General features: G+C 44.5%; 1 protein-coding gene across 4 annotated transcripts; it reads left to right on the top strand.

Moving 5' to 3' along the window:
• Positions 1-18108: 18108 nt before the first annotated feature.
• Positions 18109-51476, top strand: LOC147452659 (E3 ubiquitin ligase BIG BROTHER-related-like). 4 transcript variants are annotated; one of them, XR_015188918.1, is made up of 8 exons: positions 18109-18283; positions 18626-18816; positions 49600-49906; positions 50282-50319; positions 50392-50433; positions 50517-50632; positions 50742-50918; positions 51209-51476. XR_015188918.1 is itself a non-coding variant. In XM_086518293.1 (8 exons), the coding sequence occupies exons 1-8, from the start codon at positions 18277-18279 to the stop codon at positions 51242-51244; spliced, it is 846 nt and encodes a 281-aa protein (XP_086374419.1). In that variant the 5' UTR covers positions 18118-18276; the 3' UTR covers positions 51245-51476. The 4 variants fall into 4 exon arrangements, 3 of the variants coding, with proteins under 3 accessions (XP_086374419.1, XP_086374421.1, XP_086374420.1); XM_086518293.1 differs by having other exon boundaries at positions 18118-18283; positions 50810-50918; XM_086518295.1 differs by having other exon boundaries at positions 18118-18283; positions 18603-18816; positions 50810-50918.
• The last annotated feature ends 20613 nt before the right edge of the window (positions 51477-72089 follow it).

Here is a 72089-nt window from a genome sequence, read left to right as displayed (position 1 = left end):
AGACTACTCCTTCTTCCTCTCAATCTACTCTCATACCCTGCTAGCTCTCACCATCTTCGAAGGTGTGAGGTCTTGGGTCTGAGATCGTGAGGGAATTGATGTTGTGTTTGATAAGTGTTTTGCTTAGTGCTTGAAGCTTCCATCTTCAGTGCACTAGCTAGTATTGAAGTAACACAAAGGATTGTATTGTAAGATGTCTCTCTTGATGGGAGAAACCATAATACAAAGCCTTTTGGAGGGGGGACCGGCTCCATGTAAATCCGGTCCTCAACTGTTGTCAATAGTTTAGTTTCTCTCTCTTTTGAAGTATTGTTCAGGCTATTTAACTAGGTGTTATGCTTTTTGTTTCTCTCTCCACCCAAGCACTCTTATTATTCTCATTAGGAATCTATTCTAATGAAATGCTCACTATGTTCATGCTATTTTCTGCTATACACAAGTTACTAGGCCATTAAATGTTACAATGGGAATCAAACATTGAAAGACAAATAGAGTCATCTTTTCTTCTTCTTTTGCTTCAACAGGCTAAAAATATGAGTGCAGGCCTTCTTACCCTTAACCTTACTAATATGGCTAATGAGGTCTATTTTACCATCCTCATCAACACACATAGAAAGCTCGGGCTTATAAGACTCATTGGACTTTAGTGTCTCAAAGTCTTGGTTAATACCTAGCTCTGATCCATCCTGATATCCTTTATTGAGCTCATAGTCTCTTCGCAAGCCTCACTAGCAAGACTAACCGACACAATTGATTCCTCTTTCACTTCCAATGTAGAGAAATCCATTGCTTCAGTCACCTTCTCGTCTGTCCCATCCTGTTCAGTGAATTTTGTCTCCGTCCTAGTGGCCTCCTCTCTGGTAACCCGCCTCCAAGTAGTCATGTACTGTTGAGCGAGGTTGATTGTTGGCCTATGTCCCTTGCTGCCTTGGGGCAGTTCCATGCAAAATGCCCAATTCTTCGGCATTTGTAGCAAGCATTGGGAAAGGAGGCGAATGCCAACTCTTGCCAAAAGGCCCCATACTTTCCCATATTGAGATCTATACATTTGGGAACATGTTGGCTCATGTTCCATAGAATACACACCTTAACATCCAATCCGAATCTTATCTTATGCAACCAATCCGAATCTTATCTTATGCAACCTCAGGATAAACAGGCAAGCTCAGAGATGGAAGCTTCTCTCATCATGAGATCTTGCACAACTTGCTCAAAGGTGCAAGCTGCCACATAAAACCCTTTGCCTATGGTTGTAGAGCAGCTCATCTCATTACTATTGCCAAGACCAACAATTGCCCACTCCCATAAATCTGGTGTGGTCATCCACCAACCCATGAAGTAGAGAACTAAAAACCTAGTGTAGCAAGTATCCAAGATTTGTAAGGCCAGTTTTGGATTGAAAGCAACATTCATAGAAAATCCATCCTACTCCTTATTCTAACTGCACAAGACTACCCCATGAAGCATTTCATCAGTGAGATTCCGCTTTTTGAACGAGGGCTTCAGGATTTTCCCATGCTCACAAGCTTCATACTTGATATCACAGGCATGCTCTCCAAATAGAAGACAAAGTTTAGCCCTTGCTCTGAGGGTCTCTCTTGCTCCTAGGCAGACCAACCCTACAAGAGGGATCAGACGATCCCCCGTTAGTGCACTCATGATGGACATATTTGTGGTCCATAGTATAGTTGAGTCGCACCGAGAGAGGTGGGAACCTCCCTAGGAGCTCCAACTTTCTCCTCCCAAAGAAGGTTACTTTTGGAAATGAGGGGATGGATCACGATCAATCAATACAATAAGTCCTCACTGCTCGATTCTCCCAAAGCCTCACACATAATATCAAAGCATTGGAGCATGATCCATGAGTGGGGCATGCACAACCTACAAGCGGACCTATTTAACAACTATAGATACCTTTGAGTGTAGGAGGATAAAATGCACCAGTAGAGAATGGATTAAAGATCACGATTGAAAGTGAGAAAGCCCAAGTCTCTATCGAGTGATCACAAACAGGTGCTCCCGATCCTTGAAACTCTAGGCCTTCTTCAAGCACCACTACATACCCTCAATCACCGTTTCCTTTCACACACCATTTCCTTTCACCTAGACCAACACATTTCCTTTCACCTAGACCAACACATTTCCTTTCACCTTGACCAACACAGCGCCCGCTCATGCAAATACCTTCTCCTTGAATCTATAGCAAAAACTCACACCAGCCCTGCTAAGCACTCCTTACCAACCCAACATTGCCAACCTCCTCATACCTTCACGAGTGTGCCGACCAGCTTAGCAATGGGGGTTCATCCTAAGAGAACCTTTGATATTCTAGGTCTTGTCATTTCCTAAACTCACACTATCTTTAGAGATTGGAGAGACCTTAATGCAAAGAAACTCTAAATAAAGGAAAACTCTAAAGAGAGGCAATGAAATGTGTCAATGCACATTCCACCACCTCTTTATATGCACAAGAAAAATCTTTTGACATTCTATTTTCATTTGGGCTTTTCATTCCTGAAGTCACCCTTTACTTATGCATTTGACATGTTTTGAAAGAATTTATATTTTTCTGAGATTGGGGGTGTAATGGAAATGGCCTATGAACTTTGAGAGTAGCGGAAATTAGAAGAAGCACTTTTGTGGGATTACTTTGTGAGCATAGAGGGTGAACTTAATTGATGGTAGCAACATAAACATAGCATTTAGTTAACTTTTCATGAACAATAATTTTACAAGAGAGAGTGTTTAGAGAACATGACAATAGTTGGACGACCGGATTTATGTGGAGCCGGTCTTCATGCTTAGCATAGCATAATAGCATAGTAATGAAGATGGAGAAGATAGCAAGCTTAAGCAGAGAGAGAGAGAGTTTAGAGAACCTGACAATAGTTGGACGACCGGATTTATGTGGAGCCGGTCTTCTTGCTTAGCATAGCATAATAGCATAGTAATGAAGATGGAGAAGATGTCAAGCTTAAGCATTGAATCATAGCTCTTGGTTGGATTTGCATTCCATATCCAAGAGTGTTGGTGTAGGCTCTCAACTTCTCTACTAGCTTGGAGAAGGAAATGGAGCGTTTGCACTTTGCACTTCACACACTGAGAGTGTGTGTGAGTGTGTGTGGGAGAGTATACCGCTCAAGCATGCCCCCTACTTGCTTTGGTCGACCCTCTCTTCTAGCACAAGCTTAAAGCTCATTGGACCTTCCCAGGCCAATCCAATCGCCTAGAAGAAGCATATCAAGCAACAAGGGTAGGCTTGGGACAAGTGTCCCCCTTTCTCCTTTGAGAGAGAGGACTTGATAAATGCAAAAACAATTATTTAAATCTACTAAATTATCATTGGACCCCTTGGCCTACTCCTTGGAGAGTAGGTTGAATGCCTCTATGCCCTGCATAGGGAGGAGCACGAGATTCATACATGAATTTCTCATGAAGGGAGTGTGTAACACATAGCCTATTACCGTGGAGAAGATAACCATCTTGCAAGGTGAATGGTTCCTCTTTCTTCCCCAAAGCAAGGGCTGACATTATGTCTCTATAGTCAGGGTCAGTAGCATACTCATCTATCATAGAAGATAGATCATTGTGAGTAGCTATAGACACCTCATTAACTTTTGGTCCTCGTGAAAGTGCATCGGTCACTTTGATTGTGCTTACCAACAAAATGGCCTATGAACTTTGAGAATAGCGGAGTTAAGAGAATTAGAGTAAGCATTTTTGTGAGATTACTTTGAGAACATAGAGGGTGAACTTAATCAATGGTAGCAACATAAACATAGTACTTAATTAACTTGGCATGAACAATACTTTTGCAAGAGAGAGAGTATTAGAGAATATGACAATAGTTGAGGACTGGATTTACTTGGAGCCGGCCCCCCCTCCAAAAGGCGTTTGTGTTATAGATTCTCCCATCAAGAGAGACTTGTTATAGTACAATCTTTGTGTTCCTTGTGACCTTGGTGATGCTATGAAGATGGAAAGCTTCATGCATCACGAGCATAACATAAACTTTGCAAAAATCATTAACTATCCCAAGCTTCAGTCCCAAGGCCTCAAACACCTTCGAAGGTGGAGAGAGCTAGCACGGAATGAGGGTAGGGAAGAGGAAGAATAATCATCCATAGGATTTCCTCACTTATCATCACTCTTCTTGCTTAGCATAGCATAATAGCATAGTAATGAAGATGAAGAAGATGGCAAGCTTAAGCATTGAAGCATGGCTCTTGGTTGGATTTCAATGCCATAGCCAAGAGTGTTGGTGTAGGCTCTCCACTTCTCAACAAGCTTGGAGAAGGAGATAGAGCTCTTGCACTTTGAACTCCACACAATGAGAGAATGTGTGTGTGTGTGTGTGTGGGGGGGGGGGAGTATACCCGCCTCTCATGCTTGGTCTACACCTCTCTCTCTACTAATATTTAATTATATCATTTGGGACATGTGTTCTCTTTTTTCTCTTTGAGAGAAAGAACTTAATTATTTATTTTTATGCATCTAAATTCTCATTGGACCCCTTTAAAGCCTAGCCAATAGGATTCAAGCACATCATGAGGGCCACATGTGGAGAATTTTGCTATGTGTTTTATGTTTCTTAAGTCATTTGGTTTGAATTGTACACTTCAAGGACTTAGTCAATCAAGCATGAAACCGTTTATGCCTCTTGAGAGTTTATCTTTAAATTGAATACTTCAAGAACCTTAGTCATTTTAAGCTTAAAAATCACCTCAAGCTTTGGGCCAGGTTCCCACACTGCACCATTCGGTAAGTACTTTGTCCTTTGCATCACTTGCAAGGAATTGCTTCATGATGGAAACTCATAGAGTTTTCCATGTCTTTGGGGCTTCACCGTTGCCATGAAGGCTAGCCCACCATTGACGAGCCAATTTTTGAAAGTGCATAACTACATGGCGTAGCTTGGAAGACTCCGTGAAGCCCTCATCTCCAAAGGCCGCATCAGATTGCTAGGTGAAGGCCAATACTTTGTTGGTGGCACCAAAGGTGCCATCATAGGTGAGAAAAGAGATACTCTTTCCTCCCTCTTTGAACTTCTTGAGCTTTTGTGATCTACACCATGCAGGGTATGATTTGCGATGTCCTCCCCTCTTGTATTTCTAGGAGAATAGCCATAGCTTTCGTCGGGGAGAGGAGGAAGGTGAAGAAGAAGGAGAAAAGGGTGCCTCTTTCTTTAAATTTTCTTCCTTTGTTTCCTCTCTTTCCTTTTGGAGTGACAAGGAGAAGGACTGTGTGTTGACCGTTTCCTCATGGGAGGAGTTGGCGATCATCTATACCGCCGTCTTTGTGGAGCCACATCTTTAGAGAAGCTTAGGGATTTAATACTTTCTTGTTCTTTGGATTCCTCCTCTCGTATGGGAGAGAGTCTTCTTTTGGGGGTCTCATCAAGAGGCCTCCCAAGCTCTCTCTCCTCTTGGAGAGGAAGGGAAATCCCATAAGCATGAGTTGTTAACTTCGGCTTACAAAGTAGGGTTGATGCAACCCAGTAACAAGATAATTGATAAAAATGGGGGCATCATCATTAGCACCTTCATGTGCAAAATCAAAGCTATCAATGTTCATTCTACTCTCTTGGTTATTGTCAGCCATGCTAATTTTACTTATGTTTTTACTTAGTGTATTCTTTGGCAATTTAAAACTTTAGTTGCTACTCCTCTTAGCCTTTGAAAATAAGCACTTAAGTATCTACACCCACGGATCGAATTGGTTAATTATAGAGAGTAGTGGGGTGGGTCTAGCATAGCAGAATTGCCGATGAGAGAAGCTCCTTTCGGACTTCTTATGGCTCAATAATGGTAAAGCCATAGGCAAGTCTAAAAAGACCCCATTATTAAGACCAAATCTCCCGAGGTGTGCACCAAATCCCACATAGTGGGATCAACAAAACCGATAATAGATCCCAATCCCACTTACCTTAATATAATTAACAAAATCAACCATTAATATGCTACTTAAGGACCTCTCTTCTTAAGCAAGAATAGAGAAACAAATGCTCTGATACCAATGTAATGGGAATGGCCTATGAACTTTGAGAATAGCGGAATTAAGAGATTTAGAGTAAGCTTTTGTGTGAGATTACTTTGAGAACATAGAGAGTGAACTTAATTGATGGTAGCAACATAAACATAGTACTTAATTAACTTGGCATGAACAATACTTTTGCAAAAAAGAGAGTATTAGAGAACATGACAATAGTTGAGAATTGGATTACTTGGAGCCGGTCCCCCCTCCAAAAGGCGTTTGTATTATAGATTCTCCCATCAAGAGAGACTTGTTACAATACAATCTTTGTGTTCCTTGTGACCTTGGTGATGCTATGAAGATGGAAAGCTTCATGCATCACGAGCATAACATAAAATTTACAAAAAGCATTAACTATCCCAAGCCTCAGTCCCAAGGCTTCAAACACCTTTGAAGGTGGAGAGAGCTAGCGGAGAATGAGGGTAGGAAAGAGGAAGAAGAATCATCCATAGGAGAAAGAAATAGTCCCTCACTTATCATCACTCTTCTTGTTGAGCATACCATAATAGCATAGTAATGAAGATGAAGAAGATGGAAGCTTGAGCATTGAAGCATGGCTCTTGGTTGGACTTGTATTCCATAGCCAAGAGTGTTGGTAAAGGCTCTTCACTTCTCAACAAGCTTGGAGAAGGAGATGGAGATCTTACACTTTGCACTCCACACACAATGAGAGAATGTGTGTGTGTGTGGGAGAGTATACCCCCCTCTCATGATTGGTCCTTCTCTCTCTCTCTCTCTCTCTCTCTCTCTCTCTCTCTCTCTCTCTCTCTCTCTCTCTCTCTCTCGTAATATTTAATTATATCATTTGAGACATGTGTCCTTTTTTTCCTCTTTGAGAGAAAGAACTTAATTAATTTATTTCTATGCATTTAAATTCTCATTGGACCCCTGTAAAGCCTATCCAATAGGATTCAAACACATCATGAGGGCCACATGTGGAGAATTTTGTCATGTGTCTTTTATCTTCTTAAGTCATTTGGTTTGCTTTGAATACTTCAAGGACTTAGTCAATCAAGCATGGAAACCCTTTATGCCTCTTGAGAGTTTATCTTTGATTGGAACACTTCAAGAACCTTAGTCATTTTAAGCATAAAAATCACCTCAAGATTTGGGCAAGGTTCCCATAAATATTTTAAGAACTTTAGTTAGGAAGCCGACAAGCACCTTATGCTTGGGTAGGGTTCCCACCTCAAGATCAGCCCTAGCTTGCCTAAGGTTGCCTAAGGTCAAATGACTTTTTAACACAACTTTTGGAGGTCTTAAATGAAGCTAACCCTAAGGTCTTTAAGCTCCATTAGGTAGCATTGCTCTTTAACAGACCATCTCTCATTTGGACCCCTTTAACCTTAGCTCCGCGTTGAGACAAATCCATAAGCACATGTCTATATTCTAACCCTTGTTCTTCTTTATTCTCCCACATTAAATGATCGGTTTAATATGATAAAATCTTCAAGCTTCAAGATCTTCAGGAGAGAGTTTGTTTTTACCTTTGTAAACTCTCTTCTCCTTGGACCGATTGTTGTTGTTATTGTTGGAATTACCTTGGGAAGAATTTTGGGCATTGATTTTCCCCTTTGCATCAATTTTGTCTTTGTTTTCCATGGGCTTGACATTTTGTCTAAACCCTTGTTGGAAATTGATGCACAAAGTAACCATGGTGTGGTGGATTACTTCGGTGATAGAACGAGGCTGTTGGGAGATAACATAATTGGCCATCTCTTCAAGTAATCCCGCACAAAGCTGTTTCTTTTTCTCGGTAAAGTCTATCTTTTGAAAGATAGTAGCTTTGAGATGTAAGTCCCAAAACTTGTTCACATATTTGTGAATAGACTCATGGGAGAGAAGCTTCAAACTGCGCCATTCGATGAGCACTTTATCCTTTGCATCGCTTGCAAGGATTTTCTTTATGATGGAAACTCGTAGAGTTTTCCATGTCTTTGGGGCTTTGTCGTTTCCACGAAGGCTAGCCCACCATTGACAAGCCGATTTCTGGAAGTGCATAGCTACATGGTGTAGCTTGGAGGACTCCATGAAGCCCTCATCTCCAAAGGCCGCATCAAATTGCTGGATGAAGGCCAATACTTTGTCGGTGGCACCAAAGTTGCCATCATAGGTGAGAAAAGAGATACTCTTTCCTCCCTCTTTGAACTTTTTGAGCTTTTGTGACCTTCGCCATGTAGGGTATGATTTGCGATGTCCTTCCCTCTTGTATTCTCTAGGACAATAGCCATAGCTTTCGTCGAAAGAGGAGGAAGGTGAAGAGAGTGACCTCTTTCTTGCCCTTTTCTTCCTATGTTTCCTCTCTCCCTTTCAGAGTGACGAGGAGAAGGACTGTGGGTTGAACGTTTTCTCTTGGGAGGAGTTGGCGATCGTCTAGACCGCCATCTTCGTGGAGCCACATCTTCAGAGGAACTTAAAGTTTCATTACTTTCTTGCTCTTTGCATTCCTCCTCTCGTATGGGAGAGAGTCTTCTTTTGGGGGTCTCTTCAAGAGGCCTTTTAAGTTCTCTCTCCTCTTGGAGAGGAAGGGAAATCCCATAAGTACGAAGTTGTTGAGTAACTTCGGCTTGCAAAGCAGGGTTGCCCATAGCTTGCTACAACCTAGTAAAGCGATTTGACAAACATGGGGGCATCATCATTAGCACCTTCATGTGAAAAATCAAAGTTATCATCGTTCATTTTACTCTCTTGGTTATTGTCAGCCATGCTAATTATACTTATGTTTTTACTTAGTGTATGCTTTGGCAATTCAAAACCTTAGTTTCCACTCCACTTAGCCTTTGAAAATCGGCACAAGTATCTACACCCACAACTCGAAGTGGTTAATTATAGAGAGTAGTGGAGTGGGTCTAATATTGCAAAATTGTTGAGGGCTAGCTCCTTTCGAACTTCTTATGGCAATAATGGTAAAGCTGTAGGCAAGTTTCAAAAGACCCCATTATTAAGTCCAAAGCTCCCGAGGTGTGCACCATATCCCACATAATGGGCTCAACAAAATTGATCATAGATCCCAGTCCCACTTGCCCTAGTATAATTAACAAAATCAACCATTTAGAGGCTACTTAAGGACCTCTCTTCTTCAACAAGAAAAGAGAAACCAAATGCTCTAATACAAATGTAATGGAAATGGCCTATGAACTTTGAGAGTATCGAAAATTGGAAGAAGCACTTTTGTGGAATTACTTTGTGAGCATAGAGGGTGAACTTAATTGATGGTAGCAACATAAACATAGCATTTAGTTAACTTGGCATGAACAATAATTTTGCAAGAGAGAGAGTTTAGAAAACATGACAATAGTTGAGGACCGTATTTATGTGCAGCCGGTCCCCCCTCCAATAGGCATTTGTATCATAGTTTCTCCCATCAAGAGAGACTTGGTACAATACAATGTTTGTGATCCTTGTGACCTAGGTGATCCAATGAAGATGGATATCTTCATGCATCACGAGCATAACATAAACTTTGTGGAAAGCATTAACTATCCCAAGCCTCAGTCCCAAGGCTTCAAACACCTTCGAAGGTGGAGAGAGCTAGCGGGGAATGAGGGTAGGGAAGAGGAAGAAGAAACATTTCATAGAAGAAAGAATTAGTTCCTCACTTGTCATCACTCTTCTTGCTAGCATACATAATAGCATAATAATGAAGATGGAGAAGATGGCAAGCCTAAGCATTGAAGCATGGCTCTTGGTTGGATTTTCATCCCATAGCGAAGAGTGTTGTTCTAGGCTCTCAACTTCTCTACTAGCTTGGAGAAGGAGATGGAGGTTTTTCACTTTGCACTTCACACAATGAGAGTGTGTGTGGGAGAGTATACCCCGCAAGCATGCCGCCTACTTGTTTTGGTCGTCCCCCTCTTCTAGCACAATCTTGAAGCTCATTGGATCTTACGACAAGCTAATCACCTACAAGAAGCATATCAAGCAACAAGGGTAGGCTTGGGACAGTGTCCCCCTTTCTTCTTTGAGAGAGAGTACTGGATAAATGTAAAAATAATTAATTAAATCTACTAAATTATCATTGGACCCCTTGGGAGGCTAACCAATAGACTTTAGGCACACAATGAGGGCAGCATGAAGAGGAGCTTGACAAGTGTCCTATATGCTTTCTTTGTACCAAGCTTGCCTTGTGTGTGTGGGTGTGTGTGTTCTCTCTCTAGCCCCCTCTTGTAGGGCTCGCCCCCTCCTTGTAGGGATAGATGTTGACTTTGTGGAACACCTTACCCTCAAGCACCTTAGTCAGCAAGCATGACAAAGCACCTCAAGCTTGGGTAATGTTCCCACAAGCATCTCAAGCTCCCTGGTTGGCAAGCACGACAAGCACCTCAAGCACCTTAGTCATCAAGCATGACAAGCACCTCAAGCACCTTAGTCATCAAAGCACGACAAGCACCTTAGTCATCAAGCACGACAAGCACCTCAAGCTTGGGCCGAGTTCCCACCTCAAGCTCAACCCTGGCTTACCTAAGGTCAAATGACTTTTTAACACTAACCTTTGGAGGTCTTCAATGAAGCTAACCCTAAAGTCTTTTAAGCTCCATTGGTTAGCCTTGCTCTTTGATATGTGTTACGAGACTGGGCACCCTCCTGTTGTAGTGGTTAACTGCAATTGGGATAGCTGGGCGTAATGGTTAATTATGTGCTGTCTATTTATTTTACTAATTGAGTTGATGATGATTTTGTAGAGTGGAATGCGGGGAGTTGATGAAGAGGCGACGGCAATTATTCTTGGCCATTTTATAGTTGCACAGTATCTTAGAATCTCATTTCAATAAGCCACTATGGCTCTGTAAATATTTGTAGTGGGAACTCCCCTTATGGGTCATGCAAGAACTAATGAGCTTCACTCATTTACAAAAGTGAAGTGGTTGTAAAAGAGGGGCCTCAATTTTTGGCACCTCAAACTCAAAAATAATATATTAAATACCAACTCCACAAGAGAGGTGCCGTGGAGTTTGGGGCTAGATTTAGGCCTTTCTCTTGCAGATTCTCTTCTCTACTCTCTTAAGCTATGGTTATTTTGCTGTGTACTCTCTAATCTAGTCTCCATCTCTTACACATCTCTTACACCTCCTTACAAGCTTGTCTATATCAATTCTCTGTTTACTGTGTGTGTGTGTGTGTCATAGTCTAGGTGAGTGTGTGTGCTTGGAAATTGGAAGAAGAGGTGGACAATTTGATGGTGATGGCTTGAAAGCTTATGTTGAGTACTTTAAGCGGTCGATCTCCCCCTCTTCTCCCAACAGTGGTATCAGAGCCTCAGGTTCGAGGATTAATCGGCACCAGATTTCAGTTTTAAGAAGGAGTTTTCTCTAATCGACAAAACCCCAATTGCAATTCATCGCCTTTGCAATTCAAGGATTCAAGGGTTCGTGGAAATTCGAAGTATAATTGATCGAGTTCACAGAAGAAAAACTCGATTATTAATTGGTGGCTAATCGGCAATCAATTTTAAATTTCGGCTTCAAGACGATCAAGAACGGATACGGGAGATCGGGTGCCACGAAATTCAACTGGCTCGGTGACACACCGTCGGACTATCTATTCTCTGGCAATTTCCTAGCGCATCGCCATTCTGGACTGGACGCCACCGCTCTTTTTCAGCTAAGTACATTACATTTCTGTTATTTATTTTATTTTATTCCGCATATTGCATCTGTGAATATCACCAAATAGCCTTTTTAAGCATTACCATTTAATTATTTATTTTTTTAAGAAAAAGAAAGAAAAAAATTTTAAAAAAAAGAAAAAAGAAAAAGAAAAGCACGCAATCATGGCACATCTTCCTCATGCACCCACGATTGCAGAGCAACTTCAAAATTTGCAGCAGTCACTCACATATGAACGCATGCGAAGGCAAGAACTTGAAGATAAATTATTACATTCTGCACGCACCGAATCTGCACCGACACCCAAGAAAAACAAAATTAGCAGAAAAGCATTCACTTTCAAAGATTTTGATGGCACTAAAGATGCTAGCACGGTTCTAGCATGGGTTAGTCAGTTAGATGACTACTTTCATGATGAAGACTTTCCCGAGCGTGAAATGGTAAAGTGTGCATCCAATCATCTCACTAGCAGCGCTGCATTGTGGTGGAACGCCACCAAACAACATGGAAGAAGACCACGCACCTGGAATGCATTCAAAAAAGTGTTTTTACCCCAATTTTTGCCAACACAGTACAAAGCTAAAGCACGACGTCAATGGGATTTAATTCGACAGGGTAGAAATGAAGATGTACAGGGTTACACTGACCGTTTTTGGAATTGTCTAATTCAATTGCAAGCTATTGAACATGTTAGTCGTAGGAAATTGAAGCGAAAGTACATATCAGGCTTGGAACTACAAATTAGTGCTGAGGTAGATATGTTCGAACCAGATTCTCTGTCAAAGGCCATTAACTTGGCTCTCAACGCAGAAAAGAAGAAAGGTGGACATTCCTCTCACACTGATCAACCTGCTAACACTAACCGCAACAAGAGACCTCCTTTCTCTCCTAACTCTGACAGAAGCAAACACCAAAGCCGTACCTTTTTCAAAAGACGAAGATTTGACAATCCTCTTGCCACTGCTCAACCTCACACGAGCAACAACCACAACAACACTCAGCAACGAGGCGACCAACATCCTTTCAACCAGCGTTTTCCTCCAAATTCTAATGGTAACAAAAAGGTGAAGTGTTTTAAATGCTTTCAGTATGGTCACTATGCAGATAAGTGCCCAAATGGTCATGCTAAGGGCAATGGTCAATCCAATGGCCATTCAAATGGAGTCAACAGGAATTCAAGTCAAAAACCCTTCAACAAAAACCGCCCCAACGGAGCTACTCTTAACCTCCTCGAAGATGCTACACCCGACGACAATGAAGTGGAAGTTAACTACGGTGAGGGATATGATCCTGATTATGATAACGATGACAACCCATCCTCAGGTACTCCTATATCTCCTCACACTTTGTTTAAAGTGCAAGGCACTATTAAGGGTGAAAATGTCACCATTCTGCTAGATGATGGTAGTAGCCATGATTTCATTTCCACACGATTGGCACAACAACTATCACTCTCTAAAATTTCATCACCCCACATGGTCAAAACTGTTTTTAATAATCAACGTTTTAATTGTAAAACTCAGGTCACTGTTGAAGTTTGCATTGGTGAATTCACACAAGCACGTACATTTTTGGTAGCACCATTGCATGGACTCGATATGATTTTGGGAATGCCATTTCGTCATGAATTTGACCCGTTGATTAATTATAAAACACGTACAATGTCTCTCACTCATAATAATAAAAAATTCTCCATCCAAGCAACACTGGCACATCAAAAATTTCCACTCCTCTCTCACACTCAAGCCAAACGAGCAATTCGAAAACAGGGGAAAACATATCTAGTATTGGTAAATCAAATTTCTGTTGAAACTGAAACTTCACGTAACTCCACACACGATGAATTTCTCTCACAATTTAAAGATTGTTTCATGCATGATCTCCCACCTGGAATTCCACCATCACGCCCAGAAGACCACCAAATTGACATCATACCGGGTAGTGAACCTCCTTGTAGAGCACCTTATCGTGTAAATCCTACCGCACACAGGGAAATACAAACTCAAATCACTGATTTACTTGACCGAGGCCTAATCCGACCTAGTAGTTCACCATACGGAGCTCCAGTACTTCTTGTCAAGAAGAAAAATGGAACCTTTCGTATGTGTATCGACTACAGGGCTTTAAACAAGATCACCATTAAGAATAGGTTTCCTATTCCTAGAGTGGATGATCTACTAGACAAACTGAAAGGGGAAAACATCTTTAGCAAAATTGACCTTAAATCAGGATATCACCAAGTCAAAATGTTTGAACATGATGTCTACAAAACTGCTTTCAGAACACAAACTGGGCACTATGAATTTCTTGTCATGCCATTTGGTTTGACAAATGCACCAGCTACATTCACACGCATGATGAATCGAATTTTCATTGACCATCAAGATTTTGTGATTGTATTTTTTGATGACATTTTGGTATTCAGTAAATCTGAAGAAGACCATAAGCAACATTTAACACGTGTATTTGATCTGCTTGCACAAAATCACTTGTATTTGAATCCTGAAAAGAGTTCATTTTTCCAATCTGAAATTGAATATTTGGGACATATTGTATCGGGTAAAGGAATTCATGTCGATCCAAAGAAAATTGAAGCCATTCAATCCTGGCCTAGACCCAAAAACTTGCATGAGCTACGATCTTTTCTTGGTCTTTGCAGCTATTACAGGAAATTTGTTCGTAATTTTGCTTACAAAGCACATTATTTGACTCTCTTGTTGAAGAAAAACACGCCTTATGAATGGACTGATTTGCAAGAAAGCTCATTTAATGCACTTAAACATGCTTTGACTAATGCACCTGTATTGCAATTGCCTGATTTTGAACGACCATTCTTTGTGGTAGTCACTGATGCTAGTGGTAAAGGTATCGGTGCAGTCCTTATGCAAGATAACCATCCCATTGCTTTCGAAAGTCGTAAATTCAAACCGTCTGAAATAAAGTTCAGTACTTATGATAAAGAATTGACTGCTGTGGTACATGCATTGAAAATTTGGAAACACTATGTAATGGGTACTGACTTGATCATTAAAACTGATCAACAAAGTATCAAATATTTACTTTCTCAGCCTTTAATAGATGATAGACATATTAAGTGGGCCGCTTTTATTCAAAGTTTTCAGCCCAACATTCAATACCAACCTGGTAAAGAAAACGTTGTAGCCGATGCTTTGAGTAGACGACCCTCACTTAATCATCTATCAACCATTACGGGAACTTCATTTGACACTATGCCTGACACTTATGCACATGACGATGACTTCAAAACGACATGGTTGCACATGCTTGATAATTCTGTACACACATTTCTGGAATACACTATTCAAGAAAACTTCCTTTATTTCAAACAAAAATTGTGTGTGACTAAATCTTTTCGTACATTAATTATTGAAGAATTGCACAAACCACCTTATGCTGGACATAGAGGATTTGCTGCAACTTTTCAAAATTTATGTCGTGATTTCTATTGGCCTGCTATGAGAATGGATGTTAAACAGTATGTGTCAACTTGTTTGATTTGTCAAAAAATAAAAGCAGCTACAGGTAAGAAATTGGGACTTTTACACCCTCTCCCCATTCCTGAAAGACCTTGGGAACATATTTCCATGGATTTTGTTACTGGTTTCCCACTCACAATGCACAAACATGACATGATATGGACTATTATTGATCGTTTCTCTAAACAAGCGTATTTTGTTCCGTGTAAGAAAACACTCACAGCACATCAAGATGCACTTTTGTTTCTGAAGACTGTTTTTCCACATCATGGTTTGCCTAAAGTGATTATTTCCGATCGAGACTCAAAATTTTGTAGTGCTTTTGGACTACTGTATTTGAAAATCTTGGCACTACACTTGACTTTACTTCTGCATTTCATCCTGAATCTAATGGTCAAACCGAAGTCACCAACCACACTATTATTGACTTGTTAAAGGCTTATGTTTCCTCTCAACCTAAGAAATGGGATGACTACCTACATATTTTGCAATTTGCATACAACAACACCACTCACACTGCCACGGGTAAATCTCCCTTTGAAATTGTATACGGTCACTCACTTCCTACTCCTGCTTCATGTCTTTCTAATGTTGTGCCTGCCGCTGATGATTTCACTACTGACTTTCATGATATTTATGCAAGTGTGCATTCTGCCATTAAACACTCACAAGAACTTTACACCAAGCATGCTAACAAGCACCGCAAGGCACACCAATTCAAAGAAGGTGATCATGTTTTACTTCGCATCGAAAAACGAAGGATCAAAAGTGTTGATACTAATGTCTTTGTTAAGCTTGCTCCTCGTTTTTATGGACCTTTCAAAATTTCAGCTGTCATTAATGATGTTTCTTTTCGTTTAGAATTACCTGCACATTGGCACATTCACAATGCATTTCACATTAGTCTTTTACGACCATTCAGAGGACCCCTACCTATACACCACATTTACGAAGACCCACCTTCACTTGTAGACCAAGAAGAGCAACTCATCCCTGACAAAATAGTTGACCATGAGACCACCACTACACGCACTGGAATGGTTTATAACCGTTACCTTTTGACTTTCAAGGGCCACCCTAGAGAGGATGCCAAATGGATGCCTGAAAAGTTTTTTCGTAACTTTCCCAACCTTCTCCACACTTTCCATCACTCACGGTCCAGTTGATTTCTCTATTGAGCAACTGAGGATAGTTGCTATCCCTGGTGGGAGGGATGTTACGAGACTGGGCACCCTCCTGTTGTAGTGGTTAACTGCAATTGGGATAGCTGGGCGTAATGGTTAATTATGTGCTGTCTATTTATTTTACTAATTGAGTTGATGATGATTTTGTAGAGTGGAATGCGGGGAGTTGATGAAGAGGCGACGGCAATTATTCTTGGCCATTTTATAGTTGCACAGTATCTTAGAATTTCATTTCAATAAGCCACTATGGCTCTGTAAATATTTGTAGTGGGAACTCCTCTTATGGGTCATGCAAGAACTAATGAGCTTCACTCATTTACAAAAGTGAAGTGGTTGTAAAAGAGGGGCCTCAATTTTTGGCACCTCAAACTCAAAAATAATATATTAAATACCAACTCCACAAGAGAGGTGCCGTGGAGTTTGGGGCTAGATTTAGGCCTTTCTCTTGCAGATTCTCTTCTCTACTCTCTTAAGCTATGGTTATTTTGCTGTGTACTCTCTAATTTAGTCTCCATCTCTTACACATCTCTTACACCTCCTTACAAGCTTGTCTATATCAATTCTCTGTTTACTGTGTGTGTGTGTCATAGTCTAGGTGAGTGTGTGTGCTTGGAAATTGGAAGAAGAGGTGGACAGTTTGATGGTGATGGCTTGAAAGCTTATGTTGAGTACTTTAAGCGGTCGATCTCCCCCTCTTCTCCCAACAATATGCCATCTCTCATTTGGACCCCTTTACCATTGGCCCCATGGTGAGATAGATCTATAAGCACATGTCTATATTCTAACCCCTGGTTCCTGTTTATTCTCCCACATTAAATGACCAGTTTAATATGAGAAATATTTTATGACAGGGGGGACCTACTGGTTAAAAAAGAAGAAGAATGGAACAACGTTGTGTGGTCTTTGCAACACTTATAAACTTTCAAACATACTGACTCTACTCCACCCGCTTTAGCCCAAATCTCGCTAGATTCTATCTCAACAACAACGATTTTGGATATTGCAAGGCGCACCAAATTATAACCATGCAGCAACATCAATCTCGTGACATGTTGCTTACAACCATGTCCATCGAGGTAACCAGCGCACTAGGATGGTGCAGCTACAAACTACGCGACCCATATACTTAAAAACAAAAAGGAACCTGCCTCGTGTGCCACGTATCCCCCTCCAACTACTTCTCTCCGCGATCGTCGATACTAGCATTTAAAAAAAAATTTGTCACAATAGAGCATGACACTTTTTGGAAAAAAGTGTTACAATGACTTATTTATATTGCAATATATTTCAAAAGCATAAAAAATCATGACAACCAATATTCGATGGACCTCTTTAAAGAGAGAGGTACACAAATGTCAACACCTCAAAGATAAAAAAAAAATATTGAAAAAAAAATCTTTTTGCCATGTGACACTAATCTGCAAGCTTCATCCAATGGTCCACAATTGCACCAAAAATCCAATGCTTTACTAAGGACTCCTTATGTAGTCCAAAAACTGCCACGCGTCGACAACCACCAAAATTCATCGTTGCGTACTAAACTTCACTAGTGTAGCCTTCGGCCGCCTCTCTCTCTCTCTCTCCTTGCGCGCGCACTGTCCTCACTGTAGCCGGAGATGCAGGGCCACACTGCAAGATAAAGCAAATTGCAACACGTGGCACTGGAAAACCAGTCTCCTTAATATATAATATAGATAGTATAGATATAGGTATAGATATAGATTCCCCTCTCACGTCCCTTCCATTTTCAACTCATACCATTTCTTTCAAACGGAATCTTCTGGTGATTCTTTACGAAAGAAATGCTTCCAGAATCGTAGTAGTGGAAATCGTAGCTACATAGTTACAAACAGTTCGAAATGAAAATGTCCGTTAGCAGAAGCCCATTAATAGTAGACATCTTGGCTCTCAGTGACGTGAAAGCTCTCCATAGCTTCTTCACCAAGCAGCTTGTGCATGACAGGTATGCCTCTCTCTCTCTCTCTCTCTCTCTCTCTCTCTCTCTGCCTGCGTGCAATTTCTCTCTTTCTGTGCTATTTCGGTGCACAGAAAGAGAGACCCGTGAGGAGTTTTCTGAGCTAGGAAATGTTAGGTGCACACTCAGTTACTCGAGGGTTGATGAAAAATTATCCAGTAAGTTGATGTCTAGGTGTTGCCTGCACAATTCCATATCAAATTCTGAATAATTTTGTCTTATGAGCCCCTCAAATTTCTAAAGCTTTGTCACTGGAGATTTTTGTTCAAAAAGTGTTGCAGCCATGATCTTGTTCTACTCTTAACAGCCAAATATTGTGATGCAATATAGTAGATTTTGGAGCCATGGAAAGTTCTCGACGTATTGTTCTGGATGGAGAAGAGGTGCCTGAAGAGCTGTTCATGACTGAGATGCTTGATACAGGGGATTTCTCATCCCTTGAGGACAGCTCATCTATCCAGTCTGCGAGCTTCAGCCAGGCAGATGCTGACTTTGCATTGGCCAGGGCACTTCAACAGCAGGTGAGTGTGGGGTTTTTCTGGTTAAGCTGATACAAAATATGAAGAGTGTGAAAAGAAATGTGCTTTGGTTAATCTGACATTCAATGAACTTATTTCGATTGTAACCTCAGTGTTGCCTTCATCTAGAGTATGTTAAGTGTAAGACCTATGCCAAAGACATGGTATAAATACGCAGCATTGGTAGTCTTTCCTACTATCTTGATATGCTTCTCCTATTTGAAAATTCCACAACCGCAGTGGCATGATACAATAGATAATCAGAATGGCTGTGCATAGGGAAGGAGGTGTGTTTTGTGTATTAGAAAGACCCAAAGTCTACTTTCCTTCTTTGATGCATAAAATTGTCAAGGTCTCTTAAATGCCTAGTAATCAAGAAGGTTGCAAAGATTCAAATAGCCTAGCATAGTTGATCCACACACATGCATCCTTCTTGTGGAGATCAACATCCTTCTTGTGCTTGATGTCACCTAGGGGATTGGCACCTTTGTGAGCCGGTTCCTAGGACATGCATGTCCAAATAGATTCATTATATCAGTTAAAACCTTTGCATTAACCATAGTTACCCGGAACGCGGAACGGGAACGGCGACGGGATCCCCGCGGAACGGGGGAACGGCTAGGGTTCGGAACGGGAACGGCTCGGAACGGGAGGTATAAAAAACACCCAAATAGTGCATTTTTTAGTTTCTTGTGTTTAAATACAAGGAGTATTAGAGTGCTTTGACTCTAATACTCACAAAAAACTCGTTTTGAAGACCATTCAATCTTGCTATGACTAGATGATGTGAGAGAGAGAGAGAGAGAGAGAGAGAGAGAGAGAGAGAGAGAGAGAGGGAGAGGGAGAGGGAGAGACTCGAGAGAGTGAGAGGGAGAGGGAGAGATTTGAGAGAGTGGGAGGGAGAGGAAGAGAGCTTGAAGGTTTAAAGCTTTGAGCCTTGAGAGAGTGAGTCTTGAGAGGGAGAGATCTTGAGAGTGTGAGAGGGAGAGAGCTTGAGCCTTGAGGATTAGCTTGTGGAGAGAAAGGGGGAGGGGGGTGCATTTTATGAGTCCTTGAGGCCTTGCACACTTCAAAAAGAAGCCCAAACATTTACTTCAATTTTTTCAATTTTTGCCAAATTTGTTTGTAGCCGTTGGCCGTTCCAGGGGCATTCCGGAACGTTTTGGGGACGTTTGGAACGTTCCGGAACGGCCGTTCCGGTTTGCACTGGCCACCCGGAACGTCAAACGTTCTGGGACGTTTCGGAACGTTCGGGAAGGGAACTGCCCCCCTGGAACGCCGGAACGGGGGCTAGGGGGCGTTCCCCGGTAACTATGGCATTAACCTCTTTGCATAAATGATTAGTTAGTCAGCTGCTAAGATTAGTAGTATGCGTATTCATGTTCACATACAACACGATTAACCTCTTTGCATAAATGATTAGTTAGTCAGCTGCTAAGATTAGTAGTATGCGTATTAACGTTCACATACAACACGATTAACCTCTTTGCATAAATGATTAGTTAGTCAGCTGCTAAGATTAGTAGTATGCGTATTCATGTTCACATACAACACGATTAACCTCTTTGCATAAATGATTAGTTAGTCAGCTGCTAAGATTAACCTCTTTGCTCAAATGATTAGTTAGTCAGCTGCTAAGATTAATAGTATGCGTATTCATGTTCACATACAACACGATTTGCAAAGCACGATGTATGAGAACATGTGCATGCTCTGTCTAGTTTGTCTTTGTAGGTATACGTTGTTCAGTTCCAACTGAGTTGCTTGGCATAGAGATTTAACACATTGTAAAGTCCAGCCAGGCTAGGAGACCCCTCAAAATTGGTTAAAAAGTTTTTTTATTTGGGGGGGGGGGGGGGGGGGGGCAGCGGGGAGGGTCATTGCCATAAGTTGCAGAAGCAGTAGCAGTTCTCAAGCATCACATATGCTCCAGCGTATTGGACAGTGAAGTGCAGCTGCAATAGCAGACAGCAAGGGCAATGCTTTTCTAGCCGGATCCATCACGTAGATCTGGTATAATAAATGGGACGCCTAGTTTTCGTCTTCCGTGAGAGGCCCTAGGGTGTGGAAAATGATACTCCACCCGACCATCCTACCCTCTACTTATAGGGTGGTTTCCCTTAGCCCTTGGCCTTACATTACTCCCCCCTTGGAGAAGTTTCATTCTCGGAAACAAAAGTGGGGTATTTTTTTCTTAAGAACACAATGTTTTCCCTAGTGGCACCAGCGACAACAAATGCCTAGGGCACCCGAGAATGTGGCCACACCATTAACCTGCCTCAATTTGACTTTCCAAGTGACTGGGCTAGCTTGCAAGACCTGATAGAGCTGTCCCATCGGACGTGCAAAAAATGAGAGCAATTGTAGATGGAAATGGTGCACAATGCTCTCTAGTGGTGGGGTGCTTTGGATGCAGTATGCATGTGGACTCACAAGCTAGCTCAAACGGACAGACAATGTGATAACATGAAAATAGAACTGAAGAACAAGAAATGGAATAGTAGCCCAAACAACCACAGTCCCTTTAAGGCAACAAAGTGTACATAACCAAATGACCATACAAAGACTAGTTTGGTTGCGGCCAACTGTGCCTAGTCCATGACTACCACCACAAGGTACAATGGGGATGTAGAGACTGAGGTGCAATGGGTGCAAAAGTACACGACACAATTGAAATCACATTGTAACTACATAACAGGACTACAAGGCTCAAAGACCCAAATGAAGACAACCAAGCCCTGAGGCTAATGCCCAAAAGTGCGAGGCACGTGCTCCAAAATGTGACACATAGTGGACTCTCACACAAGGCAAGCCTATGCGAAGACTATCTAGACTCAAGACCGTCTCTGCTATCCACATCATGTTATATATATCCACAAGCCAAGGCCATCGCACAGCCACCACATATCTGTTGCTACTAGAAATATCTAGCCAAGGCAACTCTTGGCAATTGGAAATCTCTGATGCTAGTGGCCTATGGAAGCCCCTGGTGAGTCTGGCCATAGTCGCGAGGCTGGCCACAGGACGGCCTAGCCCACATCGCTCCTAGGCCAACCAAAGAACTGATGTGTGGTTGCTCCTGAATGATCTGGAAATGGTGGCCATAGGGTGGCCACACTCTGTATCATGAATGCTACCTCTTTGGCCATGGTGGTCCGAGCCCCACCCTGGCCGGCCAATGTGTCCACATTGGCCGCTTGCCAGTGGGGCGGTCTAAGGGTGCCCTAGCACGCGAAACAAGTATGGTCCAACTCGAAGAGAATGTCCTATGTAAGCTTAGTTTGTGTAGACGACAAGAGATACTCGTTGCTGCCCTCGCCTTCTCCCCTGCTCATGCTGTACACCCCCCTTCCCCGCCATCCTCCCCCCCCCCCCAAGCCCCCCTTGCGCTACCTGCCCTGCCCTACCTACCCACTGCCTGCACTTAGCACCAGCACACAGCCTGCCGCCCTCGTGCTGTCAGCCCTGCCCTGTCCTGCCCACTTGCTGCCTGCATCAGCACCAGCATGCATCAGCCTCAACGTGCAGCCCGCCTTCAGCATTACCGCCCCAGCCCGCCGCATCTCAGCCCCCCTTCCACCGTGCCTCAGCCCGCTGTCCATCCCAACTTCGCACTCGCGTTTTTTCCGCCGCCGCCCCCCCTCCCTCCCCCCCTGTCTGGCTCGGTTGATTTCGTCAGCATCTCCGTCGCGCTCGGCTAGCAGAGAACCACCGCTCGTCATCGACATTTCGCCCTTTCTTCATGGCAGCAGACACTGATGGAGGCTCATGCTCCACCTCAAAGGGACTCTCAGGAAGCCCCCTCGCCCGACCCCGCAGAGCCCACCATCCGGCTTGCTCTCTTGTCGACAGGGTAAGCAAGCCTCGCAGCAGAGGTGGAACGCCTGCAGGTGACTTCTGCCATTTGCAAGATTCTCGACACCAGACCCAATAGAGGAGAGGTGCGCGATCTTCTCGAGGCCCGCCTCCTCGTCGAGGTGGGCAAGATCTTGGATGTTCAGTTCCTCGGACGCGGCCACTATCAGATAGAGCTTGAGACCTCCGAGATGGCGTCCAAGGTCATCGCGATGAGTCCCTTGGCCATCAAAGCAGTTCAAGCGCACTTCCGACAGTGGAGGCATGGTTTCGATCCAGCTACAGATGTTATGGTAGAGGAGGTAGACCTACCCATCTCCATCTGCTTTCCCGGTTTGAGGAGGGAGTGCCTACCACTTTTGTCCAGGTTAGGCTCAGAGACTGGGACTGTCCTGGAGACACCTCGCACGGCAGCCTCTGTAGCTGCCAAGGCTGCCGGCATCTCCACAGTCCTTGTTCTGGTTCGGAATACCTACTCTCTCGAAGGTCATCCTACTCCCTAGGGTGAGTGGGGGTTGGTTCCGACAGAGCGTGGAGTATTCGGGCCTCCCGAATCAGCGTTTCATTTGCAGACAGATGGGCCATTTGGCTAAGGCCTGTCCTCGCAGGAGACCTCGACCTACAGCGCAGGCGCAATCTACAAGGTTGAGCATGCCCAATAGCCAGACACACCGGACGCACAGGTCGGTACCTCGACTGAGACCAACGATGAGACAACTGACGGTTGGCAGCAGGTTCCTGGCCGTCGCCGCCAAGGGAGGGCTCGCCCCACTGCTCCCCCTGGTGGCCGACCTTCTACAGCTCAGCAGCACTAGGTTCGGACAGGGAACCGTTTTGACCCCCTTCAGCAGGATCCGTCCACTTCAATTCCTCCACCTCCACCTCCACCTCCTCCTCCCTCAGACGCTGCTGCTCCGCCTCCCCCGCCTCCTCCCCCTCCCCCACTTTCACCTCCACCTTCGCCTCCTTTCCCCCCTTTCTCCCTGGTGGGGCCCACAGCCTCATCTCCCGACCCCTCCATCACTCCTCCTCAATCGTTCGCAGGGGATTGGACACGCGTCTGCCGCGAGGTGATCTCTTGGTAGTGCTTTCTCTACGAGCCGTGTGGCTCGAGAGGGATATCCCCACTTGAGGCCGTCTTTTTTGGTGCAAACTTCTCCTTTTGCGGCAGTCCCTAGAGGTTTGACTAGCTTTGACATTTGTAGACTCTGTGACTTCTTCGACTACAACTTCACTCGGTTTTTGGGTGACTCTTCTCCTGAACTGGAGGAGGCTTGCTTTCGCGTCCATGTCCTCTCTCTTGCAGCTAGAGGCATTGAGGCTTTGGACATAGCAGTGGGTTTCTCCTTCCCATTGTGTGCTAGGGATCACACAGAGTGGACCCAACACACAGTTCTTGATTGGCTCCAGACTCAGGCTACTGAGTTCTCACACCACACAGGGGACTTAGGGGTGAGGCAGACACTTTGGCCTCTGGCCAAGTTCAGCGTGATGCTTCCGGATGCAGTGGGTTGCAGGCACATTGTGGTGCACTTGTTTGCTGACACTCAGAGCCCTCCTTGTTATGTATTTGTACATGAGGATTCTTGGATAGAGGATGTAGCCCTTCGGGCTGCACGCTCGGCTTGGGCCTGGACGGGACAGTCACTTCTTTCGCATTTGTCTAGAGGTCGTTCGGATGTGGATTACTCCCCATCCAAACTGGCCTCAAAGATAGCGAGGTTGGCTACTGTGGCAACAACTGTTTTCTCCCACTGACTCCATGAGGATCATCTCATGAAATGTGCAGGAAATAGGAGGGCCCCAGTTTCAGCGTCAAAGGGGTCAGCTGCGTCAGGAGCTTCAGAGATGCCTTGTGGGTGGTGAGATTGACATTCCTATGCTACAGAGCATCGTCTTTGTGAGAGTCGCATTAGATGGTGTGGTCAGATTTTGCGTGGTCGCTATGAGACGTTTTGGTCCGCTGCATTTGGACCTGGAGGCATCCAGGGTGGGGTTTGTACGACTATTGCGGATTCTTTGCAGCAGGCCATTGTGGGGAGAGGGATTATTGTGCCAGGTAGGGCTCAATAGGTTACTATGTAGATTCAAGGTTGCCTCATGGGCTTCTTGAACATCTATGCGCCCAATGTGGCAAGTGCACGTGCAGAGTTTTGGTCCCATATTGCAGAGTCTCTGCCGCAAGCAGAGCAATGGTGCATTGGGGGTGACTTCAACATGTTGGAGGACCCCTCTGACAGGATTGGAGGTAACCATACGACTATGCATGGAGTTGAGTTGGAAGCTTGGGAGAGGTTATGTATGACTATGCGGGTTTCTAATGTGTGGCAACACTCTAGCTTTGTGAGGCCTCGAGACAGTCTGGCCTTCTCTCGTTCGGACCGCAGAGTGGGAGGAGTGAATCTATCTTGGATAGATCGCTTCTACACTAGTGACCATTTCTGTGACTTGGGTGGGTTTAGTTTGCATTCTGGCTGGAACTTCTTTTTCGGACCATGCACTAGTGATCCTCACAGTGACAGATAGACAGAGGAGGGGGAGCACGATGCTTCGCATCCCTGACAGGGTCTTGCTGGACTCTGCGCTCAGAGAGCGAGCGGTGGCTCTTTGGACAGAGGGCTTAGACTTGCAGGACTTTGCAGGACTCTCCTGCTGACAGAGTGGCCTTTGGACTTGCTGAGCTTAGTCGGCTTTTCTCCAGGAGTCTACGGTCCGCCTCGTTGCAGCAAGAGGAGCAGTTGTGTCTCGGACGGGGTGTTGCTTCCTTGCAGAGGATGCAGGAGCACGATCCAGATAGTCCTTGGTTCGAGGAGCAGTTGCAGCAGGCTCGCCAGGAGCTTGCCAACATAGAGGAGAGACTCCAGGAGTTTGCTTTTCATCGACAGGCATCTCAGTGGACCTAGGTGGGCGACAGAGTCACGGGCTTTCTTTGAGACAGTGGGGCCCCGACATGCGCATGCCAGGGTCAGTCAGTTGAGGAGGCCTGACGAGTCAGTTGCTTCAGAGCCAGAGGACATGCGTGCAGTTGCCACTGACTTTTACCGTGACTTGCTGGCAACAGAGCCTCAGGATGCAGGTGTGGGCACAGATGCCTTGTCTTGTGACAAAGGAGATGCGTCAGAGGCTTGAGTTGCCTCTTCAGTCAGAGGAGCTCCACGCAACCCTTAGAGCACTTGCCCGTGGTAGCTATCTAGGTGAGGATGGTTTGACTCCCAGTTTCTTCAAGTATTGGGACTTGCTTGCGTCAGAGGCTTGAGTTGCCTCTTCAGTTAGAGGAGCTCCACGTGGCCCTTAGAGCGCTTCCCCGTGGTAGCTATCCAGGTGGAGGATGGTTTGACTCCTAGTTTGTTCTTAGAGTACTGGGACTTGCTTGGGTCATATCTCTGCAGCGCTTTTCAGTACATTCTACACACAGGAGAGATACCTGACAGCTTGAGTGAGGGCTTGATTTACCTCATTCCCAAGGAGGTGACTTCTTGGATGAGATTCGACAGTGGCGGCCCATCATCATCCTCAACTCAGCCTAGAAAATTCTCGCCAAGGCTTTGAGTTTGAGGATTCAGCCATGGGACACAGACAGGTTTTGTCAAGGAGCGTAGTATCCTTGACAACATCTTCACTTTCTGGGAGGCATCTGCCCTCACGCGCCTCCGTGGTGAGGATCTGGTGATATCTTCTTCTCGATTTTGAGAAGGCCTACGATAGAGTTAACTGGGACTTTTTGGAGGGCACTTTACGCAAGATGGGCTTCTCAGATGCATGGATCAGAGGTGTGTCAGTTCTTTACAGACGGGCACACAGTCATGTTCTTTTGGCAGGTGGTAGAGGAGATTGTTTCATGCTCACACGTTCGGTCAGACAGGGCTGCCCTCTTACCCCCTTCCTCTTTCTGTTCTATGTTGAGGCAATGAGCAGGTTTTTGGCTTCATAGTAGGTTGGTCTTCGTGGCTTAGCGCTCCCTATTTGGGGAGAAGAGCTACTGGATGTTGAGTTTGCAGACGACTCAACGTTGTACTTGGAGGGCCAAGAGGCCAACCTTCACAGGTGTGAGCAGGCTCTTGAGACCTTTTGTTGTGCATCAGGCTCACGGATCAACTAGAGAAAGACAATGGCTTTCTCGGTTGGTAGTGCTCCTATGCCTGATTGGCTGCCGGGTGAGGGCTTCAGATGGATTCCCCCAGGGACTGCAGTTCGATACTTGGGCTGTCAGGTTGGCTTGGACTTGTCTCCTGAGCAACAGATAGCTCCCCATCAGGAGGAAGTTTTTACATTGGAGTTCTGCACGACTTTCTTTGGCAGGCAGAGTTGTAGTGGCCAACCACGTGTTGTTGGCTACTATGTGGTACATCACTTCTTGTTGGATCTTTTCGAGTTCCTGCATCAGCCAGGTAGAGAGGCTGATTAGGAACTTCCTTTGGTCAGGGCGTGCACTCAGATAGCCCGGGCCAAAGTGGCCTGGTAGGTCATCACTCTTTCTTGTTCTCAGGGAGGGTTGGGGATCATAGACCTAGCACAACAGAGTAGAGCCCTTCTTGAAGTTTGTTGTCAGAGGATTACTTCCAGGGGAGGAGCTCTGGAAGTAGTTTTTGCTGCAGCGGCTTAGTGCTAGAGTACCTCTGGCTGGAGGGCCCTGGCGACCTTCGACTAGATGGATTTTCACAGAGATGCGCAGAGTTGGCCTGAGCAGGAGACTGGAGGACCGTTTCTCTGAGTTTTCTCTGTTTCTGGGAGCAGCTGTGGAGAGGCCTGGAGCAGCATCAGCCTGCTTGCACAGAGGAGCGTTTGAGATAGCCCCTGGTTTGGAACCCCATGGTTAGCACTCAGAGAGGCCACTTGGTTGGTAGTAGGCCTCATGTTTCTTGGGGTCCCATGGCAGAGGGTCCAGCACGCACTTTAGGTGATTGGCTACAGTTTTTAGGTTTGTCAGAGGAGCTTCAGAGCATCCAACTACAGGGCATGAGAGGGGTGCAGACCATGTGTCAGGACATCAGAGAGGAGCATCAGCCTACTTGCACAGAGGAGCGTTTGAGACAGCCCCTGTTTTGGAACCCAATGGTTAGCACTCAGAGAGGCCACTTGGTTGGTAGTAGGCCTCATGTTTCTTGGGGTCCCATGGCAGAGGGTCCAGCATGCACTTTAGGTGATTGGCTACAGTTTTTAGGTTTGTCAGAGGAGCTTCAGAGCATCCAACTACAGGGCATGAGAGGGGTGCAGACCATGTGTCAGGACATCAGAGAGGCAGTACCTGCTGAGTGGCTCACACCTCTCGAGTCAGCAGCACCCAGATGGATGGGGGCCTTCAAGCGACTTAAGGTTCTCATCGCAATTCAGGCTTGCTCAGAGACTATACCCTCCCTGTTTTTCGAGCTACAGGGTGAGGGTCGCTTACACCGAGTTTCAGTAGAGGCCCCACAGGTGACAGAGTGTTGTTTTCAGAGGATCCGAGTTGTGGGCATCTGTGGGAGGACTTGTGTCATAGATCCCGACCCTGCAGCTCTTGAGAGTGGACACTGGAGGTTGTGGCTTGGGAGTGCTGTCCATTGACACGAGTGCAGTGGGATCCTGGAGAGTGGTTTTGGAGGGACCCTTTCTCCTCGGTCGACCATCTAGGCGTCCCCTTCTTTCAGAACACTGTTCGACTGGGACGTCACATACTGGCAGCGCGGAGAGAGGCTCGTCCTGCTGCAACACCTCGTTGGCAGGAGGTGGATCTCACAGTTGAGTTCTTGTCAGCTTTTTGGGAGAGGTTGTGGGACTCTAGATAGCCGTGGCGAGTCACTTTGTTCCAGTGGTTGGTTGCACATCGAGCTACAACAGTTGGGAGCTGGCTAGTACATAGTGGTCTCTCGACAGCATGTGCAGCCTGTGACCATCCTGTGGAGAGTCAGTGCCATTGTCTTTAGGATTGTCCTTTGGCACAACAGGTTTGGCTTCGTGTCCTTTGGCTGATGCCAGCTCTTTCCACGGCACGGCAGTACACTTGGGAGGCAGTTGCTTGGTCCACTCTCACGGGCCCGGCACTTCAGTTTGAGCTATCCTCCACCAGCAGGATGATAGTGACGTAGGGGGGACGACCTACACTCCAACCTGCTACAGAGCTTACTCCACAAGAGTGGTGTAGTGAGAGAGAGGAGTGTTGGGAGCTCATCTGCGGCCTGACACTCTCGTTCATCTGGCGGGCCTGCTGCTTCCGCATCTTTGAGGCTCGCCCTGTACCACTAGCAGGACAGTTCGAGAGACTCCAGGGCAGCTCCGACCGAATGTGGGAGCATAGAGAGGCTTCCTTCAACTCTGGCGCCCTGGGCCTTTCTTCACCATGGTCAAGGGTGTGCTGAGGTGGCACTACCGCCCACCTGGGTGGCTTTTCCCTCCTCCCATCTCTTGATTTAGCCTCATTGTACATATGTTGTTTTTCATTGGGAGAGTCTCCCCCTTATGTTTGTTGTAGCCTCTCTAGCAGAGGTGGTTGTAGCTCCATGGGCAGTTTCAGTAACTAATAGAAGGATCTTTTTCTTGGAAAAAAAAAGTGTAGCCCTGTGTATACCTGTAGCCCGGCTACACTGTAGCCCCGCTACAGTGCAAAAAAATCATTTTCATTTATTAGTAGCCATAGCTAAAAATACTATATTTAACTAGGGAATTTCCTAGTGATCATTAGCGTTGATTGGTACTGAGAGGCGGAAGTGAAAAAAATAGACCCGGTGGCCTCTACACCAAGACTATGCACAATGGCCTCATCATGGGGAATACACAATAGGGGCACCACCTAGCAAGATATGCGGCTAGGACGCATACATATATACACAATGAAGCATGCATGGAAACAATTTCAAGATCCACGTCCAAATGTGGAATGGGGTGGTCGGAGAATAAGGTGAGAGGAGTGGTGAGTGAGTGAGAATGGGCTCGCTACGCATGCATGTAGTAAGGAAGATAACGAGGTCAGGGATACATGCAAGTATGCTCACTTCTCATACAAAAGGTGGCGAATCCGCACACCTTAAGATGGAAGTAGCAAGATGATAGGAATATAAGAGAGAGAGAGAGTGTGTGTGTGTGGTGGCGAATCCGCACACCTTAACGTAAGCAGAAAAAAAATGGCAAGGAACAAGCATATACCATACTCACAATGAGATGTATCCAAAGCGACACAAAGTATGGCACCAAGATGGAGTGTGTTGATTGCTTGCAAAAGATGAATACAATAGGTAGCGTATGGAAGGAAAATGAGAAGGGAACAAGATCGTAGGAGGCATAATGGAGAGATGGGAGTTGATGGCGAGGAATATCATGAGTGTGTCCACCCTTCTTCTTCTTGAAATTGTGCCTTCAACCCTTTATTACAAGTGGTGTGGAGGTGTGGTGCTCATCTTTTGTGCATGGTGATGGTGATGATGATGGTGTTGTGATTATGTGATTAGGGTTCATGCTACAAGCATGTAGCACAAGAGTGTGTATGGATAGGTGTGTGTGTGTGTGTGTTCTCCCCCCCCAAGTGAGCTCTCATGGCCTCCCTTATATAGGGAAGGAAGGAAGGATTTAGCAATATTTCTATTTGAGGTGAGTGTCCCTCTTTGGTGACTAAGAAAATGGGGTGCATGTGACTGTGGCTCCCATCTTGTCTCCTCATTATTTAAAATACCAGAGTCAATAGAGAGAGAAGAAGAGAGAATGTGGGTAGGATGTAGAGGATAGGAAATATTTACAATAGTCTAGCTTTGGATAGATATAAGCCTATTAGGGAGAGAAGAGAGAGGTAAGAAAAATATAAGAGAGGTTGTCGAAGGTGGATATTTGTTGATGAGGATGGATCCTCCCAAAAATGGTGATAGAATTACTTTAGACTAGCCAAGACCTCATTAAAAGTGCCTTGTCTCTTGTAATCATGCTTGAAGACTTGTAGAACCATAGCCATTCTAGAAAGAAGGAAAGCGGGGATGGCTTGTGTCACCATTACACGAGAAAACTGGGATCCACTACAAAAATCATATCTCCGTGTTCATAACTCCAAAAATTCTGAAAAAAATTGAGCTAAAAGTTGAGATCACGAGCTACATCTTTCATGTTGAACGCTCCTTCAGATTCGGGGTTCTTCTTTACTTAAAAAATTCAGCCAAATAATGTATTATTTGTGGCTGCAAAAGTCTTTTGGTGGTCCCCTTTGAGTGGACTTCTCTCTTGCCTTCAAGTGTAAGCTCCTTTATGTGTATGAAAACATGACCTAGAGTGTTGAAAAGATTGGCAATCATCTAGATGGAGGTATTATTGAAATTTGAAAGTGGGGTTGAGGTTTGAAAATGAAAACTAGTGAATAAAATATTTGGTAGAGTGGAATAATGTATATTCATGAAAAAAAATATATTAGAAAATACTAGAATATATATATATTTAATATTTAAGGTCAAAAGAGAGATCAATAAAGAAAGCTTACTTATTATGCTACATCGTGATTGATTAGCATAAGTATTATTTATTTAATAAAGGCTAAAACGTTTGTGAAAAAGGAAGAAAAAATTAAAAGTAACTTATATAATGGGAAATATTTTGATAAAAGGGCAAAAATATATGGGGGGGTTCCCATGCATGGAAAAGCTTGCCTCATTAGCCCTCCCCCTAAGGCTAGAGGTATTCATGCCTTTAGCGTTGTACCTGATTCTTCTTCAATTGAGGTGGAGTCGTCTCCCTCCTCGGGGATTTCCATCATAGGTGTTTGATCAAATCTCAAAAAGTACTGCTTCAACCTCCATCCATTGACACGTGTTTTGTGGAGCCTACCATCTGCATCCATCAATCGGTAACTGCCATTGGCGTAGCGCTTTCTAATGACAAATGGCCCTTCCCATCTGGGTGAAAACTTTTTATCCTTCCTAGTGTCAAACCTGTTATCATACTGTAGGACCAACATACCTTTCTTGAGACCTTTTGCCCTAAGTCCCTTGTTGAAGGTAAGTCGACGTTGCTCTGCCTGTGCTGCATAATAGTTGATAGCATCTTCTCTGTCTAGTTGAAGCCTCTCTAGATCAAGAATGTGGTTGTGGAGATGAGCATTAGGACGTTCCACCTGCCCGGCTAGCACCCTGAGACTAGCCAATTGTACTTCAATGGGTAAAATGGCTTCCTTACCAAACACCAAGTGATATGGTGTGAACCCAAGGGATGTGCGAAATGAAGTGCGATAAGCCCAAAGTGCAGCCATAAGATGCTTGTCCCAATCACTTTTGTGATTGTTTACATGCTTAGTGATGATCTTGCAGATCATACCATTTACCTTTTCCACCAAACCATTGCATTGTGGGTAGTAGGGAGTTGAGTGTCGTCGTGAGATACCTAACTTCTCCATTAGCTCTCCTACAAGGTCTCCTCTAAAACCTGGTCCCCTGTCAGAAATTATTTCAAGAGGAGTGTCAAAACGGCAACAAATGTTTTCAAATACGAACTTAGCCACTTCCTTAGCTGTAATCCGGGTGGTGGCAACTGCTTCAGCCCACCTGGTCATGTAGTCCACACCCATGATGATATAAAATTTACCTGATTGGCTCCTTGGCAAAGGCCCAATAGCATCAATTCCCCATTTCTCAAATGGTCCATATGAGATTATAGGAGTCTGTGGCTCATATGTGAGCCTCCTATCCCCTGCCTTTTGACATTCCTTGCATGTTTTACACCAATGATGCACATCCCTATGTAGACTAGGCCATACAAACCCGACTTGTAGAATCTTTCTACTAGTGATGTCAAGTGCAAAGTGTCCTCCGCAAACACCATCATGGCAACTTGAAATGATTTCAGTGATTTCTCTAGAGAGAGGTACACGCCTAAGAATTTGATCCTTACCCTTGTAGTAGAGGTCGTCATTGATAAGGCGGTATTTTGTTGCCTTGCGCACAAGCCACTGCTTTTGGCCCTTAGTAAGATCCTTAGGACACTCTCCTGTGTCCAAGAAACTCATGATGTCAGGCATAGCATCGCTACCTAGGAAGAGAGGCAGCTTCAACTTGATAGCACCCACCATTGAAACATCTTGCAACTTCTCTCTAGCTAGAGCATCTGCTTCTTGATTTTCTGCTCGAGGGACATGATGTAATCGTACAACTTGAAATTTCCCTAAAAGTTCCTTGACTTTGTGCAAATGGCCTAGCAAGATATGATTTTTACAAGCCCAAGTTCCTTGTATTTGTTTTATTAAAAGCATGGCATCACCAAATACATTTAACCGTTGAATGCCTTGTGTCACACACCACTCTAACCCAAGAGTTAAAGCTGCATATTCTGCCTCATTGTTAGAGTGAGAATCCAAGAGATTCCCAATGGAGAAAACCTTGTCCCCTTGCTTGTTGAAGATGACAATGCCTGCTGCAGCTTTGTCCACTTTCCTCTTGTAGGCTCCATCAAAGAAAAGAGAGTGAGCCTCCTCTACCTTAGGGACTTCCAGCACGGGTGTAATATCTTGATCATTTGGCTTTATCTTTAGCTTCTTTTCATAGTGGCGATGAGTGAGAATACCTCTTAGACTGGCCCTTGTGGAGTTCTCCACTTGCATTGTGTAGTCAAAACTCTTGTAGCCTTGTGAGCCATTTGGAAATCCTAGAAGAAACATCCATGTGCTGCATTACATAAGGAAATACTTCTTCCATTGTTAAGATTATGAATGGTCTAGACAATAAATAAGAGCGAAATTTGGTGGTAGCAAACATCCACTGCCGTGTATCCCTTTTCTGATGGAGTCATCATTCGACTAGAGAAGTAGATAGGACGCATGAACGAAGTTTGAAGATCCTTTTGCATCAATACAGCCCCAAGTGTGTCATTGCCCACACTAGGGTTTACATAAAATGGCTCGTCCCACTTTGGAGGTGCTATGGTGGGAAGTGAAGCTAGAATTTGTTTTACCTCATTGAATTGTTGTTCATTTTCTTCACTCCAAGTGAAGATCTCTTGATGGGTAACTTGTTGTAAAGGGAGAACCACTTGGGAGAGCAAGTGAATGAACCTACTCAAATACTTCACCTTTTGAAGAAACGAGACCAATTGCTTTGTTGTGGTGGGAGAGGTCAAAGCCACCAAGGCTTGAACCTTGCTTGGGTCAGCTTCAATGCTGTTGGCCGAGATCACATGGCCAAGAAGAGTAACCTTGCTTTCACCAATGTGGCATTTCTCCACATTGAGTTGGCCACCCAAGCAGCTAGCCTAGCTAGACCTTCAAAATGAAGAGAGCGAGAGCTATAGATGCAAAAGTCATCAATAAAAACACGGATTGATTTTCCAAAGAATGGCTGAAAAACAAATGTCACATATCGCTGAAAAGTGGCTGGAGCATTAGTGAGACCAAAAGGCATAACTCTGTAAGCAAAACATCCCCATGGTGTGATGAAGGTTGTCTTCTTTTGATCTTCTTCGACGATGCTAATTTGGAAGTAGCCTGAGTAGCCATCACATACCGTGTAGCGCTCATGTCCTGCTACCTCATTGAGTATTTCGTCTTGAAAAGGAAGAGGAAAATGGTCCCTCTTTGTGGCTGCATTAAGAGGCTTGTAATCAACACAAACCCTCCACTTACCATTCTTCTTTGGTGTGACTACCACTGGAGAAACCCACTCTGAGTCTTCAACAGGATAGATAAAACCGGCTTCTAGCAATTTCCTCACCTCTTTGAGTAGGGCGTCTTGTTGAATTACTCCTAGCCGCCTGAGCTTCTGCACTACAGGTTTACTTCCCTCCTTGAGCTTAATGTGATGTTGAACTACTGTGATGCCAGTGATTTTATCATATTCATCAATGAACAATGTGGTAAAATTACTTAGCATCAAAATATAATCTTCACGCTCCTTCCCACACAACTCACTAGAGAGCATTTGATGTAGCTTACTTGCTTCTACCAGAGGTTGTATACTTGGTGTCTCCCCTTGGCTTGATGATGAGGCATCAGGTTGCTCCATCTTCTTAGGGTCCTTGAGAATGATCCCCATCACCTCAATGCTACTGTCACTTTCTTCACTCACTGTTGACTCCTCCTCTGAAGTGGTTGAAGAGTCACCACTAGAAAACTCATCCTCGGAGGTTTCTAGATCCATGTCGCATTGTTGACCTATCTTCATGTCGTAAATTATTGGCCTTCCTTTTGCATCCTTCATCTGGATTATGCCGGTGTCCCAGTCCTGCTTAGCTCTCATAGCCATAAGCCAAGGCCTCCCTAGAATGATAGGATAGCCCTCCCCTTTGTGTGGCATGACAAAGATATCCACATCTACCTCGGTGTTGAATGCCTTTATTCTAACTGTATTTATGACACCAACACATTGAACTTTTAAATTATTTGCCATTTTGGCTCGGCATGGTGCCGGCCGACTCACCTCTAAACCCAAACGGTGCATCATTTTTTCACTCATGACGCATATTTGTGCGCCACCATCGATGTAGATATTGGAGATGTGTTGTCCTTTGATGTAAGCATCCATCACTGGTAGTATGTCGTCTAGATTCCTCCCGGAGATAGCCCCAGCTATCTTTGGCTTTGGTCGCCTCGTGTTAACCATCTTTGTCCATTGTCTCCTCACCCTAGGTGCTAGGTGGAGTAACTGGGGCCAGGTGATTTTTGGGCCCTGCACAGAAACATCTTGAACCAAATCATATGGTTTAGAACATTCACCCAAAGAGAAATCTACAATGTCAATTTTACGTCGTGACTTGGACGGCTTTTTGCTAGATTCCCCTTTATTCTTCATCTTTTCTTCCTTTTGAGAAGATTCACCATGCCTAGCGCGTTTTACCCCAATGGCATCTACTCCTTTAACCTTGGTCTTATCCTTCTTCACTTTCTCCTTTCCCTTACCTTCAAGACTGATGACGCTTACTGTTTGATTGCCAACTGGTGGTGGAGGTAAGGGTGGAATGAGAGGTTGTGGTGGTGGTGGTGGTGGTTGTGGTTGAATCGGTGGTTGTAAGATTTGCACGGGTGGTGCTTGTCGTGGTGCCCTTGGTGGTGGTGGTCTTGCTTTTGGTGGTGAAACCTGGTTTTGTCTGGCTCCTCTGTTGAAATTCTGCCTCCTTGGTTGTGGACAATAGTACATGCCATGACCATCCTCCCCACAATTGTAGCAGTGGTATTCTTGGTTTTGCCTTCGTTGTCCTCTCCCTTGCTCTTGGTTGCGATTGTGTGCATGCCCTTGTTGTATCAAATGGACTGAGAGATTCTCAAGTTGATAGGTGATTCGGTTGAGCAGGTCTTGCTGATCTTCAATTGGTTCTTGTGGTTGAATCCTCTGGGCGACTGTTGTAGGTGGTGCTAGAGGTGGTGGGGTCCTAACGGCTTCCTCTCTATCGATATTCCTGGCTTGTAGGCGCAACTTCTTGTCTTTAAGGCGGGCCACTTCAACTGCTAGCTCATACGTAGCAGGAAACCTTCCCTTCACCTTCTCTTTAAGAGTTGGCCATAACCCAGCCACAAATCGATCCTTCTTTAGGAAATCAGGTGCCCCCTCATCTTCTCTTAGCGATGCAACCCATCGCCCCCATAAATCTACAAACTTTGACTCATATGATGTGTATTCCAGCATACTGCCCTGCTTCAACTCTGTCAACAATTTCCATAGCTTCTCTGATGTTGTGTCCTCTCCAAAACGCTTGACAAAGGTTGCCCTTAATAAGTCCCACCGTTCCTTGGTTTCTTGTGCCAAGGCATTGTACCATGATCTTGCCTCCACCTTCATTAGAAGTGGGAAGATGCGCAAGCGCGAAGCATCATCATCTCTCGCAGAGATGACACATGCTATTTCCAAGTTGTCTAGAAAGTCTGCAGCATCCTCGCCCACCTTACCAGTAAAGGTTGGAAATGCTACACTTGCCATGATTACTGAGAGAGAGCTAGAAAGACACTTCTTAACTTGCAAATTTTTTTTCTTCTTTACAAGGAGGCGTGTATACCCTATTATACTAGGACATAGATTAAAACTCCAAACGGTACATTGCCTTGTACCAAAGGTAAAACAAATGGCTGATCTGATGCCAGAACCTCAAAAAACCGCTCCCCACCCGACATGGTGTTAATGACGTGCTGGTAGTGAATCTTCAAGTCCAATATTACCTGGATTGAGCGTACACGTGTTGGTATGTGTGATCTGTCTTGAGGTAGGTTGTCCTGATTCATGTGAAGCTTAGAGGTGCTTAGTCACTGTCCAAGCTTGTAGGAGAGGGTGGTGTTCTTTCCTGAAACAAACTCAGTAGATCCCTAGTTTCTCTAGTGAGAGTGTGAGCCAATGCTTCTGTTATCTGTGCTGCAGCATCAGGTGCGACTTGAAAACTGACTATGATAATTACCTCGGTGACTTGAGTTACCTGATTCTCAAAGTAGAATAGTGTTGATTCTCTATTGTGCAGAGCTCCTTCCATTTTGTTGTTGTTGGTTGGTTGTAGGTTGCGGACATGGTTTCCACCTTCTCCTTCTTCTTCTTGGCACTTGGCCTATGTATATCCACTGGGTTTGGCGCGTTGGTTGACTCTCCCACTTCAAATCGATTACCGTTACGCCTGTCACTCGAGCTTCGATGGAGATGCGGAGTTCGTCTAGTTGTGCTTGGAGCTCTTCTTCTTCTGTCGTCCAGTTAGAAAATCCTTCATACTGATTCATCCATTCACAATAGTTTAGGGTTTTCAGTCTTGTAAACTGAAGGGTTTCAAGAGCCCTCCTCAGTGGGGGCACCAAATGAGAGGCGGAAGTGAAAAAAATAGACCCGGTGGCCTCTACACCAAGACTATGCACAATGGCCTCATCATGGGGAATACACAATAGGGGCACCACCTAGCAAGATATGCGGCTAGGACGCATACATATATACACAATGAAGCATGCATGGAAACAATTTCAAGATCCACGCCCAAATGTGGAATGGGGTGGTCGGAGAATAAGGTGAGAGGAGTGGTGAGTGAGTGAGAATGGGTTCGCTACGCATGCATGTAGTAAGGAAGATAACGAGGTCAGGGATACATGCAAGTATGCTCACTTCTCATACAAAAGGTGGCGAATCCGCACATCTTAAGATGGAAGTAGCAAGATGATAGGAATATAAGAGGGAGAGAGAGTGTGTGTGTGTGGTGGCGAATCCGCACACCTTAACATAAGCAGAAAAAAAATGGCAAGGAACAAGCATATACCATACTCACAATGAGATGTATCCAAAGCGACACAAAGTATGGCACCAAGATGGAGTGTGTTGATTGCTTGCAAAAGATGAATACAATAGGTAGCGTATGGAAGGAAAATGAGAAGGGAACAAGATCGTAGGAGGCATAATGGAGAGATGGGAGTTGATGGCGAGGAATATCATGAGTGTGTCCACCCTTCTTCTTCTTCCCTCCTTCCCCAAGTGAGCTCTCATGGCCTCCCTTATATAGGGAAGGAGGGAAGGATTTAGCAATATTTCTATTTGAAGTGAGTGTCCCACTTTGGTGACTAGGAAAATGGGGTGCATGTGACTGCGGCTCCCATCTTGTCTCCTCATTATTTAAAATATCAGAGTCAATAGAGAGAGAAGAAGAGAGAATGTGGGTAGGATGTAGAGGATAGGAAATATTTACAATAGTCTAGCTTTGGATAGACATAAGCATATTAGGGAGAGAAGAGAGAGGTAAGAAAATTATAAGAGAGGTTGTCGAAGGTGGATATTTGTTGATGAGGATGGATCCTCCCAAAAGTGGTGATAGAATTACTTTAGACTAGCCAAGACCTCATTAAAAGAGCCTTGTCTCTTGTAATCATGCTTGAAGACTTGTAGAACCATAGCCATTCTAGAAGGAAGGAAAGCGGGGATGGCCTGTGTCACCATTACACGAGAAAACTGGGGTCCACTACAAAAATCATATCTCCGTGTTCATAACTCCAAAAATTCTGAAAAAAATTGAGCTAAAAGTTGAGATCACGAGCTACATCTTTCATGTTGAACGCTCCTTCAGATTCGGGGTTCTTCTTTACTTAAAAAATTCAGCCAAATAATGTATTATTTGTGGCTGCAAAAGTCTTTTGGTGGTCCCCTTTGAGTGGACTTCTCTCTTGCCTTCAAGTGTAAGCTCCTTTATGTGTATGAAAACATGACCTAGAGTGTTGAAAAGATTGACAATCGTCTAGATGGAGGTATTATTGAAATTTGAAAGTGGGGTTGAGGTTTGAAAATGAAAACTAGTGAATAAAATATTTGGTAGAGTGGAATAATGTATATTCATGAAAAAAAATATATTAGAAAATACTAGAATATATATATATATTTAATATTTAAGGTCAAAAGAGAGATCAATAAAGAAAGCTTACTTATTATGCTACATCGTGATTGATTAGCATAAGTATTATTTATTTAATAAAGGCTAAAACGTTTGTGAAAAAGGAAGAAAAAATCAGAAGTAACTTATATAATGGGAAATATTTTGATAAAAGGGCAAAAATATATGGGGGGGTTCCCATGCATGGAAAAGCTTGCCTCAGTACTTCCTGTACAGATTTATATTGTTTTAATAGTTTTGGTGATAGGTGTTTGGTTGGCTATCTGTTGCTTGTTTTCTCTTTGTTTCGGCTACTCTCTCATCTCTCTCACAGCTAGTGGCTTGGCGCTTACCCGGTCACCCTTGGAGAGCCGCACACTCCAACAACATACTTAGGCCGTACGTTGTGCCACGTCAACATTGCGTGATAGAGCTTTTGAATCGCACTGCTTTGCGAGTGCCACCGCGTGGGTCTTGCCTCTACCCTGGTTGGCTTCGAGTCTAGTCTTTTGGGATTTTTGCCATGTCACCAAGGTGTGACAATTTTCCCCATGTTTGTGAGGTGAGAGAACTCAAAGACTTGGCTCCCAATGCAATTGAAGATACTGCCCATTGGCGAATCCTGTTGATCTATGCCACACAAGGGGAAAGGGAAGCCAAATGTTGAATGTGAATTGTAATAGGGGAAGTTGTTACATCATTTGTCTTCTTATAACCAAGATAATGCGTACATGAGTAGTCAAACCTTTGCCCTTTGCGGCTATTTAAAACCAACCAACCCTCTTAACAACTACTGAGAGGAGAAAAATTTGAATCTACGTCTTTCGAGGTGTAGAGTCTCACAAAAGAAGGGGATGAGAAGGTCAAGGGGGGAGCAAAGGATGAGAGAAAGGGGTGATGAGGAGCGCACGTCTATAGGGGTCGAGTGGATGAGGGTAAAGTCACGAGGTCAAAGGGGGAGCAGATGATTCGGGGGAGAAAGGACTGGTGGTAGAGGTTGTGGGTGCCAGGGGGGGGTGACGACTGCGAAGAGGTTCAGGGGTTTTATGTCCCCATCATAGGAGAGGGGACCTAGTCTATGACACGAACATTTAGTGTTGAGCTTTAAGACACCGAAACACTTTGGAACTGTTTCCGTAATGCTGCATATTGTTAATACTAGTAAGCCATTTGTGGTTAAGATATATGCTAGTGATTATGAGGCTGATACAACGCTTTATTAGGATGGATAGATTGTTGCATTTGAAAGCAAGAAGTTTTTTGATGCTTCAATGCATTATCCAACATATGAGAAAGAGGTCTATGCGTGGTCCACACTTTTACGAAGTGACGGCATCTCTAGATTTGTTTCGTGGACTGAGATCACTTTTTTCTAGGTCTGTGATTAGGTGATTCATAGGCCAGAAGGCTAGATGGGTTGAATTTATGAAAGAGCTTGACTCTGAGATCTACTAAAGGGAGGGATCCAACGATTGAGTTGCTGATGCACTTAGCTAGATTCTTGAAGTGAATGCTTTATTTCATAACTGAAATGTCGACGGACTTCTATCTCTTTTTTTTTTTTTTTCCCGAGAAGAAGATCCTTCTATTAGTTAATGAAAACTGCCCATAGGGCTACAACCACCTCTGCAAGAGAGGGCTACAACAAGCATGATGGGGAGACTCTCCCAATGAAAAAACAACATATATACAAAGGGGCTAAATCAAGAGATGGGAGGAGGGAAAAGCCACACAGGTGGACAGTAGTGCCATTTGAGCACCCCTTGGACTATGGTGTAGCAAGGCCCAAGGCGCCAGAGTCAAAGGAAAGCCTCGCGGCACTCCCGCATGTGGTCCTCTGAGAGTATGGATAGCTCTAGCCAAAATTCACGAACAGTCTCTGCTGGTGGCACAGGGCGAGCCTCAAAGATGCGGAAACAGCGGGCCCGCCAGATGAACCACAGTGTCAGGCCACTGATGAGCTCCCAACACTCCTCTTTCTCACTGCACCACTCCAGTGGAGTAAGCTCTGTAGCAAGCTGGAGTGTAGGTCGCCCCCCCTGTATCACTATCATCCTGCTGGTGGAAGATAGCTCAAACTGAAGTGCCGGGCCCGCGAGGGTGGACCAAGCCGCTGTCCCCCAAGTGTACTGGCGAGCCGTGGAGAGAGCAGGCATCAGCCGAAGAACTCGTAGCCACACCTGCTGGGCCGAGGGACAGTCCCAAAGACAGTGACGCTGACGAGAGACCACTATGCAGAAGCCAGCTCCCTACTGCTGTGGCTCTATGTGCGACCAGCCACTGAAACAAGGTGACTCGCCTCGGCTGTCTGGAGTCCCACAGCCTCTGCCAAAAAGCTGCCAAGAACTCGACTGTGAGGCCCTCCTCCTGCCAATGACGTGCTGCAGCGGGGCGGGCCTCTCTCTGTGCTGCAAGTATATGACGTCCAAGCCGAACAGTGTACTGAAAGAAGGGGACTCCTGGGCGGTCTGCAGAAGAGAAGGGGTCCCTCCATAGCCACTCACCAGGATCCCACTGTACTCGTGCCAGTGGACAGCACTCCCAAGCCCATAGACTCCAGTGTCCTGTCTCAAGAGCTGCTGGGTCAGGGTCTATGACGCAAGTCCTCCCACAGATGCCCACAACTCGGATCCTCTGGAAACAGCACTCTGTTACCTGCGGGGCCTCTACTGCAACTCGTTGTAATCGTCCCCCACCCTGAAGCTCGAAGAACAGGGCTGGGACAGTCTCTGAGCAAGCCCTGACTGAAATGAGAACCTCCAGTCGTGTGAAGGCTCCCATCCACCGGGGTGCTACTGGCTCGAGAGGCGTGAGCCACTCAGCTGGAACTGACTCTGTGATGTCCTGACACATGCTCTGCACCCCTCTCATGCCCTGTAGCTGGACAGCCTGCACCTCCTCTGACAAACCTGTGAACTCTAGCCAGTCACCTAGAGAGTGCGCTGGACCAGCTGCCATGGGACCCCAAGAAACATGAGGCCGACTCCCAACCAAGTTGCCTCTTTGAGTGCTAACCATGGGGTTCCGGACGAGGGGCTGCCGTAGGCGCTCCTCCGTGCATGTCGGCCGTCTCTGCTCTAGGCCACGCCGTAAGAGCTCCCAAGATCGAAGCAAACTCACAGCAAATCGGTCCTCCAGTCTCCTGCTCAAACCAACTCGGCGCAGCTCTGTAAAGATCCATCTGGTCGAAGGTTGCCAAGGGCCTCCTGACTGAGGCACCCTGGCACGAAGCCTCTGCAGCAAGAACTCCTTCCAGGGCTCCTCGCCTGGAAGAAGTCCTCTGACAACGAACTTCCCAAAAAGGGCTCTGCTATGCTGTGCTGGATCAGTGATCCCAAGCCCTCCCTGAGAACAAGGAAGTGTGATGACCGACCAAGCCACCTTGGCTCTGGAAATCTGAGTGTCGCGACCTGACCAAAGGAAGTTCCTGATCAGCCTCTCTACCTGATTGATACAAGAACTCGAGAAGATCCAGCAAGAAGTGATGTACCACATAGTCGCCAACAACACCTGGTTGGCAACTACTACTCTACCAGCCAACGAAAGTCGTGCTGAGCTCCAACGTGACAGCTTTCTCCTGATGGACAGGAGAAGAGGAGCAATCTGCTGCTCGGGGGACAAGTCCAAACCAACCTGACAGCCCAAGTACCGAACTGCAGTCCCTGGAGGAATCCACCTGAAACCCTCTCCTGGCATCCAATCGGGCACAAGAGCACTGCCAACCGAGAAAGCCACTGTCTTTCTCCAGTTGATCAGTCCGCCCGATGCACAACAGAAGGTCTCCAAAGCCTGCTCACATCTGTGTAAATTGGCTTCCTGGCCCTCCAAGTACAAGGCCGAGTCGTCGGCAAACTCAGTGTCCAGAAGCTCATCTCCCCGTATAGGGAGTGCTAAGCCCCTCAGACCAACCTGCTGTGACACCAAAAATCTGCTCATCGCCTCCGCATAGAACAGAAAGAGAAAGGGGGCAAGAGGACAACCCTGTCTGACCGATCGTGTGAGCATGAAGCGCTCACCTCTCCCTCCTGCCAAAAGCACCTGACTGTGAGCCTGTCTGTACAAAGCTGACACCCCTCTGATCCAAGCATCTGAGAAGCCCATCCTGCGTAGCGTGCCCTCTAGAAAGTCCCAGTCAACTCTATTGTATGCCTTCTCAAAATCGAGAAGAAGAATCACAAGGTCCTCCCCACGGAGTCGTGCCAGGGCAGAAGCCTCCTAGAAGGTGAAGATGTTGTCAAGGATACTGCGTTCCTTGACAAAACCTGTCTGAGTCCCATGTATAAGGCTCTCCAAAAGTGGCTGAATCCTCAAACTCAGAGCCTTGGCAAGAATTTTGTAGTCTGAGTTTAGGATGGTGATGGGGCGCCACTGTCGAATCTCATCCAAGGAGCCACCCTCCTTTGGAATCAGGTAAATCAGGCCCTCACTGATGCTACCTCACTCATGCTATCCGGCATCACTCCTGTGTGCAGAATGTACTGAAAGGCACTACAAAGATCTGGGCCAAGCAGGTCCAGTACTCCAAGAAGAAGCTGGGAGTCAACCCATCCTCACCTGGACAGCTACTACGAGGGAGGGCCCTAAGAGCCGTGTGCAGCTCCTCAAGCTGAAGAGGTATCTCTAACCTCTAGCGCATCTCCTCAGTCACAAGACAAGGCATCTGTGCCCAAACCTGTTCCCTGCATGCATCCTATCTCTCTGACTGGGGCTGAGCCGCCAGTAACTCAGGGTAAAAGTCAGTAGCAACTGCACGCATATCCTCGGGCTCACAAACAACTGACCCATCGGGTCTCCTCAACTGATTGACCTTGGCATGCGAGTGCCAAGGTCCCACTGTCTCAAAAAAAGCACCTGTCAATCTGTCACCCACCTGAGTCCACTGAGATGCCTGTCGGTGAAAGGCAAACTCATGGCGCCTCTCCTCTGTGCAAGCAAGCTCCTGTTGAGCTTGTTGTAACTGCTCCTCCAACCATGGATTGTCTGGATGCTGCTCCTGCATCCTCTGTAGTGAGGCAATGTCTCGTTTGAGACGCTGCTCCTCCTCTCTCGCTGCAGCCCGTTGAGCCAGAGACTCCTAGAGAAAAAAGTGGCTAAGCTGAGCTAGGCCTAAGGCCACTCTGTCTGCAGGTAGAGCCTGGCTGTCCATGCGCTCTGTCCAGAGAGCCTCTACCCTCTCTCTGAGTGCTGAGTCCAACAAGACCCGCTCTGGGATGCGAAGCATCGTGCTCCCACTCCTTTGCCTGTCTGCCACTGTGAGGATCACTGGTGCATGGTCCGAGAAGGATGTCCCTGCCAGGATGCCCACTGAGCCCCCCAAGTCACTGAAGTGGTCACTAGTGTAGAAGCGATCTATCCGCGATAGATTCACTCCTCTCACTCTGCGGTCCGATCTAGAGAAAGCAAGACTCTATGGAGGCCTCACAAAGCCGGAATGCTGCCATGTATCCGAGACCCTCAAAGTCATACACAACCTCTCCCAAGCTGCTAACTCGACTCCATGCACAGTAGCATGGTTGCCTCCGATCCTGTCAGAAGGGTCCTCCAACATGTTGAAGTCCCCTCCTACACACCAATGGTCAACCTGTGGCAAAGACTCAACAATCTGTGACCAAAACTCTACACGAGCACTCACCACATTGGGCGCATAGATGTTCAGGAAGCCCACAAGGCCACCCTGAAGCTGCATAGTAATCCACTGAGCCCTGCCTGGCACAATAATCCCTCTGTCCACTATGGCCTGCTGCAATGAGTCCGCAATAGTCATACATACCCCACCCTGGATGCCTCCAGGTCCAAAAGCAGCTGACCAAAAGGTATCATAACGTCCACGCAAAATCTGACCACATCGCCGAATGCGGCTCTTAGACAAATGGTGCTTCTGAAGCATAAGGAGATCAATCTCTCCTCCCACAAGGCAACGCTGAAGCTCCTGATGCAATCGGCCCCGCTGTCGCTGAAACTGGGCCCCACCTAGTCCCTGCATGTTCCACGAGACGATCCTCATGGGGAGCGAGAGAGAACAGATGCTGCCGCAGCAGCAAGACGGCTATCTTCGAGGCTGGCTTGGATGGGGAGTAATCCGCATCCGAGCGTCCTCTAGATAGGCGAGACTGCAGTGAGTGCCTGGTCCAAGTCCAAGCAGAGCGAGCCGTACGTAAAGCAACCTCCTCTGTCCAGGAGTCCTCATGAATGTATACATAGCAAGGCAAACACTGCGTATCAACAAAAAAGTACACCACAATGTGCCTACATCCTGCTGAGTCTGGGGGTGTCACCGCAAACTTGGCCAGTGGCCACAAAGTCTGCAGCAAATCTGTAACTCCAAGTTCTCCCATGTGGTGAGAGAACTCGAGAACCTGTGTATGCAACCATCCCACCACTGAGTCGAGGGACCACTCTGTCTCGGTCCTACCACAGAGGGGGAAGGAGAAACCAACTGCTGAGTCCAAGGCCTCTGTTCCCCTAGCGGTGAGGAACAAAGCGTGGACCCTGAAGTAGGCTGCCTCGTGGTCTGCTGCGGAATCGCCGAGGAAGCGAGTAAACCCGTAGTCGAAGAAATCCCAACGGCGTCGGAGGTCAATGCTCGTCAGACCACGAGGGATAGCTGCAAGGGAAGATGTTTGAATCTGCAGAGGGGGCCGCAAGAAGGGCTGACCCTCTCTCGCTAGGCGATTCGTGGCAAAGGCGTTGCCAAGAGATCTCCTAGCCACCGGCGAGGGAACAGTCTCCTGAGTCGACTGTGGTACTGGAGCAGGAGGGGGAGAAGGAGCTGGGGGGGGGGGGGGCAGAGGAGAAGAGAAGCGGGGTGGGGCGACAGAGACAAGGGGGCGAGGAGGGGAGTAGGCGGGAGCAGAGGGCGAGGGAGGGGATGAGGAGGAGGAGGGGAAATCTGAAGGTGGGGCGGCTGACGAGGGTGAAGCTCTCAAGAGGACCAAAGCGGTTCCCCGTGGGAACCCACTGCTGTTGAGTAGGCACCTGAGGGCCACCCTGAGTGCCAGGTTGTCGCTGTGGCCCCTGTCGTCGACGGCCATGGGCCTGTAGCCACCCCTCCTCCGCTGGAGCCCCAGGCTTGGAGGGTGGTTCTGAATCTGTGCGCTGTGCCGCTGGCTGTGGCTGCGGCCCAGCCTTGGCAGGCTGGGGCTGAGGTTGAGGTGCAGGTCGTGGCCTCCTCCGTGGACAGGCCTTCGCTAGGTGGCCCATCTGTCTGCAAATGAAGCACTGGTTCGGGAGACCCGAGTACTCCACACTTTGTCTAAACCAACCCCCACTCACCCGAGGCAAAAGGATGACCTTCGGGAGCGTGTGGGTATCTCTGACCAAAACTCGAACTGAAGGGATGCCAGCCGCCTTGGCAGCTACTAATGTTGCCGTACGAGGTGTCTATAGGACAGTCCCGATGGCGGAGCCAATCCTGGAGAGAAGTGGAAGGTACTCCCTCCGTAAACCCGGAAAGCAGACTGAGATGGGGATGTCTGCCTCCTCTACTAGCACATTCGAGGTCGGGTCAAAACCATGTCGCCACTGTCGAAAGTGGGCGCGTGATGCTCGGATGGCCAGTGGACTCATAGCTATGACCTTGGAGGCCATCTCGGAAGTCTCGAACTCGATCTGGTAGTACCCCCGTCCGAGAATCTGGACATCCAAGATCTTGCCCACCTCTGCGAGAAGGTGGGCCTGGAGAAGGTCTTGCAGCTCTCCTCTGCTAGGACGAGTGCCCAGAACCTTGCAGATGACAGAAGTAGCCTGCAAGCGCTCTACCTTTGCGGCAAGGCTCGCTTGCTCTGTCGGCGAAAGAGCAAGTCGAATGGTGGGCTCAACGGGGTCGGGCGAGTGGGCTTCAGGTGAGTCCCTCTATGGCGGAGCTGGAGCCTCCATCTGTGTCTACCTCTGAGTCGAAGAAGCGGATGGTGAAGAAAATCTGCAACCGAGCACGCCAAGCACTTGTCCGAAGAAGAAGTGTTGCAGAGCCAGGTGCAGAAGACCTTCGGGAACAATGAGGACGGGGGGGGGGGGGGACGGATAAAGCGGCGAGCGAGAGTTCAAAAGGCTGCGGGGGGGGGGGGGGAGAAGCGGCCAGGGAATGGGGGGCAGCGGCGGGCTTGGGGGCAGCTAGGGGCGCGGACGGCGGGCAGCAGAGGGCGAGGGTGGCGGGCAGCAGAGGGCGAGGGTGGCGGGCAGGGCTGGGCGAGGGGGCAGTGCTGGGGGGCTAGGGGCGCGGACGGCAGGCAGCAGAGGGCGAGGGTGGCGGGCAGGGCTGGGCGAAGGGGGCAGCGCGAGGGCGAGGGGGCAGTGCTGGGGGGCTGGAGGCAGCGCCAGGGCGAGAGAGAGGGGGGGGGGGAGCGTGCAGCAGCAGCGGGCCCTCTGGAACAGACTCTGTATCTCTCTCTTCGTTGGCTATGTCATTTTGATTGCTATTCTGGAAAGATATGGAACAAGTGATTTGGCGTTAAAGACACGAGACTGAAATAATATTTTATTAACACTAGGGCTGTGTGAATAAAAGCCACTTTTGTGGCTATAACTAGCTTTTATGGAAATTCTTGGTCTCATGAACCAACGTCCGGAGACAACCTTGATTTCATATAAAGTTAGTACTTTTCAAGGGCCATCTTTTAGGTACAATCGAACAAAAATTGCTCAAAAGTTTTGTTATCTTCCTAAAAAACCTCCAAGCACATCAGAACATTTTTGAAAAATACTTGGGATGTACACGATGAAACTTATGCATATACTACTGTCAGGAAAAAGATTGACAACTTGCTTTAGGCCTCTAAATCGTGTATGCCGTCAAATTTAAAAACCAGTTTTGTGGCCTTTTACTTTTTTTGAAAAATCTTTTTCTTTTGAGCTTTTTTTGGAAGGGGGGGGGGGGTGTGGAAGGCGACGGAGTAGAGCAGCTATCAGGGTTCATTGGGTCAGCCTCTGAGGGCGGAGTGGCCTCCATTTGGTGAGGCTGATCTTAACCTAGAAAAACAAAACAGTTTCATAAAGGAACACATTGCTCAGCCGGTTGCACCGTCAGGAGGTATACGAGGCGGCCTTTTACGGCCACGATCTCGTACCTACTGTCAACCCTTGTCATTCTGTGCCTTGGAGGTCAATGGTTAGGGGTCTACTACTCAGTGACAATATGGTAATTACCCTGCTACTGATGCTTTGAACTCTCGCGTTGGACAAGGTCTTTGATGACGTAAAGTCTGTGTGAGATGTCCCATGTGCTGGAAAATTATACATTGATTGGGCAGCCACCAGTACTCACTCTTTGTCTGATCCAACCAATGCCAACTGCTGAACTTATATCTCCTTGGGGAGAGGGCATGGGGATCCCGAACCAAAATGCAAAAAATGGGTAGACCTGCCCCACTGGTACTTACGATGTAAGTCAAGAAAGCAGATTCAAACTGGAACATGTGTTTCCTCCAAGGTTGCATCTGTCTGTATGTACGGCTCGATTGAGTATGGTACATACTCAGTATGGAACTGTACGAACGTTTTGCTTTAGTACGTGATTATTCTTTAAAATAAGAATTGGAGAGGCAACTGGCCATATAGGGCTGGGCAGTTTTTCTTTTAATATGTGGTGGGGGGGGGGGGGGGGGGGGGGGGGGGGGGGGCTTCGGCCAAGGATCTTCACGTCAATAAGCTTGTTGACCTCGGCTAAAAGGTGGTGTGCATGAGATCTTGAACATCCCCTCAATTGTGAGAGTGCCAACAATCTGGCAAATGATGGAGGTCCCCTAAGGCCAGTTGACCTCTGACTCAAGGCTCGCTTTCTCTTCCAGGGAGAGAGCCAGATGAAGCGCTGAGCCTCTAAAGAGTCCCTCTGTGGTAGGTGAAGCCGGGTTCTCCATCCAAGGGGTAAGCAAGGGGGCTGGTGAAGAGTCCTTCTGGTAGGCGAAGCCGAGATCTCCATTGGAGTCCAGTGTTGCTTTGAATAGAATTCGGTGATGTCCACAAGTAATGACAATCTCCCTGTAAAGCACGAGATTTGTGAGCTGTAAAAACTTCAAACCTTGTTGTTCTAAATCCAAACAGGTGGGATGGTAGATGCTGTTCTCAATGCCTTTAAGGTTAAGGATTCGGGCATCTGCAAGCAGAGATAACCCCGGGGGGTTTAACGTTTCTGTATGCGGTTAAAATCATGAGCAGGAGTGGGGTGCAAAATGATAGGGGCCCATACAACAGCTTCAAGTATGGGCTGTGTTGGGTGCCTTCCCTAGCCGATTTTGTGTTGTCCATATTACAATTTAGGTCGTTTCACCAGCCAAGTATAGCCCACGTTTCAGGTGTCATTGTTGTACCTTGCCATTCATTCATACTTGCAAGTTTTTTATTAGATAGTCTGATGATTTTGTTACCAGAGGAAGCTCTGTAACAGGAGTATTTGACTAGCATGAAGGAACACTCCCAAGTAGCTTTATCACATAGAATGGGGTGAGTTGTCATTCTGAAAGAGTAGGTACTTGCGATCTAGAATCTGTACTATCTTTCCGTATATGCATTTCTATATGCTTGTGGTCATATCTTTTGAGTACATGCACTATCCTGTCCTTGCTAGGGGCTCTCTTCACAAGCAGGAATGCTGTATGTGGGTGACCTTTAGGTTTCGTTATAGTTGCTGCTTCTATCTGTTATAAATGCAATGTTAAGGTGAGCAGCATAAAGTTCCAGTTCTTTTTGTGACAGGAACATGCATACTTGCTTTTGCAAATAGGTAGTGATGGTAGCGGTGACTATGATGCGTCTGGGAGTGGTAACTTTGATTATGACTATTTTAAAGATAGCAACGAGGAGGATGATTTCCATTCACCGCAACCATCGATCGATGATGGAATCTCACCAGGATGTTATCAGGAGATTGAGAAGACACAGGAGCAAGGGGAGATGTGTGGGTCCCATTTTGAGGATGATGAGGCCTTTGCTAGAGCTTTACAGGAGGCTGAACAGCGTGAAGCAACTGCGTACATGATGGGCCTTATTGATGCGGAGGAATGTATGTGTGAAAGATAAGAGGCATTTTGAAATGTTTAGATGAATAGTTTAGATCTCTCTCTCTCTCTCTCTCACACACACACACACACACACACACACACACACACACCCACGCACACACCCACACCCACACAAGTGCGCGCGCGCGCACACACACACAAAAACGTACAAAACATAGCCACCCTGAACGGGCATGGAGGTGATCAGGTGCGTGCGCGCACATGCATGCATGCATAAACAGTTTTCTTTGGTGGAATTTAAGTACTGATTGCAACAATGTACTAGACATACATGTGTGTGGATTCAATGGATGCATGAGCTGTCAGAAACAGTTGGGACTAGTGTTATTGGCTAATTATCTTGACTTTTGTTGTAGCTCAAAGAGATGATGAGGATGGAATCCACGAGGCACAGGTTGGTTTGATCTGGTTTGATTTGTTTGTGGGGTTTTTAATATGCAAGTAATGTAATTCTTGGTTTATACAGGAAGCTTGGCAAGATATTGATCCTGACAACATGTCTTATGAGGTGATTTTGAGGGGTGAATTTTTAGTTTCTTAAATGTTTCAATGCCTAGAGTTAAAGTTGTGTAATGGTCATAACTTTGGTAGGAGCTGATTGCATTGGGAGAAGCAGTTGGAACTCACAGCAAGGGTTTGAAGCCGAACGCCATAGCCGCTCTCCCTTGCTCAATTTTCTCGCACCAACATCCAGGCACTGAAAAACTGTAAGTTCATGAAGGATGTTGCATTCAAAGGTTGAAGTGATGGTGGAAACAACTTAAATGCCCATCGATGATTGATGATTGTAACACATTATCGCATGTGGTGCTTTAGAGCCAGATGCATGATAAGATATGTTGTTTCCTGCTATAAATATATGGAAAAAGATGACTTGGGAACAGGTGTGTCATTTGCCGGCTCGACTATGAGGATGGTGATGGGCTGTTGACATTGCCATGCCGACACTGTTATCATGCCGATTGCATCAAGAACTGGCTACAAATTAATAAGGTGAGTGTTATGTGAGGCTTTTCATACATCTGCACTAAGCTCTTCTTAACATTTTAGCATTGCGCTTGATGCTAGTTCCTAATCTACTTGAAGGATGCATGTATTGTTTGCTTGTGATCCTTTGCAAATTCACTTGCTATTGTTTATACGAATCGCTGTGAGTAGTTTCTCCTACTCTGTTGGGCTGCAAGTAAATGTACTGCACTTCGCACCATCAAGCTCATCTTTAAGTGTTCCCGTAGAAAACTTGGGAAAAAATCCCCTTATCTTCAACTGATTTTCTTGGACAGGTTTGCCCAATCTGCAGTGCTGAGGTCACATTGTAAGAATACTTGCTTCTGAAGTCTTTTGAGGAGAGGTGTAAGTGCTGTGGCAACGCTACCAATGGGCTCTCTCCCACGCTGCCTAGAGATGTTGATTTGCATCAGGAAGGCAATGGCAGCTCTTGTAACAGACAAACTTAAGAGGCCCACATGATGTAAAGAAAGGCATGCCCCTTTGGTATGTGAAATGAAACAGAGCCATATGAAATGCCAATGTGTGTATATTATTGGGTTATTTGTGTATTGCAAATTCTCAAGCATGGCCTTCATGTGCACCTCCATTAAAGGGAAATTTTCTTCACTACAAGTTAGTTCAGAGATTGAATCTACCACAGACCCCAGCTCCAAGGTAGGGTTGATCAAAGGGCACGACACCATCCGAGGTTGCATTTACTTATGTTATTGGATGGTTTGTCGTTTATAGTTTAGTTTAGCTTACATGTTAAGAGTGGTAAATAGCAGCAAGCATCATATCATGCTCATCGTCTGGATCCACTCTTGGCAAGATTGATCGTCTGGCACCAACCAGTTGGCATTCCAAGAATCTTGCACCTGTAACGATAGTTGCTTGGTTGGAAATAAAGGGTTGATGTAAATAGCTTGATTGTATGGCAATATTGGAGGTCAACTTTTGGATGCCATGTAATTGTTGTCTTTATGATGGATAAAAGAGGACTATTTGTAAGCAGGTATGGATACTATAAAAAATCAATTGTTAAGCAAGAGGGGAGTAATTGGCAAGACAATACTGCACATACTTGCTTAACAATCCAAGCATCTACATATGTGAATGTATTTTGTTTAATACGTTTTTCGGCCATTAAGGAAAGTAAAATTTGAGAGAGTGTCTGATAAAATGGTCCCTTTGCATTCATAATGGCTTCAAAAAAAATTAAAAGATGCCCTCAACACAAAAAAAAACTATGTGCTAATCTATAGCACATAGCAACGGGCAATGATGAAGCACTTAGATTTGCAACAGTATTAGCTTGAAAGGACGAGTACAACATTGAGAGAGAGAGAGAGAGAGAGAGAGAGAGAGAGAGAGAGAGCAAGGAAAACACTAAAGAGAAGAGAAGACGCTAAAGAAAAATTAAAGGAGAAGAGAAGAGAAACACAAAAGGTCTTTTGACTTTTAATTTTCATATGTCTATTGATTTCACTTTCATCTTACTTTTCATTTTCTAAACTCACCCTTCACTTGTGTATTTATTATATTTTAAAATAATTTTTACTTTTTTGAGATTGGGGAGGTCCCTTTGCAACAAGTTTGAGTATCTAAATAGTATATGTTCCATCACCATTGTGAAATTAGTGCTTTGAACATTCAAAGACAACGAATCAAATTGTAGTGACGTCCATTTGAGAGAATAGACATATCTGTTGCACGCTCTTAGTATAAACCAATGATTGTATATTACTCCAAGGAGATATATTTGATAAAAAGATTATCTTGCTAAATTTAGTAGATAACTAACATCTATTTTATTGCAGTTGATAGCTATCACGCAACTTGAGTCATGACTATGCAGATTCTTCTTCATGTTGTGGGCTTTGCTTGGCATCTTGTTTTGTTGTTTGGAGTGGAGGTAAATCTCCTTTGTATATGTGAATTCAACAAACAATGGTAGCATAAATTTTCTCTCTTTGCTCGTGCAAGTCAAGAGCATATAGAAACTCTATAGAGTGGATACTCTTGGGAGATTCCATATTTGAGATTAGTTGTGTTAGTTGCAACCCTTTCTTGTCACCATCATACACCAAAGCTTTAAAAGTACTTTTTCCAATGTCATTGGACACAAATAAGTAATTGAAGTCTTAGTACGAAGATAGAGACCATGAAGAAAACTTTGAGCTTTGCGGAATTCCTTTAACTCGTTCAACTTAAGAATTGTCCCATGCCTTTCAATTTTCTCTTCTTCATTGTTGTTGGGCAAGAATTGTTTCTAAAAGATATACTAAAACTGCATCCACGCTTTGGATTTTTGTGTTGGTGGAATAGCCATCCACCACTTGCATGCCTTGCCTTGCAAAGCTAGACTCATCTTTCTAGGATGTGTAACATCTCTTGTTGACGATAAATGGTGAATGCCGGTCAATTTATACAAGAATGTATCAATTGTACTTTTGTTTCGTTCTCGATCTGCACTTTTGTAGATTGGGGGGTTCGAGTCCTTCTGCTAGGAATAATTTTTTGGGTTATTGTATCCTCTAGGGAAAGATGCTAATGGTAGTGATTCCCCGTCAGTTCCTTGAGTGATTGCCCTTGAATCTGTGGTCTCCGCACCTCGGATGGGTTCCAGAAAAAAACAAGAAGTGAGTAGTCCAGTAGAGCGATCGTATACCGAGGTAATGTTGCTATGTTTCAAGATTCCCCCCCACCCCCCCCCTCCGCTTTTTTTTCTGCTGTGTGCAAGAGACCTTTCATGCATGGCAATGTGACCCACCATAACTCTGTGTGTGTGTGTGTGTGTGAGAGAGAGAGAGAGAGAGAGAGAGAGAGAGAGAGAGAGAGAGAGCATAACCTTGCAAATCATGCAAAATTTATGCAACTCCTCCATGACCTCCGGTTCTCTTAAAATCTTTAGTGCTTTGATACCAAGCTCTCTCTATCCGGGAGAAGATTAAAAAGCTCTTAAGCTTCATTAAAAGCCCTTAAGCCATCACTAATCTACTCTTAACCTCATATGTGATCCAAAACCTATTTGAATCCTCAAGCTTAATCTCATAAGCTCTCATGAACCTACTCTCTAACCCCATAAGTCGAGCCTCTTAACCTCTTAAGGCAAGGTGCATAGCTTAATCGCGCTCTTAATCAAGCTAATCCTAACCCCCATAAGCCAAACCTCTCTAAGCTCTCTGAGCCGATTCCCTAAACCCAACTAAAGCTTCTAAGCCATCATTAGCCATTTGAATCGGGAAGTAGAAGCAAAAATTAGACGGCCATTGGAAGAAGAAACTCCTTTGCTTTAGCGGGTGATTTGTCTTTGATAATTTCCTTGATTAGCACCTAGATTAAGCCAGGTTTCATCTTGTAAGGACTACTAAGCCTCCATTAGTGATTGATTAAACATGGATTCTGTTGATAAACTCGAATTAGGCGAACTGTTTGTTTTGAACACTGTTGTCGTTAATTGTGCATGCTGCACCTCTTTCCTCGCACCTCTACAGTCAGGGGCCCAGTGCCTTCCCGGCTCACCTTTTGCACAATTATCCCCCGACAACGGGAAAGCTATTCTTGATAGTGATTCTATTTAGTGCTCTATATCGACACACATACGATATGTGTCGTCTTTCTTTTGCACTAATAATACGGGTGAGCAGAATGGAGATGAGCTAGGCCTAACCATGCCCTTTTCAACTAACTCATACACTTGCTGCATAATCTCCTCTTGTTGAGCTTGAGGAACTCTATAAAGAGGTTTATTAAGCGGTGAACTTCCTGGAAGAAGTTCAATTGCATGGTTATCATTGCCTGGTGATGCCCCGTTACTGCACGAAGCAGGCACACTGCAAGGCTGAAAAATCCCTTTTCTACTTAATCAATTGCAATAATACCAACCATTTATAGCTAGCTTGAGGACCTCCCTTCTTGATGAGTAAGAAAAAAAAAACCTTGTGCTCTGATACCAATGTAACATTTAATGGCCTAGTAACTTGTGTGTAGCGGAAAATAGCATAAACATAGTGAGCGTTTCATTAGATTAGATTCCTAATGAACATAGCAAGAGTGCTTGGATGAAGAGAGCAACAAAAAGCATAACACCTAGTTAGATAGGCATGAACAATACTTCAAAAGAGAGAGAAATTAAGCTATTGACAACAGTTAAGGACCGGATTTATATGGAGCCGGTCCCCCCTCCAAAAGGCTTTGTATTATAGGTTTCCCCCCATCAAGGGAGACATTTTACAATACAATCCTTTGTGTTCCTTCAATAACTCGATAGTGCAATGAAGATGGTAGCTTCAAGCACTAAGAAAACACTTTAAAACACAACATCAATTCCCTCACGGTCTCAGACCCAAGACCTCACACACCTTGCGAGCTAGTGGGGTATGAGAGTAGATTGAGAGGAAGAAGGAGTATTCTTACAAGAAAGAAGTATATCTCCTCTCATAATCACTCATAATAGCTTAGCATAGCTTAGTAATTAGCATGGTAGAGGAGATGAGCATGGATTGAAGATTGGCTCTTGGTTGGATTTGCATCACAAAGCCAAGAGTTGTTGGTGTAGGCCTCCCTTCTCACAAGCTTGGAGTAGATCCATTAAAGCTTGAGAAACAGAGAGAGAGAGAGAGTCTTCTTGCTTCATACATGAGATTGTGTGAGAGTGTGTGTGATAATGCCTTGCCAAAATCAGCCCCCTCTCTCTCTTGGTCGACCCCTCTTGGAAATTACTCATGCTGGCACCCCATTGGACCCTGCAAAGCTTAGCCGATGATAATTGATAAGCATAAGTGATAGACTTGTGACATGTGTCCCCCTTTCCCCTTTTGTGAGAGCTTTAGGTGTTTAAATAAATCAATTAATCTCTCATTGGACCCCTTAGTCTTCTGGCCAATAGGAATCAGGCAAGCCATTGGGCTGCTGAATGCTCATTGGACCCCTTGGGAGACTGTCCAATAGTCTTCTAGAGAGGTTAATTTCTATTGGTTCTTTTATCAAGTGTTTTTAAATGAATTAAACTAAAAGTACTCTAGCCTAATTCTCATTGGTCCACCTCTATGGCCATCCAATAGGATTTGAATGCATCTTAGGGGCAACTGGGCAAGGGAGCTGACATGTGTCCCCTATTCCCTTTGTGTAAAAGGCTTGTAAGTGTGTGTGTGTGTGTGTGTGTTTCTCTCTCATCCCCTACTAAAAGGTCTTGCCCCCTCCTATGTAGGGATCTAGGAGACTTTGTGTATACTTATAAAGCATCCAATATCCCTAAGGTTTGACCATTGGACTTTACATTGAATTTTGGAACCTTAGCATTTTGGAAGTGTTAATGGGCTGAACCTTAGGGTCTTTGAAGCCATTGTTGCACATTGCTCTTTTGTAGATGGCCCCCCCTTTGGATCCCTACTGTGGCCGGTCTGCTAGCTTAACCACTATTCTAGCTTTTTCTCCCCTGGTACTTCCCCATATTAAATGATCAGTTTAACATGAGAAAATCATTTAGGAAAATTAGATATTAGTTATTATGACACCTCTCCATCTCAATAACCCTATGGATGACATCACAAACTCTTTGTTGTTGCTCCTCTACGCTAGTAGAACCCGATGTGGATTGTAGGACATCTAACCAACCCATGTGATAGGTGTGACATGTGTATAGGTAGGTTAAAGTCTTTGTTGGCGGATACGCTGTTAGAGGACGCTAGTATAGCAAGAACAAAACCAACAACTCTATGTTGGCCGAGGATGAAGCTTGACCCGTAAGCACATGGAAACAAGAAGATGGATGCCAAGCACCTTCTCGACCTGTTAAGACAATCTCTAATCGAGGGAATCAAATTTAAGCGTTCTATGTGCTAATGAAAGCAACCCAACCTACAATGCTCATGCTATCCAAAACTAGGTCAAATGCATTCGAAATGTCATGAAACTCACAGGATACACTCTCCTTATCATAAAATCAATACCTTATGGACTATGACTTGGTATTCGACCTGAAACTACCTCATGTGAAAATCGCGTGTATAAAGACAGGCAACAAAATACATGTCACCATTTTCGTTGTGCATGGTCCTAATGCATAGCTCTACTTGCCCCATGAACCCATAGGTACAAAGAAATCACCGAACGCACAGCCGTTTTGTAAGAAAATTGACCAGGAAGCTCGTAGGAGCTCGCCTCACAACGTCGCCAGTTTTGTACAAACTTGGCGTTGGGATGGGATCCCTCACTGTTGCTAACATGTTCATGGTGTTGCTTTTGCAATGCACCTTCTTTAGGGCAAGTAAGGAAGAGAAGAAATCGCACTCTCTCTCTCTCTCAGACACAGTGCACAATAAACTACCGATTTGATTAATTCAAAAGTCCCCTTTAGGGTTACAAAATTTAGCTTATATACAATTCCTCCATAGAGACTTGTTCCCACAAAGTCTAATGGTTGCTCAAATATTACAAAAAATTTAATTCCACTTCAAAATAATGATACAACAAGTTGGGGAAACTTCTTTTGTGTTTCGCCATCAACACTCCCCCCTTCCGTGTCCATGTTGTTGCTGACATGATGGATCTTGATGTTCTGCTTCTGGTGAAAGCTGTTCTGGTGTTAATGGAATCCTTGGGGCTTTAGAAACTTTATGTATGATTTGTATCTTATATTACCCAAGGTGAGTGTGGGGCCGAATATTTTGCTATCATATTTGAAGGATCCGATGTAGAAGGCTTCCTCAAAAGCCTGCATGTGGTATCTAGGTAAGAACATGATCCTTTGATAGAGCATATGTAATACGTTTGGAGATGGCTTCTTTGGCAAATCATATGTCATCATGGTGACAGTGTCGCCCGTTGACAGGAGTGTTAAGTCTGTAGCTTTGGAAGGCGCGAACACTTCAATGCAAGCCAACAAGGTTTTGCAGATTTTCATTCTCATCACACACGTCAAGTTAGGAGATCCAGTGAAAGTCTTAATGGTGCCCTTCAAGGTTTTCACCATATAAGAGACACTTATTGTCTCTCCTTCCTTGGGTGGTGGCAGTGAAGGATAATTAAGCCAATTGGGATGCCTCTTTAGGATTCTAAAACGGTTTGCCCATGTACAGACACGCGGGATCAGGCAGAATAGGAGGTCATCCCTGATGACTTTTTGGGATTCCACCAAGTATTTAAAAATCTTGGGTACTTTAGGAGCTAGGCTTTTCTACATCTTGGTTGGGAGTCCACTATTTTTCATGCAACCTTTGTATTCTTGACATTCCATCATATACTAGCTCCGGAGCTTCTGCTTTGACCCTCTTTCTGATCACCATCACTTCATACTTTAGGAGAGGATATGGGAATGTAGGTTGCATCCTTTCCTCCCTGAGTACATTTGTGGCCAACCCTTGGACTCCTACAGAACGTAACATTCTTGTCTCCCATTCCAAGGCTGCTTTGTGGTCCTCTACTGTGGACTTTTCTATCAAAACCTGGAGGGGTGTCTCCTCCTCTGTAGTCAATGATTGTCTTTCTTCCACTTGTGTCTCTATCTATTCTTGGTGTTTCATATCTTCTGCACCCTCAGGAACTTCCATTGGCTCATCTCTGGAATTTGTCCTTGTTTCACTTGGCCTTGGTTCCGTTTCTTGTCTCCTTGTTTCAGATATCTCTCTTTGTAATTCTGTTATCTGTTGTTGAGCCATCATATCTCTTTTAGTAGCTTCTTGTGATTGGTCAACCAATATTTCTTGTAGTGTAGCTAGTTGCTGTTGGAGCTCTTTATGTTCCTCTTGAAGCTCTTTGTGCTCACCTTTCAGTCTTTCCTCCATGGCTAGAGATCCGTCTGCCATATGCATTTGCTGTCTTTGCTCCTACCGTAATTCCTTTTGGAGGGCGGTGATTTGAGCTTCCAAGGCTTGCATAGCTTGTCTATCTACCCCTGTACTTGCCCATACAGCCCTTGGAGTTGCCCTTAATCTCTTTATTGTCCAGTCTTGAAGCTCTAATTTTTTCTTCAGCTCCAACACTTTAGCCTTGGTTGCCTCCAGTTCGTCTTCCACGCTTTCTTTTTCTTCTTGGAGAGTCTTGACTTTTCTGGAGACCTCTGCCATTTCTAGTGTTAGAGTATCACGCTCGCTCTCAGCCTCTCTTAGTGTTGTAGTGAGAGTAGCAAGCTCCTTTTTGTCTTCCTCAGCTTTCAAATGCGTAACTTGTACCATGCTCGACAGGTTATCATGTTCCATTTTCATATTATCCTCTCTGGTACGCAACATACTATTTTCTTCAGCAATGGTTAGAGACCAGGTTCTGACTCTATCCAATATCTGGTATGCGTCTCTTATGTCATCTTCATTTGCTGCTACCAAGTTTCTAGCTAATGGCCTATTGATAGGGCCAGTAAATGGAACCTAGTGTCCCATACTTATCATGACCCCTGCTGGTGGTACTCTCCACGAGTTGGCCAATGGTCTCCATTGAAGCGCTTGAGGGATGTGAACAAACCCTGGCACTCCAGGTTGTGGGGAATACCTTTCTTGAGCTCGTCGTGAGCTTGTCTTTGTGATTCTTGATCTATCTTTGGTCCTTGAGACCTATTAGTCTTTTTTTGGTCAGTAGGGTTCTCTTGTCTCTCTTGCTCCTCTTTTGTGGTCCATGGTGGAATTGGAGTTCCGTAAACTATCGTTGAAGCCTCTAACATTGTGTACCCAGCTTGAATGAGGTCTTCATAAGTATCTCTTTCTTCTATCTCCTTGTCCCTAGGTGCAGGTGTTGTCGCTTTCGTTCCTTTTGGTGAGGATTGTGGTTTGGGTGTAGAGGGTTTTGGACTTGGAGGAGGAGTGGAAGAGCCTGGTGGTGAAGGTTGTGGTGTTTCATCTTTTGCTGGGTCACCTTCCTGATCCTTTCTAATTATAGGTTCCAGGTTTTCTTTCAGCTTCTTCTTGATGTAATGAACCTCCTCCATCGTGAAGGGCTCTAAGTTCTGCTGGTTGAGCACCCTTTCTGTGTCCTCATATGCTCAGATGTAGTGATCAAACTGGTCTTTTGCTGGGTCTGGCACCCAGTACTCCTCAAAGTACCCCTTGAGTGTCTTTCTGCTTTGAATTGCTCAACTAGCCTCTCTATTCGAGCTGCTTTTTGGTTGTGTGTTTCCTTGGGTCTTGTTTCTTTGGTCATTGCTATTTTTCCTTTCTTCTTCGGTAGTTCCACATGCTCTTCTTCTGGCACTATTTCTAACCTTCTTTGTAGTCTTGTGGTGACTGGTGGAGCCACTGCACTTATGGCTCATCTTCTATATATGGCTTTAACATAAACCACTTGTTCTGTGCTGGTGGCTCTGGCCACTATCCTTTAGCATCGATGGCTTCATATGCAATCTTTGTCAGTGTTTCTCCCCCTCCAATGTACTTTGGATTTTCCATGCCCATGCCGGCCACTTGCTCATGCAGGTATTGGGCGTAATTCACTTCTTTGGGCATGATGCTTTTCACAGCCCAGGTTATGGTTATTGCCACTGCATGGGGGGGAGTCGTGTACTTTTGGGGTCTCTTGCTGCACACATGGAAGTATTGGTTGTAGAGCTTGTAGATATTTGCAGCTCTTGGGTCCACAATGTCTTCAAACGTCTGATTAGGCTTCTTTGGGCATAGACCTTTACTTCATCTCTCCTTTCCCTAACTGAGCTTCCCTTGTTGTGGAGCCCCAATGCATCTACTATCGTTTCTGTCTTCTGTCTTCTGTCCATTTAAGGCCATAATCATTGCTTTGCCATCTTCTTGTATTGAGATGACTAGCTCGTAGACTCTCTGAATATCCACACCCGCTGGTGGTGCTGTGAAGAAGTTGTATAGGTATGCTCTTTACAGTTGGTTAAGGGTTTCTTCCTAGTTTGAAAATTCTAACAACTCCCATGGATTCATTGGGATATCCACCATGTTTCCTTGTGGGTCTTGAAAGGTGCCTTGCTATACTGTCAATCCTTCCTTTTCTAGTATGGCCTCATCTACCCAAGCCTTAGCTGGCTTGAGTGTCTCTTTAGGCGGTGTATAGGGCTTACTGGTTGCAATAATGTCCTTCATAGACATTCTTTTCTTCTTTGCTGGTGATTTACTAGCCTCCATTGATCCTGCGGAAACTTTAAGTGAAAAAGTTAGCTAGTATTGCATTTTCTCAGTTTCTAGCTATCCAAATGACTTCAAAATTGAAATACAAGCTAGTTAGGCCTAAGGGTGCAATGCATATTGTCAAACTTTCTTTTTGAGTGTAGATTTATGATGTGAGACATTATACGCGTATAATATCTAAGTGCTCAAAACATAGTGATGTTTCATATTTGCAGAGCTCTTATCATGTACTTCATGAATATATGCCTGGATTTCAATTTGGATGTTATTTGGACAAGCTGTGACCACTAGAACTCCCTATAGGCTTTGAAGCTGAATTCTAGCTTAGTATATGAGGCTCAAATGGGGTGAAATTAGGTAGATGCTCTCATAATCATGTTGGGAAGGCTTAGAAGGGTCAAAGTTAGTCTTCAAGTTCAATTCTAGCTAGTAAGACATCATACGCGTATGATTTCTACTTTGTCAAAGATGGTCCAGAACTAAAGTGTAAGTGGGCATTGGTATGGGATGCCTTCTTGTGACATTAGAATTTGATTTGGGCCTCTCCTCCTGTGCTTGGAGCCAAAAAATCAATCATAGAACCTTAGATTCCAATACTTGGGTTAAGATGAGTATAGAGCCACAAAACTTGACGGGACTTGAGCTTTGGGCTAAGATTAATGGGGTAAAGACATTGGAAGTGACAATTCTGCCCGGATTTACCATTTGGTTGTAGGGAGACATTATACGCGTATAATGTCTTCATTGAGATTTTTGGTTTAGATTTGCTCTGTAGCTTCCTTTGGTGATTGGGATTCCATTGGTCATCCTTGATTTTGATTTGGAGATGAGTCATGTGTTTGGGGACCTAGAATGCTTCTTTTGCCGGGATTCTTTGATTTTGTGTTCCAATTGGTCATCACCTAGCCCAAACCTGTCCAAATTGAAGGCATGATTTTTATACAACATGGTGAACAAGCTTGTGCTAAAAATTGTGGGATTTGGCCTTTGTATAAAATTTTAGAAGTCAATTGATGTAGAACAGCTTGATATTCCATAGGTAGGTTTTATATGGCTTGTGCAAGGTTCCCATGATCTCTGATATGAATTTGAACATGCGAATTATGTCAAGGAGCTTCAAGAGGTTTCATTACACAGGATTCCACTCTCTTGAGTGATTGAAGGTCAAAACACCTCCATTTGTGATTAAAGTGTGTTGGGGAGTCCACGATGATGTGTACAAAGAGTTAAAGTCTCCACAACCACTACATTGTATCAATTCAAGGCTTTTAGACATTATACACACATAATGTCTATCTTGGAATTTTTGGCTTAGACTTGTGGTAGAGGTAGCCCATGATGTTGGTATGGCCTTAATAGGTGCAAATATGAAATTGGACAGGTGCTTTTGAATTCAATGTCATAAAAACAGGTTATGACACTTTGATTTGGAAACTGATGTGAGTGGTGATCAAAACATTCCCAATTTTGTCCAAAATTGTTATAGAGGCTAGGTGTGATATGCTTTATAAGCCTGAATGTTCAAAATGTTGGCAGCACTCCTCTGTGTGACGAGTATAGACTTTATACGTGTATAATGTCTAAATTTGCAAAATGCATTTTTGAGCATAGGCATGTAGTGTATAGGCTATGCTTATGCTGTGTATTAAATCTCACATGATTTGAAGAACTTTTGATAAGTCCAGAGCCAAAAAATGGGATTAGCTAAGACTTTGCGTTTTGTGGGTCTTGAGTAACCTATTTGGCTCCAAATCAGATGAGATCTTATGTGCTCCATGTTTAGGGTATGCAGAATGGGTTGGTGAAGTCATGTGAGTGCTTTTTGTGCAAAATCTGACTGTGAAACATCATACATGTATGATGTCTTCAGTGATAAAAAATGTTTCTGATGCTTAGGGGTGATTTATGATTGTGCCCTAAGCCCTAATAGCTGGTTTTCAACTTTAAAAGTCAGATATTCAATTTAGAAACTCCTTGTTTGAACTTTTAGTCTCTGAAAGAGATTTCTTCATTTGAGGATGTGTTCCCGCAATGATTCTGCTTGAGCTTTTATTCCCCTACATGTGGATGCTTCAAGGCACCCTCCTGTGGCTTTAATGAATCATTTGAACTCACAGATACCCTTTTTGGTGATTTGTGGCTCAAATAGCGTCTTTTGTTGAGGAGATGGTCGGTGATAATTTTTCTTGATTTTTGAACTTATATGCTGGTTGTTGATGATATGTCAATGATGCCTTTGAAGTTTGACCTTATATGTTGGTTGTTGATGGTATGTCAATGACACCTGTGCAGTTTGGTGGCTAATGAACACCTAGCTTGGCCATGAGGCCCAAATGACGCTTTGTGGTCCCAAAGCCTTACTCGATGTTTTGGTCCATTTTTTGATGATATATTCGGAAGGAGACTAACTTGGCTTATAGACATTCTTGAGACATAACACCTCATGAAGTTTCACGTCGTTTCGGCAATTCCTTCTCAATTTGTCTCTGTTGTGCTCAAAGAGGTTAGGGTTTTTCTTGTTGACCTAAACCCGCATTGGTGGTCATAGAGGTGTTCTTTTAGGTTAATGTTAACCCCCTGTAAGTCTTGTAGCTACCAGCTGGGTGGTTCATGCGTTACGGCCCCGTTTTGGTTTCTTCCCCGCTCGCGATGCCACATTGCACTTTTTTGAAGTTTTTTGCAAAAAAGAGAGTATAGAACAAGAAAAGATTTTGGTAATGAGTCTACCTCTCATGTCTGGCACCGGTCGATGTGTTGTGTGCATCATATGGAGTTGTAGAATGTTCGAGTGTTCTAGGTCTCTCAAGCTCTCTCACTTGTGAATAGTGAAAATGAGCTACTAAGTGGGCCCAAAGAAACTTATATCGGGGTTCCTTGGACCACTTTTTACCAAATTTGACATGTGCCCCTATCTTGTTGTGAAATGTACTTTAGGCTCATAAGTTTCTTCATTTGAACTCCGATTGCTCTGTTTTTGATAAACTTGTCATTTCGGCCAAAAACTCGCCACATCGACTTTCTGTAACTTTTCTCATAATTGCACCCCGTCTTCACCATAAGTATTTGTTCATTTACTGATCACTCCCATATTTTTCTTTTGTCACCATGTCACTATTTCATCTGCTTTTCTATTTTTCTTTGTTTTTTCTAAAAAATTAATTAAAAATAAAGAAAGATATCTAACTTGACCCAAAAGCTATCCAAAAATCAAGATAATTAGACAATAGCATAATCAACCAATATATACATGTATCCATAGTATTTTTGGCCGGATTTCTTTGTTTTCTCACTTTTTATCGTAAAAACTGTGATTGTTTCATATATACACACACCTAGAGGCTCATCTTGGTGTTTGTCCTCTGTTATCTGTTATCACATAGTTATCAAGGGCATATCTACTCGGGTTTACCAAAATATTTGCAATCAAACATAAAAGCCCGTAAAATCATGGAAAACAGTGCCCTTTTTTACACTTATAGCTTGTCGATTCCGCATTGAGATGCTCCCCCCTCCCTAGTCGAAGTCCTCCTGGACGATGGTGTATCACCCAAGGGTATGTGTTGTGTATGGGACTCAAGAAGTTGTTAATGCTAGCTAGGTAATTCGGCCCTATATGCATACTCAAGTAATGCATGGAAAAATTAATGCTATGCAAGAGGAAGATATATGCATGATGCTTATTGGCATTCGATGTTGAAGCTTTGTAGGAAAGTATGATCTTGGTGAGGGTGGCAAAACAATAAACTCTCTAGTATCCTTGCTCTTTCTTTGATAGACAACAGAGTTTTTGAAGCTAGGCCGCGCATTGTCTTTGTTTTTGTGATGACTGCTCTTTGTTTAGGTATCCAAACCTAAACTATGGGTATTAATGGACTGGGACATGCCTTTGTTTTTTGTTGAAGAAGTGTACTTGAGGCAGTTCCGTAGGTTGTTGCTTTTGAAGCTAGATTTTTTAATGCTTGCTTTGATCCATAGGTAACTGCTTTGGTATTCATATTTGTTTGTGGCGAGAGTTTGGTTTAAGATTTTTGTTTGTAGTGGTTGTTGTTGGAGAGTGATCTGTAATTAATCTTTGCTCATTCCTGGCAACTTGATCTTTCTTGATCCAAATCTGCTTGATAGCTTTGTTTTGTGGAGTATGTTGGGTTTGTTGGGGTGTACTTTTGTGAAATCTGTCTGTTTCCTTATAACTCATCAAACTCCTGTTGTGGACAAGGGTATTTGCCCCACTGACTTGCTTTGCCTGCATTGTATCTCTCTTTGGAATCCATTGTTGAACAATGGGTGTTTGTAAGGGTTGGTTTCCTTTATCCTTCGGTTGCAGTATAGATGGTTTGGGTGTAGCTCTTGTAGCGAAAGGAACTTGTTGTTTGTCTAAATAAAATTGTATATTCACAGTGTTTTGACTTCAGTCAAGTTGAACATTATACGTCTCTACCAAGGTTGCCCTAGTAATAAGGCATGCTGTGTGTGCGTATCTTCTACCACATAGAATTTATGTGGATAGACATGTTGGTTGACTTGTACTATGAGCACCGTCCATCCCATTACCTTGATCGAGTGTTCTGAATAATTGTGGAGTTTTTGTTTTGTCTCTTGTAATTGATTGTCAAGTTGAATTTTCTTGTAAAGGCTGTAGAAGATCAAGTTTCCTTGAACACCCAAATCAAGCATTGTTGCTGCCCTCACTTGATTGTGTCCTAGTTTGACAAAAATTCCTAACTTCTACATGTTCGTTGTGTCAAAGTCTGTTACTTGAATGGCATTAATATTCAGAGGTGGTCCATGTTGTTGTCACTGTCAAAGAAGCTTTCCTTTTGCTATTTGTTCCCTGGCTTCTACTTGAGCTTCTGCAATAATCTTATGTTTCACTTGCATTTGTTTCTTTGCGTGATGGATTTGTTGAAGCATGTATGGAGTTATGGTAGATGAAAAGTTTTAGTCGACATCCACTAATCCAGTTAGGCACTTCTTCCCCATCCAATGTGGCAAGATTAACGGCCCCACTTGGTGATAAGTCTTTGATCACAAAGGGTGCCGTCCCTCGCTTTTTAAGTTTCTTAGCATGTTTTTTTTAACGTGTAAATAAAGACATAATTGCCTGTTTTGAATTTTTTGGATCGTACATGCTCATCAAAAAATTCTTTTTGCCTTTGTTTTTGTGCATAGATCAAAGCTACTGCTTTCAAGCGAAGCTCACCTAGCTTTTCAAGGTCATCTATTCGTGAAGACATTTCATGACCTGTCTACTCTAGACATTTTGCTACTCTCAATGTTGGGATAAAGAATCCCACAAGCAGTATAGCATTAAGTCCAAACACCATGTTGTACGGTGTTGTTCCTATCAAGGTTTTGTAAGCAATTCTATAAACCCATAATGTTGAATGTAACTTCTAATCCCAATCCATTCTAGACTCTGATACTATCTTAGTTAAGATTGCACATAGGGTCTTATTCGTAGCTTCTACATGGCCATTAGCTAGTGGGTGGTAGGGAGTTGACTTCTTATGAACTATCATGAAGTCTTCAAGAAGAATTTTGATTTCTCTATGTGACTACTTCTATTGAGTGGTGACACTTCAAGCATCTAATTTAGGAGTGATACCCATTCATTTATTAGTGTACTGAATAAGTAATCTCCATTAAACTACTTTGCTGAATACATTCTTCCCAAGTAGGCAAGGAGAATATCAAACTCGAGAGGATGCTAGTTGTAGTTTGTGATTTGGGTGCAACCAAAGTTGGTTGATGGTGGGAAGTGAGCCAAGTAGTGCTAAGGGTGTATACAGGAGCAGGGCAAAGTGCTAAAGCAGTTACCAAGGTCCTGTGCAAGCAAAGGGCAGCGAGAATGTATGGCTGATGTGGTTTTTAGGCCAAAAAGGCTTTAGAAAGGGCAATTGGGATGGAAAGGAAGGATGTCCAAAGTGTCAAGATGGTGCCCTCGAATGTAGTGTTCAAAATGCTCTAGAAGCTGGTCCAAATGGCTCCTCAAACTTAGTCACGGTGTGCAAGGTAGGTGTGTAAAGATGGAATGTGTTGCAAATTCCCGATAGACATGGCAAGTGGGAACTGGTGGCCCAAGCTAAAGTGAGAAGATATGATTGAAGATCTCAAGTTGTGGAGCATGCTAGTCTTTTTGGATCATTGATCATAGCTCTAGAGAGAAATTTATGGCCAGTTGGAAGTTTGTCAAGGGCCAATTGTGTGCCAAGTTGAAACTTCTCAAGGAAGCTATCCGCGGGCCGACGACATGAGGTAAGCAGGTGCGTCAGATGGCATCTAGTGGCGTCAGGAGGTCGAATGGGGTCAATACTTGCACGTGGGTAAGTACGAACACAACGTGGGTGTTTTTTTGTGATGATTATGCAAGAAAGTCATCATGAGAACTATATTTGGGGGCCGCTTCACGTGATTGCGGGATGCATTAATGGAAAAAGTTGAGTGCCAGGTGTGCGGATGATGCAAAAAGGTAACAAAAATGCACTGTGTGCCCAATTTTTGGCATGTTCGGGGTTCGTTTGAGGTCAACTAAAAGGCCAAAGGTTCCCAAGGATAAAGTGAAGTGTGGAAATGAAAAAACCTAAGAAAAAGACTAGCAAAATGTGGAGACAAGAGGAAGAACAGTTGCAACTCCATTTTTGTTGTTTTTGTAGCATGTTTTGGCCATAAACTGCTCATCCGAAGTCGGATTTGAGCACTTTGATATTGTAGACTGGGGTTTTTGGATGCTCCGGATGCAATGGTGCTATCCATTTTGCCAAAGTCCTCACTTTTTCCTGCTATTTTGGTTGTGTAAGTTTCTCATGTGAGCAAAGTCTCTGCTCAAATTTGTGATTGTATCTGGCGTATTTCATCCATATTGTGTGAGCTATTTTCCCCATTGGTGTTGCCCAAGCTCAATTGTATCTAATCATCAAAAATCTTCCTCTTTTGAGATGAGTTTTTTGGGTGTGTGTGCGTGTGTGTCTCTGTGTTGAGTGGGCAAATGGATAGTCTCTCTCCTCTCACTCCATTGGTGTGTTCCCTGTCTCGGCCAGGTGGGTTGTGTAAGCCGAGTGGTGCCCCATAGTGTGTGTGTATGTGTCTATCATCTTAAGAGTGTCTGTCGGATGATTATAGAGACGTTGTGTGTGTTTGCATCCTGCTCACATTCTTTTGGCACCTCCACGGAGGATCTTCTTTGAGTACCTTCAGCTTTGGGATTACAGGTTGCAAATTACAGATTACAGGTTACAGGTTATAGGTTATAGGTACAAGTGATTCACATAGGTACATGTAGCTGGAGTAGAGTGATATACTAGCAAGTGGAAATCACTTGCAGTTGTCGTGTGTATGCATCAATTGGTGCCTGTTTGAGCGCATTGTCTTGTATTGTATGTTACTTGTGGATACTGCCATTGTATGCCTTTGTGGAGCCATACTTGGTTTTATTTGGGAGTCCCAGCCATTTCTGAGACTTGGTCTGGAAGATAGACATTTCTGAGACTTGACTATACAATATTTGCATAAGCTTTCATGAGAGGGTCGATAGCGTGAGGTTTTATTGAGCTGTGGGATTCTCAAATGTGAGATCCTTTCGGTGATACAGGTGACTAGAGCACCCTTTTTGTGACCTCGCCATAGGCTATGTACTAGTGATTTCTAGTTGATGCTCGGGTTCTATTGTTGGCAGGTTATGCATACATATACAGTCTATATTTTGGGTTCTTACTCCTCTACTTCTGGGGAAACTCTGCCAAAATGTTTCCAAGTTGTGATGGCTGGTTTTTTGGTCTTTTGAGTCATTTATGCTGTTAAGCTGCTGAAATTCTGGCAAATCAGAGGATGAATCAGGTGTGCCTTCTTGGGAGCTGCATGGTGGGCTTTAATGGATGATCAAAACGACCTCAATTCACTCCTTTTCATTTAACACAAAGATTCCAGATAAATGTTCATGTGTCTAAGAATATTTTTTTCTAGCAGCACATAGTCTTTATGATCGGGCTAAGAAGATTAAGAGAGATATTGGAATGCCCTTTGCCTGTTGTAATTTTGATGATTAACTATGAAAACTTATTTGATGTGCATGTGTTTGTCCTTATCTAAAGTTGAGCTCCATTGAAGTTTCTGGGGATTGAGTTAGTAAAAGTTTGTGTTCTTGTACGTGTGTTAGAAGGGGTTCTCAACGCATTAAAACTTGAGTAGCCATGGATTTCTCTTATCCAAAATTTCATGGAAGAAGTGATGAAGATGTGGAAGACTTTTTGGAAAAGATGGAGGTTGCCTGCATTAGCAATCAGATTCACGATCCTGCACATATGTTACGTCTTCTCCAAATCTGTTTGAAGAGTGATGCATGAGTTTGGTCCAAAGCATTTGAAGAGGAGTTTTGTGCGGCTTATCCACCTGTGAGGTTAAGTTGGGACAATCTAAGGCATGGATTGGAAGTGGAGTTTGTGAAGACAGAAGATCTTGACAAAGTGTGGCAAGAAGTACAGGGTTTGGTGCAAAGAGAAGGTGAGCCAGTAGATGCATACATACATAAGTTTTCAATGGCATGGGAGAGGATGTGCAAGGCCTTAGCACCACAAGTACCCCCACCTGACATGATGAAGAAGGACAAGTTCTTGGCTGGTCTTTAAGAGAATATATGTTGGAGAGTGGAGCTAAAGAAGCCTAGGACATATGAAGATGCACTACAGGTAGCAAGGAACAAAGAGTGTAAGCTGAGAAGAATGAGTCAGCTAGGAGTAGAGTCTTTGCCCATGAGGTTTGAATTTCAGCCTATGGATTCTTTTGCAAGGTCGCATGCCAGGGGTCCATCATGGACCAGTGGTTTTTGTTACTCGTCAATTTATGCCAACAGTGGTCACTACAACAGTGCAAGAGGATGGTCTATGACAAGACATGAGGCAAGTGGTAGATTTAATGAGGTATCTCATCCTAAACATGCTAGGTAATGTGGCAAATAATCGAGGTCAAGGGAGGTTTGAAAATCAACGAGGAGATGAAGAAAGACCTAGGAATGGTGTTGGACAAAGCAATGATAGGTTCTGGAGGCAAACGCCCACGTGTTATAATTGCGGAAAGTTGGTCCACATCAGCCCGCAATGTGATAAGCCACCAAGGATGGGGGGAGACATGATTATGGCATCGAAATTAAGGGAGAAGAAGGAACCAATGGATTAACCCAGGAGAAAAAGGGAAAGACAAAAGTGATAAGTGTGGTCACCTTGGAGAAGGCAACAAAGCTAGAGGATACATTAGTGATGCCTATTGGGAAGAGGACCACACAGGATCAGGAAGGAAGAAGTACCCCAGGTCCTAGCAAGAAGAAGGGAAAGAGCCATGAAGGCGAAGATGTCAAGGCCAAGAGAAAAAGAAGGGCTCGTCTCGCAAGTTTCATGTTTCAAATTTTTCACTAGGGGATGGGCAATTAAGCTATGACTTGAAGGAGGATTTGACAAGCAGGAAAGCAGATGTTACTTTTGGGCAGCTCATAGAGATGGTGCCTAAGCTAAAGCACAGTGGATGAGGATGGTTAACCCAATGGAGAAAGAACCAGAGAGAGGTTCAATAAAGGTGTTGGTGATGGATGAGCTACCAGACATTTGCCCAATAGTAGATGTGTGGCACAAAAGAAAAAATCTAGGACAAGGTTATGTTGATGGTGGAGCCCAAATATGTGTCATAACACACTCATGCATTGAGAATATGGGTCTTACAGTGACTGGGGTGTCAGGCTTTGGATCAGATTGGCAAACCATCAGAAAGTAAAATGTTTGGGTGTGGTAAAGATCTTAAAAGTGGAGGCATATGATGCAAAGGTGGTGGTTGATTTTCATGTAATTCCAACGGGGTTGGGAGCATATCCTATTATATTGGGTAAACCATGGTTACGTGCAGTGGGAGCTATTCAAGATTGACGACGTGGTACGATTAGCCTCTATGGAAAGACATGTGCCAAGAAGCTATATAATATGGACACAAGGAAAGTATTGGAGGAGCTTTATGAAGATGAGGATGAGTATAGTGATGAAGACTATTCCACAATGTCTGATGAGGATAGTGACTACCAGCGTGATGAGGATGTTGATGTTGCATTTCTTTTGATGAACAAAGAAATCCAGGAGTCTAGTTTAGTTGCATTTGCAAATGAGATTGAAGATGAAAGTGAAGGGCCTTATGAAGTGATTGAAGGGCTGATGCAAACCAAGGTTGAATTGTCAAAGAAGCAAGAATTGATGACACAAATGATCAGTGGAGACCTCTCAGCTATGGAGAAGGAGATATATTTGCACATGGTGGCTAGTTTTCCTGATTTGTTCATTACTTCATATGAAGATATTAGAGGGTTCAAAGGAGAAGAGATGCATATAGAGATGAAAGAAGGTGCTAAGCCAGTGCAACAAAGGCTAAGAAGGATGGGTCAAGAGCAAATGGAAGCCTTGCGGGAAGAGGTGGACAAGTTATTGAAGGCAGGGTTCATAGTCCTAGTGTAAACCACAGAATGGGTGAGTCCATTAGTAGTAAGTCCAAAGATGGATGGAAAGTGGAGGATTTGTGTAGATTTTAAACCCTTAAATGCAGCCACTAAGAAGAACCCATATCCTCTCCCATTCATTGATCAGATCTTGGATTCAGTGGCAGGTTATGAGAGGTACAATGTGTGTGATAGTTTTTCAGGATATTTTCAATTGAAGATTGCTCTTAAAGACTAAACAAAGACAACTTTCATTACGCCATGGGGTTGTTATTGCTACACGGTATTGCCATTTGGGTTGTCAAATGGACCATTTTTCTATCAAGAGAGAGAAAATTGGGTATTGGAACCATTCACTGGTACTTGTGTTAAAGCTTTTATGGATGACTTCTGTGTCTACAGCAGTAGGACTGAACACCATGAGAAGCTGCAGATGGTATTGGCTCGATATGATGAATGTGGAGGACAACTAAATCCAAAGAAATGTCATCTACCACAGTCAAGGGTGAAGTTATTGAGCCATATGGTGTCAAAAAATGGCATTGGGGCTGATCCAGACAAGGTTAAGTCTATTATTCTTCTTCCATCACCTACGAGTACGAAGCAATTGGAAACCTTTATACACAAAGTGAA

Source organism: Adiantum capillus-veneris, chromosome 8, assembly GCF_014529385.1.
Source record: "Adiantum capillus-veneris isolate H3 chromosome 8, ASM1452938v2, whole genome shotgun sequence".
NCBI lineage: Eukaryota > Viridiplantae > Streptophyta > Polypodiopsida > Polypodiales > Pteridaceae > Adiantum > Adiantum capillus-veneris.
Note: the sequence above shows the minus strand (reverse complement) of the source record. Positions and strands in the feature narration are given on the sequence as shown.

Coding starts and splice junctions, on each gene's coding strand:
- LOC147452659 (XM_086518293.1), top strand. Junction 18,817..49,599: donor CCAGGGCACTTCAACAGCAG/GTGAGTGTGGGG, acceptor TTTTTGTGACAG/GAACATGCATACTTGCTTTT. Junction 49,907..50,281: donor CCTTATTGATGCGGAGGAAT/GTATGTGTGAAA, acceptor CTTTTGTTGTAG/CTCAAAGAGATGATGAGGAT.